The sequence below is a fragment of the Apium graveolens genome, chromosome 4 (assembly GCF_009905375.1).
Source record: "Apium graveolens cultivar Ventura chromosome 4, ASM990537v1, whole genome shotgun sequence".
NCBI lineage: Eukaryota > Viridiplantae > Streptophyta > Magnoliopsida > Apiales > Apiaceae > Apium > Apium graveolens.
In genome coordinates this window covers 170,018,791-170,090,879 of record NC_133650.1, presented here as the reverse complement: position 1 = coordinate 170,090,879, position 72,089 = coordinate 170,018,791, and the positions used below count along the sequence as shown (strand labels likewise).

The 72,089-nt window shown below is 37.1% G+C and overlaps 1 protein-coding gene and 1 pseudogene across 2 annotated transcripts; one reads left to right on the top strand and one right to left on the bottom strand.

Moving 5' to 3' along the window:
- The first annotated feature begins 17,635 nt into the window (after positions 1–17,635).
- On the top strand, positions 17,636–34,156 carry LOC141720430 (uncharacterized). 2 transcript variants are annotated; one of them, XM_074522837.1, is made up of 5 exons: positions 17,636–18,099; positions 18,212–19,983; positions 21,101–21,315; positions 30,553–30,776; positions 32,104–34,156. In XM_074522837.1, the coding sequence occupies exons 2-5, from the start codon at positions 18,228–18,230 to the stop codon at positions 32,891–32,893; spliced, it is 2,985 nt and encodes a 994-aa protein (XP_074378938.1). In that variant the 5' UTR covers positions 17,636–18,099; positions 18,212–18,227; the 3' UTR covers positions 32,894–34,156. The 2 variants fall into 2 exon arrangements, with proteins under 2 accessions (XP_074378938.1, XP_074378937.1); XM_074522836.1 differs by having other exon boundaries at positions 17,636–19,983.
- A 6,969-nt stretch (positions 34,157–41,125) lies between these two features.
- On the bottom strand, positions 41,126–42,232 carry LOC141719143 (serpin-Z1-like; annotated as a pseudogene).
- Between the last annotated feature and the right edge of the window lie 29,857 nt (positions 42,233–72,089).

Below are 72,089 nucleotides of genomic sequence, written 5' to 3'. Positions count from 1 at the left end.
GTAACAGATGCATGTGCAGAAGGAAGGGATTGAATGTGGTTAAGATCACTGAGGAGATAATAAAAGTATTGAAAAGAGTGGAATGTGAAGTTCAAATACCTAAAGGTAATAAGAAGTGAATATAAGAGATTACTTTTTAGCCTTAACTGATGGAAATGAGTAAGAGGTATTCGAATGTCTGGAAACTAAGTTGAAAGTGAGTACCATCTATCATCCATAGACGAAGGGCCAAAGTGAAAAGACGATTCAGACGATATAAGAGATGTTGAGAGTATATATATGTTGGGTTTAAAAAGGAAAATGAGGTAATCATCTACCATTGATTGAGCTTTTCTATGTTAATAGTTATCATGCTAGTAGGGTAATGCTACCTCGCAAAGCCCTGTGTGGACATAAGAGTGGGTTCCCCTCTATTGCGAGAAAGTGGGAGTAAAAATGTTGTTAGGTCCCGAGTTAATTTAGCGCACCAAGGACATAGTGGTGTTGATTCAGAAAAGAGTTGGAACAGCTCAGGATAGACAAAGAAAGAAGACAGATTTGCATCAAAAGAGTATGGACATAGAAATAGGATCGTGGGTATTGACAAAAGTTTCATCTTGGAAAAGATTGGTTGGTTTTGATTAGAAGGGGTGAGTTGAGTCCTAAGTATATGGAACCGTTCGAGGTATCGAGGAAGATAGATAAAGTTGCTCATGAGTTAGTATTGCAGCCGCAGTTGCAGCAAATTTATAGTGTATTCCATGTGTCAATGTTAAAGTGATATGTTTCTGATTCGAACCAAGTCGTTGATTAGGAACCAATGGGCTCATCCAAATTTGTTCTGCGTGGAATAATCGATCCAAATCCTAGATCGTTAAGAGAGAGTCCTTAGGAATGAGTTATTCATATAAAAAGTATTTAGAGAAATCCTCGAGTAGAAGAGTCTACCTGGAAGTTAGAGTCATATATGCTTGACAAATATCCTCACTTGTTTAGTTAGATCAGATTCTGAGGACATAATCTTTTTAAGGGGGGAAGGATGCAACGACTCGTATAATTTTAGTATTATTTAAATGAGTAATTATTAAATAATTAAATAAATAAAATATGTATATGGGTTCTGTCAGCGGGTTATTGCTTTGTTATTATTTATATGTAATTACTAGTGTATGTGATTGAATTGCGTGGTTAATTATTGGGTTGTATGATTTTGTTTCGCTTTTAAAAGTGATTTTATTGCAGTTTTATTTTCCATAAATATTTGGATTATCTCTAAAATTGTTTTTATGGTTTTATAATTACAATAATTATTTTTGGGATTTTATAAAATTTAGAAATCAATATTTCATCAATTATTTAGCCCTATATGATTTTCTGATTGCATTTATTTGTAAAATCAGTATTTAATTACAGAATTCTTCAAAAATTATGAAACTCATATTTATTTAAATTTGGAATATTCAAGAATTTTAAAATTATTTTGGGAATTTTTGGGATTAATTTCACCCGCGTGTTGATTCGTTTAATTGTTAAAAGCGGGTATAAATTGCATTTCAAAAATTGTTTTAAAATTATGAAAATTACGTTTTTATTAACTTCGGGATATTTATAACATTTTAAGACTACTTTCGTGATTTTCTGAAATTGTTTTAAGTGCAGCTCGGTTCATTAATTGTGGAATGCGGGTATAGAGCGCGATTCAAAAATTCACTAAAAAATTGTGTAAATTTTATTTTATTAGTATTTAATTATTCCAAGAATTTTAAAATTATTTCGGTATTATTCTGATTTTTCTTTCTCGTAAATCGTATCGTTAAAAATCAAATTTGGGCAAAACCAGGCTTGATATCGGGAACAAGACACGTGTTAAATTCTCATGTTCTCAGCAGATACGTGTATGTGTTGGGTTTGTTGCAAATTAAAGAATAAAATAAATAATCGAAGCTACCCTTCCCCTGTTCCCATTTTCCCCCATTTTCCTTGACCTAGATCTCTCTCCTGTTTTTTTAATCATTTGTGTCGCTTCCTCAACTTCTCTTTCTCGTCTCTCTTGCAATCCTCCTCTTCTTTCCTTCTTTCGTCGTTCCTATTCTGTTTCAATTTCCGGTGCTAGTCGAAGGATTCAAGAATTGACGTTGGACTAAAGATAACCTAGTGATCAGTCGACAAGCGCAACGAGGTTCCAAACGAAGGACCTGAGCGTTGAAGTCGGATCCAGGATAGTCTGCCAATTAGGTCATAAGCCGAACGTCCGAGTCAATCCAAAATCATTCAGTGATAATTGAAAAGCTCTGCAAGGCAAGTACCCCTGACCATACTTTTATGGTTCAGTATATATGAATAGCTGTTATTTTATTCTCGCAATGGAACATAACGTTTTCAGTTACGTATCCCCTGTATTTGGAAATGTTGTTTAAAATATGTTTTGGGGAAAAGTAACTTCTAAAAGTACCTATCTCTAAAATATGATTAAAATGAAAGAAAGTTTTGAATAGTGTGCTGTGATAAAATTGTTTTGAAAAGAGATAGGTAAAAGTGGATTTAAAAACTGGATAAAACGAATCAGATATTGGATAACGTTGCGTAAGTGGCTAACTCGGTTGCGTGCATTACATAACCGATTAGTCCAGCATAGTTAATCAGAGACCTAGCTAGTCTCTGCGGATCCGGTTATTTTGTGTGAAAGCCCGATCAGCTTTCCTAGACATTTTGTGTGATAGCCCGGCCAACTGTCCTAGATAATTTGTGTGGAGGCCTGATCAGCCGTCCCTAGATAACATCCAATACATATCTGATTGTGGTTTTGTGGTTCCAGTAACGGAACAAGTGATTGTGGTTCCAGTAACGGAACAAGTGATTGTGGTTCCAGTAACGGAATAAGTGATTGAGGTTCCAGTAACGGAACAAATGGTTTTGGGTCCCCGTAACGGGACCAATGGTTTTATGGTTCCTATAATGGAACGGAAGGTTTGGAAATAAAAATAACATGCTAAAATTGAACTCTGGTATTTATGCACAACACATGACTGTTGATTTTGTTTTACAGAGCATGCTAGTTTTGATATCCAGTTTATACGTGTTTTACCTGTTTCCTAACGAGTTATGAATTATGTTCCTATAACTACTTTACCTTAAATCGTTTTACATGTTATTCATATAGTGGTACTGCTGAGCAATTGATTGCTCACCCTTCCAGAATGTTTTATATATGTATATGCAGATGCCTAGGAGATTCTTCCGTGGTAGTCAGGGCAGAGTTCCAGTTCCTTCCGTGTCAGGCTCCTCTGAGGTAGTTGTGTTGGACCAAAGATGGTTTGTTGAGTTGCTGTATTAAGTTAGTTGCATCAGGAAATTTTGTTGTAAGTCGGTTTTGTAATAGTTATAACCTAAATCATACTTAAACCTGGAAAAGGTCTTGGTAAAGGGGTCGTGGTTATGTATTATTAATGATTCAGATTATATTATGTTTATTATTAATGTTGTTGGTGACGTCAACTCCTGACCTCGGGGTTGAGGCCGTCACAACAACCCTAGCTGACATTGCTTTGTCAATTGAAGCTCGAAGTATAATATCCAATGATCCAGTTATTGGGGAGGCAAGCACACAAGCACATTCAAGTGCCAGTCCCCTGCAAGAGGGACAAGGGTTTGATGCATGGTACATGATAGTAACTAGGTCAAATCCTCTCCAAATTCCAATGGAGGTTCACTCTACTAGTGAAGAACACATTATCACAACCACGGTTTATAATGTGAGTCAAACTGTGACACATGTCACACTTGTCACAGGAACAATTCAACCATCAACCTCAAACACTTCAAACCAACCCTCCATTTCTACACAACCTTCTCACTTCATCTCCCAATGGTTGCAAGATGCTCAAGCTCAACCAACAACAGTAAATGATCTACTAGTTGATCAGCTTGCAGGCCTAGCCAACATCACCCAACAACTTCTCACCACTGGTATGTATTATCAAGACTATCAGGAAAATTTTGTTTTATATAAGGAGGATGTAGAAGAACGGCAAGCCAAGATTGCAAATGAATCAGATGGGAATATGGATGCATGGTTTTATAAGCACTTCACAGTGAACATGGAGGAGGCCTTGGCTATGTTTAGAGAAGAATAAATCACCATTTTGGGGAGTAATGCCAAGGTCCTCACTCCTCAAGAAGTGTATGATAACATCACTAAAGTATACAAAGCTTAGTTAAAAGCCTTTCATCACATTGGAAGAGCAGTGGAGAGAACTTTAGATGGACATCAGATTATAATGAAGAAATTGGTAAACCAAAAGATTGATGAACTCATGCCAGCCTTCTCATACATGAAGACAAAATTCAACAAATTCTCAGACAGACTTCAAGCGCTCGCTCTTGCACTAGTTGAAGAAAATGTATCCAAATTGAGGGAATCTTTCACAACCTTGCATGAGGTGATCCAGAAACAAATAATTCAGAATAATGACTCCAAGGTCAAGCTGGGTTAGTTGTACAAGGCTAGATATGAACCATCAGCTTTGATAATGGAGGAGATCAAGAATGTTGTCCAGAATTTAATTGGTACCATCTCTGCATCTAGTTCACAATCCATACTTCCACGTCCACAAACCTCCAAATCCAAAATCTTCAAGCCCAAGTTACAGATATTCAATCCTCCAACACTACTCTATCAAATCAAGTCTCACAGCTCACATCCCTTGTCACCAATCAAAAACAAGATATCAAATCTCTAATAGATTCCCAGAAGTACTTACAGATGCAGACCTCGGTGTCTTTGGGAGCTATTATGGGTGCATTAAACATCCCCATTTAGGAAATAGCTCAACAAGTAAAGACCCAAATCACTCCACATTCCACCATGCCTCTCATTAAGACTAAAGGGGAGATTGAGTCCAAGCTAAAATCCATCCAAATCTCAAGCAAAAATAAAGAAAATGTGGGATTGGATAGACTCAAGATGGAAGCTGAGGGACCTTGCCTTGACAAGGAACTTGATCAATTTATGGAAGCCCTGAGAGTCTCTCTAAATTTCAATAATTTCTCCTACAAGAAGGCTATGGATAAAAATATCAATTTCCTGAGGGTGGTGATGGTGAATGGACCAAATTTCAGGGAGAAGAGAATATTGATCAACATAAATGACTCAGGTGTGGGCAAATGCATGCAGGTGACTCTCTCTTTCTTACAATCAAGAAGAGCATCTGAGCTAGATATCTTCATCAAAAGATTAAAGGTGGTAATTTCAGAGGACACTCTTCTGCTTAATGAGCTCAAAAAGGGTCAAATAGGTGCATTTCCTGAACCCTACCTACAGCCAAGCAAGGGGGTGGCTTACATCTATCCAAACACCAAAAAATGCAAACACTTTCAAATTCCAAAATAATGTGTCATGGGAAATAAGAAGCTAATGATGATCTTAGAGACAACATTGAAGACAAAGAAGATCAAGACTTTTAAGGATATAGAAATGATCAAAATTCTGGGCAAATACTTGAAGAATGCATACACTATACTATCTAGAGCACAAATCAACACAAAAGGTGATTTGGATGATGATGAGCAGAATCAAGATGAACATCTCCTAGCTCTAATCCAAGTCATTATAGCAAAACTATTGGTAGCAAAGTGGATGACAAGAAAAAAGAGAAGGAGGATAAGAAATGAAAGGATGATCGGAAGAAAAAAAAGAAGGATGGAGAAGGAGGATAAAAGAAACAGAAAGTCCAAAAAATTCAAATTTCACAAACTGTACCAACTCAAACCCAAAAATCTATCCAAACAAACACTCAATCAATCCAAACCCAAAAGCCTAGGTAACTATACAAGCCAACTTCTCATTCCTTACTCAAAATTCCTATCACATCTAGTCAAACCTCACTCAAGAAAATATCTAAACCACCTTCATTCAAACCCCCAACTAGAACTCACTATAAGACTGCAGAAAGAAAGACAAGAAAAATTCAAGCTAATGATGGTGCTCTTTGGAATTATTTCAATCAAGATGATTTTCTAGCAGTTTCTAAAAGCATATCAAATGATGATTATCACCCATAGTTAGCTGAGTAGATAGTCAAAGTTTGTATTATTGCTCTAGGAGAAGTTAGGATTTACCACACAAATGACACATTTATTTTGCTGAATAGATAAGTAATTGAGACATTTTCAACTGCAGAATTAGAGAGAGTGATTAGTTTGATGAATGCAAGGGATTCATGTACAAGAATGAGGAAAGATATAGTGGCTGAGAGATTGAGAAAAAAGGAACATTAAGAATGCAAGGGAAAAAGGTTGAAATGGGGGAAGGGAGAGGAAATATGCAGGAGAGATTGAGATGTTTGAGAACAAGATTACATTCATGAAATTGAAATTACAGCACAAGATTACAAGAGTGTCCTAAGCTACAAAGCCTATTTCTTCTTCCTACTCTCTACATACAGAACAGCGAGACGAATGATTCGCTCCTGCTGTCGAAGAGCTTCCAGTCGTGCTTCTTCCAATCGCTCAACATGCCGATGATAATCCATATAGAAGAACAAGAGGTCTGTCAGAACCTCTTGGGGAACAGAGTCCCAAACCTCATCAGGAATGGCAGTAACATGTCATTCCTGCTGCCATTCTGGACAGCTCATGGTGAGAGAGAAAGTATCATAGTTTAGAGCTAAGTTGTAGTTCACCATGATTGTGATGATAGAGAGATAGATGAGATTGAGAGCTTGAGAGTTTGAGAGAAAATGAGAGAAAATGAGAGATGTACTGACTGGAGTGAAGTGTTGGTTTATATAGGCAATGGAATGCCAGGAGACGCAAGGAAAATTTAATGCTAGCTGGTAGAAATAATTCTACCTCATCTCCCTAGACTGAGGAGAATAAAAATAGCCATTGGAAGTGTAAAACAGGGTTTAATGCGCACAAGAAACAAGTAAATATTACTGTGCATGGACGTGTACCACTAACCCTAATTGTATTAACTGTTAATATTCCACTCAAACATATTCTGATTTAAAATAAGACTGTTTCAGATTTTAACCACAAATAAGTCAAGTAAAGAATCAGAATTTAATATCAGCACTTAGACTTATATCAGAACTTAAAAGTCATCAAAACATGATTTCTTAACTCGGAAAGTTGAATGCCTATTTCTGTAATTCTTCACACAAATTCTGATTTCGGTTCTTCAGAACTTAATCATCAGAACTTCCATCAGAACCTGTCCTCAGAATTTATGCAATCTGACACATAAACTGTTCATCTAAAACAACATTGATCGCCACAGTAATTTTTATCATTCATATGGAGTGTAAGTGTGTGCATTAAGCTAAATATCAGACAAAGAGTAAAGTCTGATTCACTTCAGTACATTATAGAAATAAGGCATAACTAAGAACTCTACTTAAAATCTGTCATTATTCTGAAGCCTACTATTGAATGAGTTCATGCATGAGTCCACCTCAACTGTTTCGTGCTTATTTTATGCATCTTTTGAAATTCCATTTTACAATGGCTTCTCAGTGTAAGTGAGTCACGACTGCTTATCAGAATTTATGCTATTATCAGAGTATTTCTCCAGTAATCATAGAGTGTGAAAAGTCACCAAGAAAAATATTTATTTTTGTTTTTTCTGATGCATATTACTTAATACCAGCAATGCACTTGGGTCGTCTCTCCCACATTTTTTACTCTAGATCTCAAAGGAGTACATGATTTTTATTCCCTTTTCTTTTCCTTTTTCTTTTGATAAGTGAGGTTTATCAGCACTTAGTATATTCAGCAGATTTACTAACATCAGAACTTAACAGATGAGAAGCATTATTCTAGTTTTGGACTTAGTAATAAGATAGACAAAGTAAACTTAACTAAGCTCAATATCAGAATTTGCTTGTGTCAATAGATTTCCACATAAATAATTACTTCTAACATGGGATCTCTAGTATGTTAAAGACTACTAGGTCAGCATCTAGCAAAGTTATCCTCATAGGATTGAATAGTCATAGAAATATTCATTTCACTATCAGAGTTTAGAAATTCACATCAGACAACAATCAGTACTTAAGCAATTTTCAATTAGGCACATAATACACAAAGAGAGTAATATTTGTAAATACTGATCATAAAGTCTGATGCATCAGAACAAAAGCTAAGCAGATTTAGAGAAAGAACCTGAAACCATTCCAAGTTCATTTACCAATCTTGTAAAAGTAGCTTCACATAGTGGTTTTGTGAAGATATCTGCTAGTTGTTGATCTGTTAAAACAAAGTACAATTCTACTGTACCTTCATCCATATGTTCCCTTATGAAGTGGTACCTAATGCTGATGTGCTTTGTCATTGAGTGTTGAACTTGATTACCTGTCATAGCAATAGCACTTTGATTATCACAGTAAATAGGGATTTTAAAATATGTTAACCCATAATCCAGTAACTGATTCTTCATCCAAAGAATCTGTGCACAACAGCTTCCTGCGTCAATGTATTCTGCTTCTGTAGTTGATGTGGAAATTGACTTTTGTTTCCTGCTAAACCATGAAACCAATCTGCCTCCAAGAAATTGGCAGCTTCCACTTGTGCTCTTCCCGTCAATTTTGCAACCTGCAAAATCTGCATCTGAGTAACCTATTAGTTTAAAATCTGATTCGCTGGGATACCACAATCCCAGATCAGCTGTTCCCTTAAGATACTTGAAGATTCTTTTTACAGCTGTTAAGTGAGGTTCTCTTGGATCTGCTTGAAATCTTGCACAAAGACAGGTAGCATACATGATATCAGGTCTACTAGCAATTAGATAGAGTAGAGAGCCAATCATACCTTTGTAATCAGTAATATCTACCGATTTACCATTATCCTTATCCAGTTTTGTTGCAGTGGCCATGGGAGTGGATGTACTTGAACAATCTTGCATTCTAAATTTCTTCAGCAAGTTTCCGGTGTACTTGGTTTGACAAATAAAAGTGCCTTCTTCATTCTGCTTGACTTGAAGGCCCAGAAAATAGCTAAGTTCCCCCATCATACTCATTTGATATCTTGACTGCATCAGTTTGGTAAACTTCTTGCAAAGTCTGTCATTTGTAGAACCAAAGATGATATCATCAACATATATCTGAACCAGAAGTAAGTCCTTTCCATGGTTGAGGTAGAACAGTGTTTTGTCTATAGTTCCTCTATTAAATCCACTTTCCAGAAGAAACTGAGCTAAAGTTTCATACCATGCTCTAGGAGCTTGCTTAAGGCCATAAAGTTCTTTATCAAGCCTGTAGACATGATCTGGATATTTAGGATCTACAAAGCCTGGAGGTTGTTCAACATATACTTCCTCTTCCAATTCTCCATTGAGAAAAGCACTTTTCACATCCATTTGAAAGACAGTAAACTTTTTGTAAGCAGCATAAGCCAAAAATATCTTTATGGCTTCCAATCTAGCAACTGGTGCAAATGTTTCATCATAATCAATTCCCTCCTATTGAGAGTATCCTTTTGTAACCAACCTTGCCTTAATCCTTGTAATTATGCCATCACTATCAGTTTTGTTTCTGAATACCCACTTTGTACCAACAACAGATCTATTCTTTGGTCTTGGCACTAGGGTCCAGACTTTGTTTCTTTCAAATTCATTTAACTCTTCCTGCATTGCTTGCACCCAATCAGCATCTTGAAGAGTTTCTTCCACTTTTTTTGTTCAGTCTGAGAAAGAAAAGAATTGTAAAGACATTCACTTGAAGTAGTTGTTCTAGTTCTGACACCTGCATCAGGATTTCCAATAATTAAGTCAGGTGTATGTGATTTAGTTCACTTCCTTGCAGATGGAAGGTTTTCTCTAGAACTGGATGCTCCCCCATGATCCATGCTATCTTCATCAACATTTTATGATGCTCCCCCTGAAACTATGCTCTCTGAGTTGGATCCTTCAGAATTTAAGTTTTCAGAACTATCAGAACTTGGCTTATCAGAACTTGACGAATCAGAACTTGAAGAGCCAGTTGTATGTTCTGATGCTTCTTGAGATGTGGTTGTATCTTCAGTATGCTCCCCCTACACAGGTGCATCTTCCTTTGGCGTAGAAACCACAGTTTCAATAACATCAGAGTTTAATCCATCAGAGTTTGCAGTATCAGGATTTAGACTGTCAGGTTTTTCAGTATCAAAATTTAAGTCTTCATTTTTAAATCTCAGCAGATCATGATCATTGAAATCTTCAAGTCCAGTAATCTTCTTATCATCAAAGGAGACATTGATAGATTCCATGACCACCCTTGTTCTCAAGTTATAGACTCTGAAGGCTTTTGTGGAAAGTGATTATCCAACAAAGATACCTTCATCAGCTTTTAGGTCAAATTTGGATAGATGTTCAGGATGAGTCTTAAGAACAAAACACTTGCATCCAAATACGTGAAAATACTTCAGATTTGGCTTCTTTTTCTTCACCATCTCATATGGTGTCTTTTCATGCTTGTTAATGAGTGTTGCATTCTGAGTAAAACAAGCAGTCTGCACAGCTTCAGCCCAAAAATAGGTTGGAAGCTTTGCTTCATCAAGCATAGTTCGTGCAACTTCAATGATAATTCTATTCTTTCTTTCAATAACTCCATTTTGTTGTGGAGTTCCAGGAGCAAAGAATTCCTGCTTAATTCCTTGGTCTTTGCAGAACTCTTCCATGATCAAATTCTTGAACTCAGTGCCATTATCACTTCTTATAATCTTCACAGAATCTTTGACCAATTTATCCAGTTGCTTGACATGATCAATCAAGATAGATGGAGTTTCACTTTTAGTGTGCAAGAAATACACCCATGTGTATCTGGTGAACTCATCCACTATGACCATAGCATATTTCTTCTTTGCAATAGACATGGCATTCACTGGACCAAATAGATCAACATGTAGTAGGTGATAAGGCTGAAGAATTGATGATTCAGTCTTGCTCTTGAATGAAGATTTTCTTTGTTTAGCCTTCTGACAGGAATCACAAAGGCCATCAGGAGCAAATACTGACTTTGGCAGTCCTCTCACAAGATCTTTCTTGACTAGTTCATTTATATTGTTAAAATTTAAATGAGAGAGTTTCTTGTGCCAATTCCAGCTTTCTTCAATTGATCCTCTACTCATCAGACAGATTGCAGAACCATCAGTACTTGTTGAAAGCTTGGCTTCATAAATGTTACCACGCCTGTAACCTTGCAGAACAACTTTGCATGTAGATTTACTTACAACTTCACAGTGTTCTTCAAAGAAATCCACATGATAACCTCTGTCACAGATTTGACTAACACTCAGCAGATTGTGTTTAAGTCCTGAGACCAGAGCTACTTCTTTAATGATGACATTCCCAAGATTGATATTGCCATATCCCAATGTTTTTCCAATGTTGCCATCTCCATAAGAAACACTTGGGTCAGCCTTCTCCACAAAGTCTGATAGCAGGGCTTTATTTCCAGTCATATGTCCTGAACATCCACTGTCCTGAACTAGGATGTTTTTTCTGTTGCCCTGCAATCACAAAGACCACTAATGATTAGTTTTAAGGACCCAGACTTGCTTGGATCCTTTGGCCTTATTAAATTAGCGGATTTAGCATCAGAGTTTATTTTACATTTTTCTTATCAGAGTTTACACTATCAGACTTTGAATCAGAACTTACATTAGAAGGAACAATGCTAACTTTCTTTAAAGAAGGTTTTATTTGATAATAATCATAGTACAGACTATGATATTCCTTACAAGTATAAATGGAATGCCATAAACTACCACAATAAAAACAAGGATTTTGTGGCTTATATCTAACAGACTGACTCTAAACTCCTGACTTTGAAGGTAAGGAGTTTATGTTCTTATTCTACCTGCAAAAAGAAGCCAGATGGTTAGAACTTCCACAGTTAGGACACATTTTTCTAGGAGCATCAGGAACAGGCTTATAATCATTGCTTTTATTCACACCTTCCTTTCCATTCTTATTTTTCCTAGGTGATTTTACCTTGTTTGCATTCTTAACATCTTTCAGCTTATGCTTAAGCTGCTTCTTTGTCATTAAGCCTACGTTTACTTCAGTTGTATTTTCCTATTTTAGTTTGTCAGAAGTTAATTCCTTTTTAACTTCTGATTTCTCAGTATCAGACTTTACAGCTACAAACTTAACAGTTTTTAACTTTGGCTTTTGTTTAACAACTATAGGCTTAATATCTACAGTTCCTTTATCATTCTTATCATCTCCATAACCTAAGCCCTCTTTCCAGTTTTCACTACTTAACAAATTCTGAGTTGTTCTGCTAGAGTTAGTCCAAGTCCAGATAATCTCTCTTTCCTTTTCTAACTCAGCTTTTAGAGATTCATTCATTTTAAGTACTTCATCCCTAACATATAAAGCATCATCTCTATCTTTCTGAGATTGATGGAACATGACTAACTCTTTTTCTAAATAATCATTCCTCTTTTTACAAGCAAGATTTTCAGAAGTTAATCTTTCACATGTTAAAGTTTGATCTCTATAGCTAATGAACATGGTTTTAAAATATCTTCTCAACTCATTAATATCATCAGTATGAAAGGCATAAGTAGTTTGAGGTACCTTTAACTCAGCAGCTTCAGAACTGCTTTCAGCACTTGCCATATCAGCATTTGCCATCAAGGCATAATTCTCCTCACTTTCAGAATCTGAGGTATCTGTCCAGCTTTTCTTCTTTGTGACAAGAGCCTTGCCTTTGTCACTCTTCACTTTCTTGCAATCAGGAGATATGTGGCCTTTCTCACCACAATTGTAACATTTGACATTTGTGTAATCTCCTATGTCAGACTTTCCTCCTTTGCCTTTAGATTTTCTAAAATTCTTCTTATCAGAACTTGCACCTTTCCTGGAAAAATTCTTTCCCTTCCTGAACTTCCTGTATGCAATCTTTGTGATTCTTTTCACCATAAGAGCACACAGCTTCATCATCTCTTCATCAGCATCCGTCTCAGGCAAGCTTTCAGTTTCTGAGTCACCATCACTATCAGAACTTGATGACTCAGTATCATACTTTGTGAAGAGCGCTTTACCCTTGCCTTTCCTTGAGGTGGCTGCCTTGGGAGATTCTTCTTCAGCCTTAAGAGCAACTGTCCTTGACTTTCCTCCTTTCCTCTTGCTTCTTTGTTCCATCTCAAGTTCATGAGTCTTGAGCATCCCATAAATTTCATCAAGAGTCGTTTCATCAAGATTATAGTTGTCTCTTATAGTTGTTGCCTTCAAATCCCAGCTTTCAGGAAGAGCTAACAGGAATTTAAGGTTTGAATCTTCAAGATCATACTCCTTATCAACCAGTGACAAATCATTCAGGAGTTTGACAAATCTATCATATAAATCAGTCAATGACTCATTAGCCTTTGAGTCAAAGTGTTCATACTCTTGAGTGAGTATTGTCTTCCTATTCTTCTTAATCGAATCAGTTCCCTAACATCTTGTTTCCAAAGCATCCCATATCTCCTTTGCAGTCTTGCAATTAATTACCCTATTTGACATTACATTATCAATGGCTCTATGCAGTAAGTGTCGTACCTTAGCATCCTTAGCAATTGAAGCGATATCTTCAGCAGTGTAGTCGCTCTTCTTCTTTGGTACTGACTTTGTTGCTTCACCTGCAACTGCAACAGCGAGCTTGGTTGGTTTGTGAGGCCCTTCATTGATTCTGTCAAGATATTCTGGATCAGTTGCTTCCAGAAACATGGTCATCCTCACTTTCCATACAGGATATTCAGATGGCTTCAGAATGGGAACTCTAATAGTCTCATATCGACTATGGATTTGTGTCTTTGGAGGTTCTTCAGTTTTGGTGGGCTTAGTTGGAGTTTCTACTTCAGACATGATTGTTTTTGGATCTTAAACTGTTTGTGTGTTAACAGATAGGCTCTGATACCACTTGTTAGGTCACACACACTGTAGATGGGGGTGAATATAGTGTATAGTACAATCAAATCGAATTCTAATAATACAAGTAACAGAAAACAGACTTTATTCAAAGCAATAAACTCTGTTACAGTATGAAACTGTCCTCTCTCAGTGATGAACAAATATCACGAGAGCTGCTAGGGTTACAATGAATAATATTCCCGATAACGATAATACTTATAGTGTAAACCCTATGTCTGTGTTTATATACTACACAGTTACAAGATAATCGCTAATTGATATGAAATATAATTCTGCTTTCTAAAATATATCAATCAGATATCTTTTCTTCCAAGTATTCTATTCTTCATAGAATTCCTTCTTCATGCATATCTCTTCTTACGTTTGTCTCGATCTTCTCTTCCTTTAATCATCCACCTTCCTTATCTGAACGTTTTCTTTAAGTCCTGATATTATCTTCTGATAAATATCTCCTGAACCTTAAGTACTGATGACTTAAGTTTTGAATTCAGTATAAGTGCTGATTTTAGTTAAGTACTGATTTGTCCTGTTTAAGTAAGATCTGAAAACTAAACATAAATCATATTAGTCATGACATTATCAAATATATCTGTAAGTCATATGTCATAGCCTATTTGTATATTCGAGGATTCAACTCAACTCAAATAAGAATGTAATAAGTAAATAGTGGATCTACCGTCAGAGAGATCTCGCAAAGTAACATTTGTCAGAGGATTCAGAAACAAGGTTCATCTACAGACTTGAGGAGTTAATTCACTGGAAGAAGTTCAAGAAATTGATCAAGCCTCAGTGATATAAATCAAGATCGTGGATTTAATCAAGTGACAGAGATCTCGTCAGAGTATCATTAATTACAAGGATTTAATCTGAAGAAAATCAAAGTGTCAAAGTCAAGACATGAAGAAACGTCACGGAAGTTAGTCACTCATGAACCAGACAGTACATCGAGTGTCAACATTGAAGTGGTGGAATTGATTCATATATTTCAGTGATTTTCAGAAGATATACAGAAGAATAGATGCTGCTCAAGATTAGTATTAATTCTCTATTAATTAATTAAGTCATGTAATTTAATTAAGAAAATAAATTATATCTGCAAAAGATTAATTTATTTGATTAATTAAATTAATTGATTAATTAATTCTGAATTAATATTAAGAATTTTCAGAATTTAAATTGGTTTAAAAATCTGTTTTAATTCAACAAGACAACTGATTGTATTAGTATGACAATCGGTATGACAATCAATAGTCATACTGAAAGTCATGCTAATTCAAAAGGATTGTCTTACCAGAATTTTTATAGGATTTAAATCTATTTATATTCAGCAAAAACAATCTGTTTGAACTACTATGACAATCGGTATGACAATTGATTGTCATACCGAAAGTCTTGCTAGTTCATTTTGATTGTCTTACTAGTTCAATCAATAGTCTCACTGAAAGTCTTGCTAGCTCAATGGATTGTCTTGCTGAGCTAAAAGGATTGTCTTGCCAATTAAATCAAAGGTTGATTGATTACAAAAACAACAGAAGCAACAGAAGTCAATAACCATCCGAAAAACAGTTCAAGAACAAAAAAAAGCAGAAGCTGAAAAATATATCATCTCTTCTCTGCTAAATTCAAGATCACAGTTTCTAGCTAGTAAAGTTAAATCCAAACCACTAGAAATCATTATCTTGTTCTTGTGTAACTATCTAGCGGATCAAAATCCCTAGAACTTAATCTCAAATTGCGTTTAGCATTTGAATCTTTTTATTACAAAAATAGAAAAAGTTCATGTCGAATTTATTCTAGATTTGTGATAATTAATTTGAGATTAATTCCTTGTAATCGATACAGTTGTTGTAACACCTTTCAAGTTTAATAATATTCTTATTTAACTTGAATTTTGTTTCATATTTTTATTCCGCATTTAATTCGATTATTCGGTACGGTTTGTATTCAACCCCCCCTTCTACAAACACATTGGGACCTAACAATATCTAACATTAAGCTATTAATATATTATATTTTCGTTCGATTTAATATGCATTTCTTTATGTGAATATTGTTGCACATTATCCGTTATGATTCTAATTAAATATTTTAAGGGTTACACAAGCTTTTTTGATATATTTATGATTCTAAAACTATAATAGTATTTATAACAAGAAGCACCAATTTTAAAAGCAAGCACAACACTTTTATGACTTAACTCAAATTAAAAAAGTATATATGACCAAGATATTTACTAATGGTTTTAGAATTGATAATCAATCAAATTGATGTATGGAACAATGCCTAGATGCTTCTTTATTATAGCAGTTTAATCATATCTACATAGAAAAGTTAGCAAATTCAACATTTAAAATATCTAACCTACGCATATTATTTCAAAGCTTTCCACAACATCAAATGAAAGCAACTTTAAGCGGCCTTTCATATTTAAGATGAGACAATTGTCATTGCAAGTATGTTTTGCAATGAAGATTAATAAAAATCAAGCCCAGTCTTTGGAAAAATTGGTGTATATTTTCCCAGTCCTACTTCTAGTCACAACCGAATTTATGTTACTCTTTCACATGTCACTTCACCAGCTGGTCTCCATATCCTCTAACGCGACAAGACCACAGAAAAATAGTACAAAAAATATTGTGTACGAAAAAGCTTTCTACAATTTACCCAAGTTATAGTATTTTAATCTTATTGTCTGAAATATTAAACCTGCTTCTTTTTTGAGAACATGAAATCCAAATTTATAAGTATAAGTTTTTCAATTTTTTAATGTGATCTATTGTCTAAAATTTATTTTATTTACTTTAAGTTAATCAACTGATGAGTTCAATAATTTACCTTCTAAAAGTAGTTGGACTAAAATAAATGATATGTCATTTTTGCAATTTTTAATGTCATCTAATATCTTATTTTTGTTTACTTCACTATCATTCATTCGAGTTTATTAATTCCTTTTCACAACAATTATTAAAAGTAAAAAAAATATTTTACATAAATCTAAAAAAAATATTATAAAAAAATTCCTCGATGACTCGGTGCGAAACACGGGCTACATACTAGTCAGAGTATAAGGATGTTAAGGTTCATCTTAGTATATTTTTCCTAAATTCACGATTAATACATGTAAACCAGTAATTCTAATCAATTATTATTAAATATTTACTTACTATATATTTTGCATGTCTATAAATTAGAAAAGTAAGTAATTTGATAATAAATATAATACATTTAAGTCAACCATTACTATGAAATTTCTTTTAAGTTTAACCCTTGGATGCTTACTCTCATATATTTCACCCGTGAATGATCTCACCATAATTATTAAGATCAAATTTAGCATAGTTAGTTTTGACTGGATTATAATATTTTTATGTATAAAATATTACACAATTTTATCAAGCTAAGCTTTAGTCGAGTTTAATGAGCTTGAATTAATCCCTAACTTAATGACCCAAATTTGAGTTGAGCACCTGCAAAGTTTAACTTGAAGATTGTTTACTTAATGAAAATAATTTGTTTTCCGAAAAATATAATTTTTTAATAAATGAATAGAGCAGAGTTCACCTAAATTAAATAAACAAAACTTGAGTTTGATTTATGAACATTTGTGTTTTTTTTTTGTTTTGCATAACCATTTATATAGAATTAAATAAAAAAATCATTTTGTTTTTGGAAGAAAAATAAAAAATTAAAAGCGTTTAAATGAGTACAGTTTTTATTGGTCATGTCAGGATTTGCCGGCATAGTTCCAGGTTACAGCACATCTACTCAGAAAATACATTACATCCTCCGTGAGAGATCTACTTCAGATTTATTCAGACAATACATACACACAAGTACATGCATACATACATACATACATATATATATATATAATGAAGAACAACTTCCATGTAATGACATTGTTTCCTTCTTCTTACCACAAAAATACAAACTCCCTTGATTTGTATTTTGCTACTACTATATTTCTATTATCACGCAAGATGTTGATAATATTAATAATTAACACTCCGAAACAAAACAAATTATTATTCTCTCTCAGATTCACTTTCTTCTTTCTTTCCGTCCCTCTTATGGATGGTAACGAGTAATTTCCCCATTTACCCACTTTATTACCTTATCAAATCTCTATCTTTTTTCACCTAAACCACTGCTTTATCTTTCTATCTTTCATACCCATCATTTATTTCTTGTTTTCTCATCTGGGTTTGTTTTATTTTCACTCATCTGTAAGTTTTGGATAGATACATATGTATTTGTGTGTGTTTACAATTGCTTGATTTGGGTTGTTGAATACTGGTATGATTGCTTTGTTTGTGTTTTTTTGGTTTGATAAAATAGGGGTTTAGGGTTTGATATGGGTTGTGGACAGTCTAAAGTTGATGATTTGCCTTTGGTGATAAGGTGTAAGGAGAGAAAAGAGCTGATTAGAGCTGCAGCTGATTACAGGTATTCTCTTTCCGCTGCACATATTTTGTATTTTAGTTCTTTGAATCATGTGGGTGAGGCTCTTCGTCGATTTGTTGATGAGGAGTTTTTAGTTGGCGGGTCGCCATTGGATTCACCTGTGCTTACATTGCCTTCTGATGAAGGAAAAAAAGAGAAAGATAACTACAACTTTAGTGCTACTAGTAGGAATGTCGGTGGTAATCGCAAGGGATGGTCGAAGTGGACTCCGGGGGGTTTGATTACTCATGGTCATTCGGTAGACGACGATGGTGGTGGTAATTTGCATGATTCACATTTGCATTTATCTTCGGATTCTGATTCTGAATGGAGTTTGTCTTCTGGTCATATTCATGTAGATGATCATAGTCCAGATAGAGATGTTGTCCCACCTCGTCCAAGTGCTCAGAATGTGAATGGTTATGGAGTTGATAGATATCCATCTTGGGAGCCGAATGGTTATGCAGAAGATATGAATCCACCCCCTCAGTCACCTTGGCAACCATATGGTTATGGAATGAATATAGTCGATCGGCCTTATGGAATGAATACAGTCGATCGGCCTAATGGAATGAATGTTGTAGATCAGCCTTATAGAATGAATGTAGTTGATCAGCCTTATGAAACCAATGTTGTAAATCAATCTTATGAAATGAATGTAGAGGATCAACCTTATCAAACAGGTTGGGGTCAGTATGGAGGAAATTCAAATTCTTATGCATATTACATGAAAAGATCTGGGCCTTCTGTTCGTACCGTAATTCATGGTGAAGAACCATCCGCATATGCAAATTCTTACGCAGGGTACCCTGATGCTACTGGAGGATTTTTTGGGTTTCCGATGAGTTCCCAAGCAGAAAAGCCTCCTTCAATTAAACGCACCAGTCCAGCTGAGCCACCTCCACCTCCTCCACCAAGTGGTTCTGGATGGGATTTTCTTAACCCATTTGAAGGATATCAAGAGAATGGTTATCTGGGTAATTACGCCAGGAGTGCGTATGGGTATGGATCTATTGCTAGTAGTCCAGATTCAAATGAAGTACGGGAAAAGGAGGGAATTCCTCATTTGGAGGAAGAAACAGAGACCAAGGTCATAAAAAAGATCCACAAGCAAAGTTATATAAATGAAAGTAGAAAGAAAAATTTTGGTGAGAGAACTTCTAGAGCGGTACCGCCAGAAAAGGGTGAGAACAGTTCAAGGGCTGATCAATCACATGGTAGTGAGGGTAGTCCGAGGACAATGGCATCTCATCGTACCGAAGCTTCAAGGGCAATGCCATACAATGAAAGAGGTACCGAAGGAATTCCGTCATTACACAGTGAGCGCACTTCAAGAGCAGGACTATCACAAAATAATGAGGCAACACTTTCAGGTTTTAAAAAAGATGAAAATAGCAGCCCCGATACGATTTTGACAATGAGCTCAGAAAATAGTTATGTGCAGAAGGAGGTGAGTTTCGAGGTAGAAGAGGCTTCACTTCAAGACGTTGATACATCAAAGATAAGTAGCTTTACAGCATTATCTACTCATGGCAATCGAGATATCCAGGAGGTTGTCGAGGACATTAAGAATGAATTTGAGATGGCATCTAGTCACGGGAAAGAGGTCTCTTTGATGCTGGAGGTTGGGAAGCTACCATATATACCCAAGTTAACTGTATTTAAAGGTATTTTTTTAACTTTATTTCATTTTCTTTGTCTGGAATCTTGATATACATGGCTGAGCTGTGATTAGAATTGGTCAAACATCTCTTTCTCATATTGCATTCACATATTATATCATATTGAAATTTGTTCAACAAGATTTAATAGAATAGAAACTATACCGAGAGTTTGGTGATTGGTAGCTGTTTTTATCGTGAATTACTGGGTATGCTTTGCTAACTTATTGTTGAATTTTAAACATCGTTTACTCATTTTACATTTGCATGTTCCTTGTGTCGAGTAGAGTACATAATATTAGGGAACTGAACTATATTTCTTGGGATGCAAGATATGTTTTAATCTTATAAAATGTTGGGAAAATTGATGTAGTTGTGAAGAAACAGAAGGGATAACTATAGGCTAGGCTGGTTGAACATAAACGCTGCTGGATGCGAAACTGCTTTAGTGAGCCTGTAATTGGACGAGTACTTCGAATAGAAGGGGTATTTAAAGCCAATGTTTATGTGTGCAGGTTTTATTCACGACTAGCTATACAGAACTATATCTGCTATTTTATATCAGTTCATAAAACTCTTCTTGCAACCCTTTAGTTGTATACAGCGAACTCTACTGTCTTGTGCAATGTTCTTTGTTTCCCTGTACAGAAATGTCCAAAAGTATATCATTGTATCAGACTTTACTTGTTCAAAGTCTTTTCTTATAGTCTAAATTTCCTATGATGTTTATTGGAGTTATTCCGCTCTTTGATTAATTAAAAAACTTGAACCTGAATAACAAGCTTTGTTGATCAAAAAGACGCGTTCATGTCTTAAGATGTGTTCATGTGTTATATGTTCTTAAATTCATTGTTTTTTCTTTGAAGTATGGTGTTGTTCTAGTTTCTACAACTTGAAATCTTAATTTTTGTGAAATATTAATAATGGTGGACCTGTTGAATTTTAGATGTTCCAACAATTCTTAGAGGTTAGTCAGATTTATTAGTAAAATTGGTAAACATATCTACCTTTAATATACCAGAAAGTTGATTGATTTTTGTTAATTGATGGATATAATTCTATAATCTTATTACTCAGCTTTTCTAATTATCTTGCTACTGACTGGAGCTACTTCTTTACATAGTGGCGTTGTCCAGAATAATGCGCCGTAAAGAAACCTTGTTGGCATCTCCACATGCTAGATCAAGGACTTCAGTAAATGTGGATCTGAGGACAGTGAAACTTGCAAAGTCCTACAATGAGAGTTCTGGATCAGACACAACTGTTGAATATGGGAACATCTCATCTATATTGGAAGAGCTTTATGCATGGGAAAAAAAGCTATATAAGGAAGTCAAGGTATGTAAGAAGCTATTTTTTTATCCATAGATAACATTTTGGTGAATTGCATGTGCCTGGTGTTAAATTGTCACACACACACATATATATATATATCAGTATGGGAGTAGATGTTGGTCTGTATGATTCATCAAATAGATAGCCTATTTCCATGATTGAAGCAATGCAGAGTAAGGCTTGGGGTTATATATTTAAAACCTTTTCGAATAAATCTCTGTTAAGAGACAATTCTTACACACTGCACATGTATAGTTATGATAATTCGTATTTAAAAATTGTGTAAAATAAGATGATAACTAGGTTCCCATCTCCTTAGAGAGGAATTGGAACCCACGTAAATAAAAATTAATAAGAAAAAAAATATATCCTAATTATAATGTGAAACTCTAAAAGATAACTACTAGTCTACTATCATAGATATCTAAATTCTAGAATATTCCTAATATGTGAGGTAAATAATTAATTGCCTAGATAGCAGAGGTGTGGTTACCACATGCATTTATCAGTTATTTTATAGTTATTTTATATTAATATTGGGGTGCCAATCATTTCCATGAAAAATATAAATATGCAGCCATGCACGTGTTATATTCAGTTAATATTTCTCGGGGACAAGATTTGGCTTAAAAGGATTAGAAGACTTTTCCCTATATATCATTTTTTGGTTTTACTTCATGCATCTTAGCTTTCTCATCATCATCATCCTTATCCGTTCCTTTCCAGTCTCATCATATATGCATAAAAAAATGCATAATAGCCTGAACCATAAGGATTAGATTGTTTAATAAGTTCAACAAGTTCCAAAGTTTTTACATCGAGTATGAAAGGGTCTTTGAGTTTTCTTTTTAGGGAAATTTGGAGGAAATGATCCATCTGTAATAAAGTAATCACAAGGGCACAGGTTTAAGCGAGTACAAAGGGAAATACTGGTCGAACCACGAATGACGTGAATTAAGTTTTTAATTCGCCATTGATATAGGTCAAAAATAACCCTAATGACATAATTATTGATGTATTGATTAGACCTAGTATGGTCCAATTGTCAAAACCAATTAATGAGGCCCGTAAAACCAACAAAAACAAATTAGCACTTAAAAGTAATTAGTGATAAAAAATTGTGTCTCTATATGAAAATCATGGTGTTTTGTATAATATATATTTTTTTACTAGCTATCAAACTCATAAGTATTTGGAATAAATTAAACGGAAATTAAATGTCATAAAAATAATTTTGTATAAACTCTTACAGATTAAATTAAATCTCAAATTTGTATGGATCTAACTCAATATCAACACCCAATTGTTCTTGTGTGGTTCATATGTAAATAATAAAAAAAGATCAGATATTGAAGATAGTAATTAAAACAAAATTTATGCTATTTACCCAGCTGCATCCATCTGCCTCCTAGAAAGGTATTTTAGCCAAACATCATTGAAACGATCACGATATAAGTTGAACAAGAACGCTTAAGTAAAATAGATTGCGTAGTAGAAATTGAATATAAAATTTAACTTCTATTCAATGTATAACTTTGAGTACATGGGAGAAAGATAATAATTGTGCCAGAGAAGTAGGAAAATGTCTATACTAAACTATTCACAATAGGGGTTATTTTTACAAGGACTTTAAGATCCGTATTTATGCTTATTCTTTTGATGTTTTTTATAATGAACTATATACCTGAAGATCAATACAATTGATATATAGAGTAGACCAATAAATGCTGCTTTTTAGTTGTAGTCATTCTAATTATCTTTTGCTCCGCATCATCAATGAAGGGTATCAGTGCTAATATATATTAAATTTCTATTGTTAAACGGTCAATATATTTTTTCGTTTGACCATGGCATGTTTATTGTAATTTAATGGAGTGAGTGTGATGGCATGTTTATTGTAATTTAATGGAGTGAGTGTGTGGTCGTGTCTCTGTCCCCAAGACCAACATTGCATCTATGTTTTAATTTTTTAAAAAACTCCACTCCAACTTCTGTAGCAGGCTGACGGTTTCGGCGAATTCGGGAACTGATTTGGTAAAGAGAAAGAACTATGCTAGTAGCAAACTAATTAGAACAAATCTAGAATAAATTCGATATGAACTTATTTATTTTTGTAATAAAAAGATCAAACGCTAAACATTTTATTATTAGAACTAGGGATTTTGATCCGCTAGATTGTGAATTCACAAGTACAAGCAATGAATTTCTAGTGGTTTGAATGTTACAAGAAATGCTAGAAAATAATTCTTGAGCTTGGCAGTTAAAGGCGGGAGAAGAATATGATAAGAGCTTTTAACTTTCCTGTTCGATCACTTCTCTTCTCTCTGTCTGTTGTCTCTTTTATTTTTTATTTTTTTAGTTGGCCTGTATAACAGCCACCTATAAAACAATTGAAAAGACTATCCTCTTAACTTGCAAAGACTTCCGCGAAGACTATCATCGACTTGCCATGACTATCGGCAAGACTATCCTTACGGCTATAAAGAATATCAATAAGACTCTCTGAATAGTCTTGCGAGTTCATTTCGATTATCTTTTAACCAATATCATAAATCAATTAATTGATTTAAATTAATTAGAGGAGAACTAAAATAACTTCTTCACAACAATTCCATTTGTGAAAACCACCAAAGACAATGAAGAAATTTTTCTAAATGAATGTTGACACTTGATGTACTGACTGGTTCATTGACTGGTTCATGAGTGGCCAACTTCAATGACGGTTCTTTATGTCTTGACTTTAAGGCGGTGGTTCTTTTCAATTTTAATCCTTTTTCCTTGTTCTATATCTCCGTCACTTAAGAAATTCAGCTTCCTTGATTACTTCACCGAGACTTGATCAATTAAATGAACTTCTTCATGTGTATCAATTCTTCAAGAAGACTGTAGACTGTGGACTAAACATGTGAATACATTGATCCTATCTTGATATATCTAAGCTCTCTAAACATATTACAATAAATTTTGAGCTTGAGTTTACTTGTCTTCAACCCCAAGTTCACCTTCTTCAGTTTCCTTCAAGTATTTTAACAGTTCTTTGTCATAGGCACGATCCCTTTTTATTAAGTTAGTCACTAACTGGTTGAGCTCTAACTGACTTTAACTTATTCTCATTTAACTATACCTCTTGATGTTCTTTCGGCTAAGACAGAATCAGATCAGCAACTTCAATTTTTTCCGGTGTAGCAACTTAAGTGATTTTCAGATCATACAAGATACTTGGCAATAGTATCCTCTGATAGAGATTTAGGATCAAGATTGCAACTCTGAATAGTGCTAGAATTGTAGAACGTTATTTGATAGGTCAGATGTACAACTTGTGGACTACAACTTGTGGACTGACCCTACAATCAAACTCTTTAAGTTTTTCGTTAAGTTGAGAGGTTCTGCATACCTTATTAAGAAGAATCCAAAGCTCAGACAATGTACGATTCTCAAAAAATTGAAGTGATACATTGAATGATCCTTGACTTTGGCAGTAGACAATGATATTTATCTCATGTTCGACTCTATCAAACCCAATTACAGTCCTTGAGATTTCAATTTCCAAGGATATTCTCTGGATTAGAATTTCTAAACTTGTCAAATAGACGAAGAAAATCCCGATCATTTTTAGGACCCATCTGAGGAAGACCATTTAGTTCAATCTACTAGCCACATCCCACTTCTGACCAATTTTTAGCCCTCTTCTCCTTTTTTAAACTTGTTATTACAGAGACGTTTTTCAACATGTTATGCCTTCTTCGTAATCACTTGTGAGATCTTTCAAAGTTCATCTTCTTTTCTTTTCAACTCTGCATGTTGCTTTTTGAGTTTATTCTCAAATTCAGGGTCTAGAGAAATTTTGGCTTCCCAGTGTCCAAAATCATCTTTTGCTTCAGCTCTAGTTAAACTAGGTTGCTCTTTAGGAGCGTCAAAATCATCATCGGAGATGTTCTCCGATGTAATAGACTTTATCTGACATGATTGATTTACATTTTCTATCCTTATAACCGCTTGCCCCTCTTGAATCAACAGTATCTTTTTCTGCTACTCCTTGTCTCCCACCCTTAATTGATGGATCCTCTACATATTTAGAATTGCTACATCGAGGAGTTGGATCTCCACTACCTCCAGCCCCAGCCCCTGGACCACCACCTCTAGTTCCTTCAAAGAATGCTAGTTGCTCAGCATTGGAAGAATAAGAGGAGTTCTTGATCATGAAATATGAGTGACTCATTCTTTCAATAAGATGATCCATCCATCTTTCCCATCTTGCAAACCTTGCTTCATCAAATAATTGTTTGTCATCAATAGTTCTTTTAAAAGAGTCCACTTTAGCACTTATGGCATGGCAGCCACGTTCTTGACATTTTCATAAATAAGAGTATGAGTATGAGAATCTATTAAGTTCAAATTGTCAGGATGTTGTCTGAAGCTCCTTAAAGCTGAGATTCCTTAATGGAGTTAATGGAGTTGATCTTTGGGACAAGATTTGTCTGCAAATTCTAAATGTCATCCTTGAGCAATGCCAGCTGATTATTTACAGAGCTTGAAGAAGAAGACCGTTCAACCACTTGTGATTTAAATAATTGATTTTCAGCTTGGCTTTTTGAGAGTTGATCCTTTAGAGATTCAATTTTATCTTATAATGATGCAGTGTTTGTGTCAGTGTGTGCACTCACCTTAATTGCTCTCGTAGGTATTTTGTACAACTCACGTGCATGTGTTTTACTTGGTGTTTGCTCGCATCACTCAAAATTATTTCTCCAGAACTCCTTGTTGTTGGATACCTGCAGAAAAAATCACCCCCTCTTTTTTAAAAGAGGTCAGTGGTGGTGCAATGTGAATTCATAATTCCTTATCCCTAGTCAAGTCTATTGAATCAATTGAAATAAAAGTCTGAATTGTTTCGGTGATAGACTGACTAAGTTGCCTTCCACTTTTTCCAGATAATTCTGCGAGTGGAAAATCCCTTAAGACAGAGAAGTTCCCTCCGCGATGGGAGAAAATGATTCCTTTACAGGTGGCTGAGAATCAAATATTCATTTTGAAGCCTTTGACAGCTCTTCCACTGTAACGATGGTAGGCAATGTAACCAACCCTTTGTGTTCTCATGTTTCCGTGTCATTGTCTCCGTGTCATGAGTATCATCTAATTGAATGTTTTCTCCCATTGTGAGTAATGGAAGTGTGGTTGACTCATCATAGATTACCATGGTCCTCTGGCGAATTTCAATAGATTCATCTAGTTGAGAGGGCCATGGCAATCTATAATTTAGTCCAGCACAATCCCATTACTCATAATAGGAAAAAACATTCAATTAGATAATACTCAGGACATAGAGATTAGAGAGCACACAAGGTTGGTTACGGTGCCTACCATCGATACGGTAGAAAAGCAAGGCTTCAGGGGGGATCTGATCCTTAGCCACCTGTAATAGAATCATTTCCTCCCCTCCCGGAGGGAACATCTCTGCCTCCCTTAGGCCTTGTTTGGATTGGGGGTTGAGGAGGGAGGGGTTGGGTTAGGCTGGGTTGAACCCTTACCTCATTTGGATGTAGGTGCGGAGTGAGTAGGGGTTGAACCCTTGACATGTTTGGTTTGGGGTTGAAGTAAGGTTGGTTTTTATCATGTATAAATTATATATTGAAAAATTAATGAATGTTTTTAAATTTATCTACAAATTTTAAAATATTTTTAAAAAAATAAAAAAAATTCAAAAAGAAAAAAAATGAATAAACTTTAATAGAGAGAGAGTGAGAAAGAGAGAGAGAGTGAGAGAGAGAGGATGAATAAAAAAAAGTAAACTGCCAATACCCCAAAAAAAAGTTTAATTTTTGTATTGCAAATTAACCCCTTTCAACCCTTGATGAACCCTCACAAAACCCAACCCCTACTTTGACAAACTTTCCCAAACATGGTTCTCTTGAACTCGTCCCAACCCACTCCCTCCCAACCCCCCATCCAAATACAGCCTTAAGGAATTTTCCACTCGCACATTTATCTAGAGAAAATGGAAGGTAACTTAGTCAGTCTATCACTGAAGCAATTTAGACTTCAATTTAAAATGATTCAATAGACTTGACTATGGATAGGGACTTGCGAATTCCCATTGCACTACTGACATCTGTTGAAGAGGGTAGGGTGATTTTTTCTTCAGGTACCCAACAACAAGGAGCTTCAAGAGAAATAATGTTGAGTGATACGAGGCAAACGAGTGAAACACATGCATGTGAGGTGCATGTGAGGTGAGTGAAACACTTATGAGAGCACTTCAGGTGAGTGCACACACCAACACAAATATTGCAGCATTTATTAGATCAAATAGAATATCTTAAGGATCAACTCTCAAAAAGCTAGGCTGAAAATCAACTATTCAAAGAACAAGTGGTTGAACGGTCTTCTTTTTCCACCTTTGTCGATAATCAGCTGCCGCTGCTCAAGAATGACATTCAGAATTTGCATACAAATCTTGTCCGAAAGACTTCAGACATTGTAAATTTAATAGATTCTCATACTTTTATTTCAGAACATGTCAAGAACGTCGCTACCATTAGTGTTAGAGTGGACTCTCTTCAAAGAACTGTTGATGACAATCAATTGTTTGAATATGGTTGGATCATCTTAATGAAGGAATTATGCACTTATATTTCATGATCAAAAACTCTAATTCTCCAATGCTGAGCAACTAGCAGTATTTGAAGGTACTGGAGGTGGTGGTCCAGGGGCCAGAGGTAGTGGAGATCCTACACATGTGGCAATTCTAAATTTGTACAGGATCCCTCAACTAAGGGGGAGAGGCAAGGAGGAGAAAAAGATAATAGTGATACAAGGCGATCAAGTGGTTATCAGGATAGAAGAGTTAAATCAGTCGTGTCAAAAGAAGTCTACTACAGTGGAGAACATGATGCATTTGCTGCTCTTGAAGAGCAACCTGGTTTAACTAAGATGATTTGGGAGACTGGGAAGACAAAATTTCTCAAGACCCTGAATTTGAGGAGCTGAAGAAGCAGCAGACGGAGTTAAAAAGAAAAGAAGATGAACTACAGAAGATCTCACAAGTGATTACGAAGAAACACGAAATTCAGAAGGTAAAAAATGCTGAACAACGTCTCCATAATATCAAAGTTCAAAAAGGAGAAGAGAGCTAAAGGTTGGTGAGATGTGGTTAGGAGAATGATTGGTCTTCCTCATATGGGTAATAACATGATCGGGATTTATTTCGTTTTTTTGACAAGTTTAGAAATTCTAATCCAGACAACCTTCTCCACATGAATGCACTGAAAATTGAAATCTCGGGGATTGTAGCTGTGTTTGATAGAGTCAGAGATGAGATGATTATCTTGTCTATGCCAAACTGAAGGATCATTCAATTTATTACTTCATTTCTTTGAGAATCGTACACTACCTGAGTTTTGGATTCTTCTTAATAAGGTATGCAAGACCTCTGAACTTAATGTAGTACTTAGTGAAAAACTTAAAGAATTTGCTAGTAGGGCAGTCCACAAGTTGTTCATCTTCCTTATCAAGTAAAGTTCTTCAAGTCTAGCACTATTCAAGGTTGCAACCTTGATCCTAAATCTCTATCAGAGTATTCTGTCAAGTATCTTGTATGAACGGAAAATCACTTAAGGACTACTGGATTTGCTACACCAAGTTGTTGATCCGATTCAAGCTTAATGCCTAAAGAACATCAAGAGGTACAGTCAAATGAAGGAAGTCAGTTAGAGCTCAACCAGTTAGTGACTTAACAGAAAGGGATCGCATATGCTGAAGTCGGTTAAAGCTCAACCAGTTAGTGACTTAACAGAAAGGGATCGTATATGCTGAAGTCAGTTAGAGCTCAATCAGTTAGTGACTTAACAGAAAGGGATCGTGTTTATGTAAAGAACTGTTAGAATCCTTGAAGGAAGGTGAACTTAGGGTTGAAGACAAGTGAACTCAAGCTCAAACTTTATTGTGTTATGTCTAGAGAGCTTAGATAAATCAAGATAGGATTAATGTATTCATATATTTAGTCTAGAGGAACGTCTATCTTGTAGTTATTTTTGTTGTTTGAATCTGAAAAATGTTAAATATGATCCTGTTAAATATGATCCGGAACTTTCTACTACTTATTTAGTCTTTCATACTATATCTTTTTCTTTTTTATGAGTTGAGTTATCCTCTAGGAATTTGTTATCGTTTAACAAACTAATAGGAGAAATTGGAAGGCATATGATACAGCCTATATGTTTACACCGAGGATACAACTCAACTTAAACAAGAATGTAACAAGTATTAGATAGACTGTGACAGGGATCTCAGAAAGTATTATTTCAACAGAATAAATATCATCCTATATAAATAAAAAAGGAATCTCAACAATTTAATTTAGTAATCTCTTAAAATATTAAAGGTATATCCCTATATTGGAGTAAAACCTTTTTGGGTAACAAGAAACTATGAATATCCAGATTTCTAACAAAATTATCATTACCATGTACTTGAATATTAGAAAATGCGTAGTAATACACATATCTGTCTAATATAAGTAAGCTTTATATTAATCACAAAATAAAAATACAAGTTAATCTTCTAGTTCCTTGACCTGTATCAGTTTGGCTTTTCTTAATCTAACATAGAATGTTTGATTCTAGATATGATCTGCAATGCATCCATAGAAGTTAACCATCCTGTTCTTAGTAGTTAACAAAATCACTTCTTATCAAAGATATACTGTTGAAGAACTCGAATATAATCCGGAGATACTTCATTTTTAGTAAATTATATAATTAGAAGAAAATGAATATCTATTTCAAATTTGCAGTAAATATGGGTTTAATTGAAAGGTTCTCGAAGAAGCTACATCAAGGTCTCCAATTTTATTCATTATTATTTGTGATGCATTCATCGATGACTTTGAGCAATTTAAGTTATAGGTAGATGACTTTAGATACTTGGATATTTTTTTTTGGCATATAGAAACCTGAATCTAGACTTTCAATATATGTTAAAAGTACAACCATAATGTTATGTATTCTACTATATTGTTATATGTAATCTTTATTCTTCGTCATCTTTCGTTAGCAATGATGCTGCTTCCACTTTGCTTAAATTTATCAATGTTCTTTGAAAGTCCTTTTTGATTTCACTTTGCTTCGACATATCATGTTAATTTTTGGTTGCTTTTAATATGTGTTTAATTCTACTGTCCCATTTCAGTTTCAATTAAGATTTTATTCTTACGGTGTCATCTAATTCTTTCTTTGAATATAGGGTGAAGAAAGGTTACGACTTATCTACGAGAAGTTATGCAAGAAGCAGAAAGCTTTGAATGACATGGGAGCTGAGTCTACTAAAATTGATGCGACTCGGGCATCTACTAGAAAATTACTGACAAAGCTTAATGTATGCATGAGAGGTATCGAGGCTATATCAAACAGGATTCATAAACTGAGGGATGATGAGTTGCAACCCCGGATCACTAAATTGATTCATGGGTATGAGTACTGAATTTTTATTATGATGATAAATATTACGTGAACATAATGCTACCTGTACCTTTGATGTGGAGGTGTTAAAATAACTCCGGTGGTTGGCACCCTTGACGTGACGGGATGCCAACTTTGCCACATCAAATACAAATAATATTTTTATGTTCTCTCTCTTGCACATCATTTTATGGCATCCATTTTTTAGAAAACACTCCAATGGTTGGCACCCCCATAAAAGATGCCAAGAAATTGTCTAATACAAATATTAATATGTACTATTAGAAAACTAATATTTTATTCATTATTGATCCCACAAAACAAGTTGTCACCCTACTTTTGGATGTCAACTTAAGTTGGCACCCCTATCCACCTCACTGGCTTCCCTTTGGCACCCTTGCAACTACAATATAGTGCTAGCAAGAGTGCCAAACCATGTCATGCCATATGACTTTGGCACCCTTTTGCATCCCTTGTTGGAGTTGCTCTCATAATCTAATTGCTGGCTGTTAGTTTAGAATTTGGACTGTTTAACAGTTTCTCTGGTTTGTCTCTTTTTCTTTAAAAAACAAAATTTTATAGTTGATTTGAAAGATTTTATTTTAAGTGTTATTGTTACATAATTTGTGTTTAAAAGAATATACTTTTGTATGAAGGCGGGCCCAAGGGTGTTAGGGTTGGTGAAGTATATATGGCAGGAGAATTAAAGGAAAGAAAAACTATGTATTATTGCCTTTTCAATAACAAGTACAGTTACAGTTTAGGATTTTATGATGCTATTTCAGTCGATAAAACATTTCACTCTCTTCGATGATTTATTTATAGAAGAAAGCTAGCATAGGCTTCTGCCTATTAAGTGAATTTCTTTTCTTATCTACACAGTAATGTTATACTTATGGTTGATTTGAAAAAATAAGTTTCTATATTATCTAACATAAATATTATCTATGATTTATGATAAGCAACTATGCATGTGAGTTTTAAATATATAGAATATAACTAATTACTCCCTCCATCCCATTTTAATTGTCACATTTGAATTTGTACCGGTCAAATTGACTTAAGTTTGACCGAAGTTTATTAATAATTTATAACTGAACAATATAAAAAAATTATATCACCGGAAAGTAGATTTAATCTACTTTAATATATAATTTTCAATTTTTTGAAATAATATAAGAATAATGTTTAATCTTTGGTCAAAAAATGGTCAATTTGACTTCTATAAAAGGAAATGTGACAACTAAAATGTGATGGAGGGAGTATTGAATATTTTTTTTGCATTTTCATAGATTGGTGGCACCTCTATGTTGAAGAAATATCTGATAACTTGCAGGTTTATTAGAATGTGGAAGTTCATGCTCAAGTGTCACCAAAAGCAGTTTCAAGCTATTATGGAAAGTAAAACTCGAAGTTTTAAGTCGAACAGTGGATTACAAAGAGGTCCGAGGTTGCAGGCCACCCTTGAACTTGAAAAGGAGCTCCGCATATGGTGCTCTTACTTCAATGATTGGATTAGAGCCCAAAAATCTTATGTTGAGTCCTTAAATGGATGGCTTTTTCGATGCCTCGATCATGAACCAGAAGTAACACCTGATGGAATTGTACCCTTCTCTCCAGGACGAATCGGAGCCCCTCCAGTATATGTAATATGCCATGATTGGCACCAAGCAATGGAAATAATGAAGGAAGAAGGGGTTGCCAATTCGATGCAGCATTTTGCTTCAAATTTGCATCATCTGTGGGAGAGGCAAGATGAAGAGCAACGTCACGGGCTCAAAGCAGAGTTTCTTTCGAAAGATTATGACAAGCGGATGAAAGCCCTTCATAGTAAGACTGGGAAGCTGGGGCAAAACCAAGATGCAATGTCGGCAAAAACTATTGTTGGTTCAGACAGTGGAGTTTCACGGCGTGATGACCTCAAAGTGGATTTGGATTTAATGAGAAAGAGAATGGATGAAGAGAGAATACGGCACAGTGATGCTTTAAAGTTAATGCATGATGCAGCTTCTTGTAGTTTACAAGGGGGTTTGCTTCCTATATTCAAGGCTCTTGAGAGTTTTTCGTCAGAAGCTTTGAAAGCTCATGAGCAGGTAAGGCTGCAGATTAGCAGAGAGGGCCCTTAAGGGTAGTTATAACGGTACAGCAAGGTGAGTACTTGACATAACAACCTGGATCTGGACATTTAGCCGGTTTGTAGGATGACTTAACTTGAATTATTAACAGAGGATAGTGGAAATCAAAAATTTACAGTTAAAAAAATAAAATCTGTAGACTGAAGTTGTGGAGTATCGAAAACAAAGGTTTGCACATGACATAAGGACTTCTGAAGAACTCAAAGTTAGCAAATATGCGAAGTTGTAGATTATAAAAGCTGGAGGGCTTGTGAAGTTTAGTGTTGCAAATTGATGACTAGATAGTAGCGGGGATCATTTATTAAAGGGTTTTATATCAAATTGACCACCAGACTCGTTAAAATATATCAAGTAGCTACTCAATTTCCACGACGACTCATTTAAATTACTATAATATTACTCCCTCCGTCCCTTTCAATTGTTTACATTTTTTAGAGAGTGGCCGACACGCATTTTAAGGTGCATATAAAGTATAGTTCTGTAATTTTTTTTTACAATTTTATTTTTCTGAATAAAAATAAAAATATTCAACTTTTATTCAGAAAAAGAAAGTTGTAAAAATAAGTTACATAATTACACTTTTTATGCACCTTAAAATGCGTGCCGGACACTTTCTCAGAAATGTAAACAATTGGAAGGGACGGAGGGAGTAGTATATATCATTTCGTTAGATTTTTTAATTTTTTTAATCGAAAAATGTTAATTTTAAAAATTTGTAGTAGTATATTTTTGTTAAATTGTCGGACACATACAATTGAGATAAACAAAGAGAATCCTAATTGAAATGACATATTCTTTTCATCTCTCTGTTATATTTTACTCAAATTAATACTGCAATTGCATATCACCCCTGCTTTTATTTTACTCGTGAAGATAACAATTATTTTAGGACCAATTAAACAGATATACATATGAGAGTGGGAGACTCAAATTTGCTAATAAATCATAATAATCAAAGACATACACGGCAAACACAACACTTCTGTTAAAAAAAATTAAAAAATCTAACGGAGTGATATATAATAGTATTTTAGTGGTTAAAATGAGTCGCCGTGGAGATTGAGTAGCGAATTGATTTATTTTAGCAAATTCGGTGGGCAATTTGATATAAAACCCGTTTATTAAATACTTGAGTTGGTCCAACCCTTGGGTAGGTTTCTATACAGAAGCTCAATAATTATTTCATTTGTTCGTTTGGTGAATGATTTGTTGATAAATTGTTCACATAGAAAATCGGAATGTTGATGAAGCATAGAAGTTTAATTGAAAAAAGACCCCAAATATCACTATTTGGAAGAGAATGGTCCATTAAGACTTTAGTAAAAGTTGGCCATAAATGTCACTCAAAAACGGAGTATAAGATTCCGTTATATAATTTAACCAAAAACGCTAATGTGTCTTACGCTTTTCATTTTCTTTTACTTTTTAAACATTGAAAACGTAGTTTGAAAAATTGTTTTTGGGATTCAAAAACAATGTCGGTATTTTAGTGTTTGTCTTTTTTTTAATGAAAACGGAAGTTAAGAGTGAGTTTACAAACCTTGTCTTTTTTAATTTATTTTATAAACTTTTTAATCAAAATGCTAGATAATATTGTGTTTTGAAGAGTAAACCAAAAAATATTAAAAAGTGGGCCCTAATTTAATAATTTTTAACATATTTAGGGTAGATCCTAAACCCTAGAGCATAGGGTTTAGGCCCTAAACCCTACTGTAATTATTAATTGTTTTTAATATTTTAGGGTTCACAATTCTCAATTTGGATTTTAAAAATATTAAAATATTTGTAAATATGAATAAAAATACGAATAAAATATACCTTAGAATAAAGCGTTAAACTAAGAAACATAACATTATTTAGTATTTTTGGTAGAAAAAAAGAAGAAAAGAAATTCGAAAAATCAAATATGAATCTCCGTTTTAACATGCAAACGAAACTATAAACTAAATTTTCTAAAAGGTCTTGTCTTTTGACATGAGTTTATAGTCTTTGTATTCTGTCTTTGTCCTTCGTCTTATCAAGATAATATCATCAACATTATGGATCAGCAATCAAAGTACATGAAAGAGATTGAGGATAAATATGCAGCGATGAACATGAATGATGAAGAGAACAATGGGGTTGAGTATGAGGAGGAGATTGAGGAAACAGAAAGTTTAGATACGAGATGGAGTCTGGTTGGTCGTCTTCTAGTGGATGTCCCGATGGATTTCAATGCCATGCAAAATACGTTGGCAGGACTGTGGAGGCCGGGCAAAGGATTGTATGTGAAGGAATTGGGACCAAATCGTTACTTATTCCAATTTAATCATGAACTGGATGTTAAAAGAGTTATGGAGGGGAGCCCCTGGACGTTTAATAGAGCATTACTAGTCTTTGAAAGATTGCAAGCGGGAGTAAATCCTTTATCCATTCAATTAAACCATGTTGACATTTGGGTACAGGTCCATGATTTGCAGGCAGGATTTAGATCTGAGAGAGTCATTAAGGATATTGGAAATTACATTGGAAGTTTTGTTCAGAATGATGTCAATAATTTCTCTGGGGCATGGAAGGAGTACTGTAGAGTTCGTGTTCGTATAAACATTGAGATACCACTTCGCAGAAAAATGAAACTGAAGAAAAAAGGTGGAGAATGGGTCTGGGTGAACTTCAAATACAAGCATGCTCCGACATTCTGTTTCATTTGTAGAATAATTGGGCACTCTGAACGATTCTGTCCCAAGCTGTTTGAGCAGGAAGGAGAAATTATGGAGAAACTGTATGGACCATGGTTATGTGCAGCACCAAGACGTGCAGCTCTAAACGTAGGATCAAAATGGCTGAGACAGGAACCAATTCTGATGAAGCAACCGGAAAACACTGCAGATTCAGAAATGCAGGAGGATGGTGGCAGGGATAACGGTAAGCGAACATCAAGGGAGAAGATTATGGAAAATGGCGTATTAAATGGCGGTAATTCAGGGAATAATGATGGAGAGGGAAAAGGTGAAAATTCTAATGTACCAAAATCTATGCAGATTGAGGATAATGCAGCTGTGGGGAAGGATAAGGTTGTTATGCAAACGGAGGAAAATCAGGAATCAAGTGAGGAATTAATGATAGTTGATCCAAAAAGGAGAAGGACAGATATTGGCGGGGAAGATAATATTAATAAAGATGGGCCAGACTTTGAAAATGATGGGCTGCCAAAAAACTTGTATGGGGCGGGTCCTGGACTCCAGGCCCGCCAAGGATTATGAGCACACTGAGTTGGAATTGCTGTGGGCTTGGGAACCCACAGACTATTCAATTCCTTAAAGATATTGTTTATCAGAAGAAACCCGACCTTGTTTTTCTGTGTGAAACTCGATCAAATAAAGTTAGTATGGAAAGGTTAGCTATGCAGTTAGAGTACGAAGGATGTTTCTGTGTGGAAGCTAGAGGTTTAAGTGGGGGAACAATCTTAATGTGGAGATATAAGGAGTCTGTACAGATGCTAAGTTATTCGGTTAACCATATTGACGCTGTGGTTAAACTTCATAATATGATTGAATGGCGGCTGACTGGTATTTATGGAGAACCAAATCGTAGCCTTCGTCACAATACTTGGGCGCTTTTAAGAAATTTAAATGAAGCTTCAACGTTACCCTGGTGTGTCATAGGGGACTTCAATAATATTCTTCACAATGGAGAGAAGAGGGGAGGTAGGCCGTATCCAAATTTCTTACTGGAAGGCTTCAACAAAGCCGTGACTGACTGTGATCTCACAGATTTGGAGTTAATTGGCCACCAATTTACGTGGGAGAAAAGCAGGGGTGCGCCAAATTGGACTGAAATCAGACTGGACAGAGCAATGGTTAATTCAAGTTGGTGGAACGCGTTTCAATCAGCCCAGCTTTTTAATTTGGAAATTTCGCTTTCGGACCATAGTCCCATATTTATGCAACCTGTAGAAGTGCAGCACTATAACTATATGCGGCGTTTTCGCTTTGAAAATGCCTGGTTGACAGACTCGAAATGTATAGAGCTGGTTAAAGAAAATTGGGATATGGGATCTTCGAGTTCTATTCATGAGAAGTTGGAAAAGTGTACAATTGTGTTGGATGAGTGGGGGAGATCAATTACTGGTAACTTTCGAAGAAGGATCAACTCTTATAAGGAGGTGCTTAGAAGACTAAAGCATAGAAGGGATGATGTTTCAATCAGTCGCTACAAGGAGACCAAACGAAAGCTAACGGAGATTTACCACCAAAAGGAAGTATACTGGAGGCAAAGATCGAAGCAGCTTTGGTTGCAATGTGGAGACCGAAACACAAAATACTTTCATAACGCTGCATCAAAGCGTAGGAAGAATAATTTGGTTAAGCAGCTGAAAGATGATTCTGGGATGTGGAGGGATAAGGAAAATGGATTGCATGAGCTCATGGAGAATTATTTCCAGAATATTTTCTCGACAATGGGAACGAACTGTGAGGAGGTGATCAGAGAGATTCAACCTAGCATCACAGAGATTCAGAACAAAATGTTAGTAGAGACAGTATCTCAAAAAGAAGTTAAAGATGCTCTTTTTAGCATGGATCCGGATAAGGCACCTGGGAAGGATGGATACACTCCGGGTTTTTACCAAAAATGCTGGCCTATTGTAGGGAAAGATGTTACGAAATTAGTTAATATCTTTTTCAGAGAAGGAAAGATGCCAACTAGTTTGAATGATACGATCCTGGTTCTTATCCCTAAAAAGAAGAGCCCAGAGGGGATGAGGGATTTGTGTCCTATTGCCTTATGCAATGTGCTTTACAAAATTATTGGCAAGGTCATGGCTAACCGTCTAAAAACGCTCCTCCCTTTGGTTATCTCTGAAAATCAAAGTGCGTTTATGAAGGGCAGATTGATTTCTGACAATGTTTTGATCTCTTTTGAGGTTCTCCATTACCTTAAGAGAAAGCAGCAGGGTAAAACATGATTCATGGCGTTAAAATTGGACTTGAGCAAGGCATATGACAGGATGGAGTGGGAGTTTTTGGAGGCTATTATGAAACGTATGGGTTTTTGTGTTAAATGGGTAGCAATGGTGATGGAATGTGTTACTTCGGTTAGGTATTCTATAACACATGGAGGAGAGGTTTTTGGTCAAGTGGTGCCTTCTCGAGGAATCAGACAAGGGGATCCACTCTCCCCTTATCTTTTCATTCTTTGTGCTGAGGGTCTCTCCAGTTTAATTCGTAAGTATGAAAAGGAAAAATGGTTGCATGGCTGTAAGGTGGCAAAAGGAGCTCCTGTTATCTCGCATATGCTTTTTGCGGATGACAGTTATATTTATTGTAAGGCAACAGTGGACGAGGCTAGACGTGTTCTTGAGTTGTTAAAGATTTTTGAGGATGCTGCTGGACAGAAGGTGAATTTGGAAAAATCATCGGTTTTCTTCAGCAAAAATACGAAGACTGAGATCAAAGGTAGTGTGCTTAATGTTCTGGAGTTGCGAATGGCAAATGATAGCAGCTCATATCTGGGACTTCCTAGTACAATTGGACGTAATAAAGCGGCTGTCTTTGGCAGTTTGAAGGACAAGATTCGGGCTCGAATTCAAGGATGGGATGGTAAATGGTTTTCAGGTGGAGGGAAAAAAGTGTTAATCAAGATGGTTCTGCAATCCATTCCTACTTATACCATGAGTGTTTTTTTGTTGCCAATGAAAGTGTTCCAGGAGATTGAGAGCCTGATAAGCAGCTATTGGTGGCGCTCTTCGAAACAAAGCAAAGGCATCCATTGGCGCAGCTGGGATAAGGTGTGCTCGCACAAATATAATGGGGGAATGGGCTTCAAAAGCATAAGAGACTTTAATTTAGCTATGTTGGGAAGACAGGGATGGAGGATGTTGAATTTTGAAAACTCTCTTGTTGGACGTGTGTTTAAAGCAAAATACTATCCTCAAAGTAATTTTCTGGACGCAAATCTGGGACGCAATCCTAGTTATGTTTGGAGAAGCATTTTGGAGGCTCAGACACTTCTCAAGAGAGGTGCTAGATGGAGGATAGGGGATGGCCGCAGTATACCGATTATTAATCAGCCATGGCTTGCAGACCTGGAAAATCCGTTTATCACTTCACAACATATTGCTCTACGAGAGGCAACAGTACATAGCTTGTTCAAAACGAATAGTAGAGAATGGGATGGGGACATTATCAATGATCTTTTTGATGACCGAGACAGGGAGGCAATCAAAAACATAGTGTTATGCAGAAACCAATATGCAGACACTAGATATTGGCTTTTTGAACAGAATGGACAATATACGGTGAGAAGTGCATATAAGCTGCTACAAAGAATTCATGGTAACTGGGTTGAAAATGAGGATACTAAACTCTGGAGGGGTCTATGGAAATTACAGATTCCGGGCAAGGTTAAAATTTTTCTTTGGAGAGCTTTAAATAGCTACCTACCAACGAAGTGTAATTTGCAATCTCGTATGGTTCAAACGGACGATGTCTGTCCGCTTTGTGGAGCTGATAAGGAGACCATTGCCCATTGCTTTATACATTGTCTGCTTGCTAAGAGTTGCTGGGACATGGTATGCCCGGAAGTCAGCTTTGATAGTTTGATGAACTTTGTCACATGGTTTGTGTACGTACTGGAGCACTTAAAGGAAAAGGTGACGAAGATTAGAATGGTCTGTTGGAGCATTTGGAGAGCCAGGAATGATGTTGTGTGGAACAATAAAAACGTGAGGGCAGGTAATATAGTGACTGCTGCTTTTGCATACCTTTCACAGTGGAAAGAAGTTCAGAATTTGGGGAAACTCACTTCTCCAATACCAGTCCAATCTACTGGTAGTACAGAACGATGGGCCAAACCGGATATGGGATGTGTTAAGGTCAACTGCGATGCAACTATTTTTACAAGCTCTAGCCGATATGGTGTGGGATGGCTAGCGAGGGATGACAAAGGAGAGCTGATCTTTGCATCTAGTATATGTCTTCCAGGCAAACCAGAAGTTCACCATGCTGAGACAGTAGGCATTCGTGAAGCACTTAGCTGGATTAAGGCTGAGATAGATAGCAAAGTCGGAAGTAGTGATCATAGCAATCAGCAGCGCTTCATAGTGGAATCAGACTGCCAAGTAGCAGTGAATGCAGTGCTTAAAAAGGAGAGAATCTATTCACCCTTCGGCGGTGTAGTAGATGAGTGCAAAAGCATTCTCGAGTTGTACAACTTCATAGATGTTGTTTTTGTCAAACGATCTGGGAACAAGGCAGCGGATTGGTTAGCTAGCGTGTCGAGTTCTAATCCAGGTTGTATTTACAAAGGGGAGTTTGTTCCCTCTGAGCTTATTTGTATTTTGGAGAATGATTTGAAGTAATAGAAGCTCTATTTGCCTTAAAAAAAACATGAATCTCCGTTTTAACATTGAAAAACAAAAAAAATTGGAAAACGCAACATACATATGTGTTTTACATGGAAAAAAAATAAAAAAGAAAAACGGAACGCAAAATTGCGTTTTGAATTATAGAAAAACGGACCCCCAGACCTAAAAATTTTGAAGTAATATTTGGGGCCATATTTTTCCAAAATAATATTGGGGCTATTATATCCCAAAAATTGACATTTCGGGCCAAAACCTATTCAATTTAATTTTGTTAAATTTTGTTAATGTGATTCCTTGACCCTTTGTATACTGAGGTTAGGATTGACTAAGCCCTTACCTTTATGTTTCGTTGGAGCCTTGCATATTGTTTGTTGCTACCATGCAGCTTTGAGATCTGAATCATGCAAACCGTGGCCGGTTTTGATAAAATATAAATAAACTTAATTTTATTTTTAATTTTAATTTATACTTGAATATTAATATTAAATAAAAATACAGTTAAATAAAAATTTGAACATTCTATTCTATTTCTATTATTGGATGGTCTGTTTGTCGAGTTTATTAATCAGAAATTAGTAAAATTTCTAACCCTTATAAAATTTTCTAAATCTAAAATATTTCAGCTATTGATCCGAAGACTATCTTAATTATTAGACAATTAAGGTTGATAATATTTTTTAATATAATAATAATAATAACAATCTGAATACACGTGGAAATATTTAGTATATGATGAAATGTAAGGGAAAAAAAATAATCTTTATCTAATAATATAATTCCACATACAAATAATTGAGATTTTAATGAAAGCAATTATTACCATTGATATATATAAATATCTAATAATATAATTTCATATAAAAAAATTGAGATTTTATTGAAAGAAATTATCACAATTGATATATATATACATAAACAATGAAACTGTCTTGCCAGTTATTATAATCAACCTTTCAAACTAGAAAATTCGTCCGTGAGGCTAAATACTTTAATTAAAATTCAAACTAGATCAAAATACCAGACCAGATGCTGAAATGAATATCGTCTTTACATCCAACAGATTATTATGCTGCAGTTGAATTTGTGGAAGGATGAAGCACTTGCCCAATAAACAGGGACCATTCCAGTCTTGTCTTCTCGAATGAAATATAAGAATGGGTGGTCTGCAACAAAGTCAATCCTAACCTTTTCAATCTCTGCTAAACTAAATGCCATTTCTGCCTCAGCAGCAGCAGCTATTGTGCCTTATTCATTAACTTCAATAAATGATTTATGATATATCTTTGAGACAATTGAGAGGCAGACCATGAGCCATCTGATGAAGGCCTCCGGGTGGATCAAAGGGCAAGTTAAGCCCCAGTAGTCGTCTTTAACGCATCTGACAGTTGGATTTCATACTCAAAATTAAATTTTGGAATCCGGAACTGTCTTACAGGAACATACTCAGATAGAATGTGGCGTTGAAGGAATACTGATTCTTCCCCAGCTTTCTCTACCAATGCTGGAAGGCCGTCTTTGGAATCTGGGAGGAAAATGTACATGGAATATTTGGGCTTTTTATCGTAACTATAGCTCCACCCTCCCTTTCCATTGGGTATTCGGGTGCAATTAACTGTTGAATATGGAAGCTTCAACGCTTTGAAACCATCAAAAACACTAATGCGTTGCTCTCCCGACATTCTTATGAAAGGAACTTCAACTGAGTTACCATTGAGGAAGTAAAAGTTGTAGTCTTTCGTCATGTCTTCCTCAGACATATCCATCCATTGTGCTTTGAAATTGAGGGCATTAGCAAGTACAAGCTGCTGCTAAGTGAGTTAGGAGGAAGAATCTTTCGGACAAGGCCATTGGTCTGCTTTTTAACCCATGAATTCACTAAAAGCCTAGCCTCCTCAAACTGCATTATAGGTACATTGTTTACATTTTTCAGTTCAAATCACCTATACATCTTTCAATAAAATAAAAATCCAAAAATAAAACTCAAATACACTCTATATCATCAACTAATCATTGCATTTAATTCCTATATTATTAAAAATAGAGGTCCAATAGTTGTGATCCAAAAATCCAAATTTGGATCACCAACTGATCCAAATGTTGATCCAAATGTTGATCCAAATTTCTGATCAACTCCAACAGTGTGATCCAAATATTTGATCCAAATTAGTTTTTGCATATAATAATATATAAATATCATATTAAACAATTTTATCTTAAATTTATCATTTAATCATTATTAACAATTTATATGACATTTCATAAATTAATTGATAGGGATAAATAAATCCTGATTGTGTAATTAAATATTATATTAATTATATATGATTTGGGCTGCTGAGCCCAAATGTATGACATTCAGATCAAAAAGGTTAACACATTGATCAGGCCTGATGGACCAGATCAGGCCTGATGGACCAGATCAGGCCTGATGGAACAAAGAAGGCCCAAAACCCTGAATATTAATTAATTTCGTAATTAATTAATAAGGGAAAAATCAGCTATTGAGAAGAGTCCCAATAAGGACATAAATCCTTGCAGATTAGCCTCTAAGGGACCAAGAATGATAAGGAATCGGTTTTCTACTATAAAGGACTCCAAAGTCCATTCTAATTCTGAGACTTGGCTACCAAGTCTCCTATACCAAGTCAAATTCAAGGACCACCAACATCTATATAAGGGGTCTCACCCCATAAATCAGAACTACGTTTTTTGACTTGATCCTTGGCAATCAGCAAGGTACGTAGACATCTTGTTAAGGCAGATTGAGTCACGAGACATAAGAGCAGTCAAATCGAGTATCGAAGCTCACGTTCCTTACTAATAAATACAACAGTAATATACCTTAGTTTTTAATCCATAACATTTGGCGCCGTCTGTGGGAAGCACAACAACAACCATGGCGAGAACACAGAGAACAATTAGAGCTCTTGAGGAAGGAACACCATCGGGGACAACCCAAGTGATTTCGTCAACCGTGGAGGTACCTCCTCATTCAACTTATGCAGTCACCCAAGGAGAAGCCCAGATAGGGGTAACTGAATGTTAGGGCGAAAATACACGCTAATAATACACGCAAGTATACGCGTTCGCAAGTAATATAGAATACTTTCTAGTTCGTTCCCACAAAGACTCAGACTAATTATGTTCAATTAACACTTACTCACCAATGTATGATTACGTCTCAATGTCAAGACAATAACACGTAGATTTGATTAACTAATTATTAACTACAATTAACTACGAGAATTAAACACTTGATTGATACTTAATTTAACAATATTAAACACACATGAGATCATAACTTCATTACTACTTCCTTCAATAGTTATTGTTATTACCCTTAGCATGTAACGGTGATGATATTAATCGAATAACACGAAACTGATAAAAGCCAACTTCCATTGTACTAATACCATTCTACCAAGCATCCACAATTAAGATAGAAGTTGAATATGCATCAATTATGTTGAGACCCTATATGTCTACAGAATTTAACAACATAACGATTTAAGCACAAGTTATTCCTTATGATTACACAGAGCAAGTAAAACGGTTATAGTTACCCACTAATCATGCATACACAAACATGAACCTATGCTAGCATGGCAAGTTCTAAACCTCAAGATCCACTGTCGCTTCACAACAGATTAACACCCTATCTTATATGTTCACGACGCACATAAGATGAATAAGCACAACCAATACTAGATATCATACAATCATCACACACTAAGGTATTAAACAACTAACTAAAGAATTCCATAGCAAATCCGTTACGACCCCATGATCACGATTAGCCCATGATAGAACTCATCGTCACCATGGGTTCATATGAAAATATGATAATAACACACGAGAATAATTAAATAAACTACTTATATTAAACCAAAGTACGTCACAAGAGTAAATAGGTTCAAAGTAAAGAAAACTAGCATCCACTGTTATAATGAAATAAAGAATCACAAGAAACTATGTTTCCTCTTCGTTGCGATGTGCTAAAACGGTCTTCTTCCTTATCTCCTTGCTCCTCGATTGATACCACGATTCAATACACATGAAACGTCTCTGAAAACTACTTATATAGAAGTCCCACAAAACCCAGCTATCTCAGAAGTCGGAAGCTCAACAGAATTAGGAGTCTAAAAATATTAATTTTAATTTACGCACATGAGCGGCCGCTCAGCAATCCTGAGCGGGCGCTCAGCTTCCTGCGCGGTCGCTCAGCAGAACTGAGCGGGCGTTCAGACCCCTTCTAGAAAATACTTTGTTTTTGCTCCCGTTCTGTGCTGCATTCTGCTCCTATCTTCCCACTTGCAATGCCCAAACACATGCCAAGGCTTATTCTTGATGAAATCTCTCCACAAATGCAAGTAATATCCTGAAATGCACAAACACTAGAAAAACGCATCAAATACACAAAATACTTGAATTCAAGACATCAATTCAAGCTATTATAAGACGTTCTAAGTGGTATAAAATGCCACTTATCACACCCCCAAACTTAAATCGATGCTTGTCCTCAAGCGTCACAGACTCAAAAACAAAACAAAAACATGCATCATGAATGCAATCTATATGAAATGCAGTGATCCCCCTTTGCAATGACTGAACCAACCAACACATGACATCTCAACAAATGCAATTAGGCGAATAAAGATTAATTAAATCATGCACACTAACATGCAGCCAGAAACGTGGTGTGTGCGAATGCTTAACAGATATGCTTCGAAACTAGATCAATTATCATAACTCGACTATCCTCAAGGCAATCACATGATTATACGAAAATAAATTTTAGGCACAAAATGACTTATGACACTTCAAGATTACTGGAGCTTATTACGGAATCATGTTTTTTATTTAACACAAAAACAGATGCTTATTTGACCTTGCAATGAGTGAGGTCCACAAAAGACTTATGCAATGGCATCCATTTAGCGAGCGTTAGGTTAGCGGATCCCAGACTATAAAAGCCTGAGGTCACTAGGCACAAAGTCCCCTAAGAACTTAATAACTCGAATACCAAAGAGCCCACTCGTGATCAATTATGCATTAACTTTTTTTTTTCTTTTTTTCCTTTTTTTTTCTTTTTTTCTATTTTTCTGAGCAAGTGCGTTTCGCTCCATCTTGCTCAACCCTAGACTACTCGCATAAAAATATAACCGGCTACTAGCCATTTGACGCCTAGCTACAATTAGCAATGAATTCCAACTTTACTCCAATTTTTCTTTTCATGCATTTTATCACTAAGAACCTATTATAAATTCTAAGCATAATCAATAGATTAACCTTGAAAACCATCAAACCATGACAACAATCTAGTCCTTAAGCATTCTCTAAGACTTAGTGAAATTACAGGTATTTCTAGCATGCATGTCAACCTACAAGACTCAACATTACTCTAACGCTATCACTACACTCGCATTAATATCACAAATCAATTAGTAAATCAACGCAAAAGGGATCATGGTAAATGCATGAACTAAATGGCATGATAAATAAAGCTATAAAATAAAATTAAAAAAAAAACTATATGGAAAAAATATGCAATTATATGAACTAAACTATCATGAATATGCAACTATATGACACACACACAAAATATTCCTTAACTACCACCCCCAAACTTAAAATCTTCACTGTCCCCAGTGAAGGTAGTAGAAAGGAACACAGGGTATACCTACTCGGAGAAATCATCATCATCACCCTCAGAGGGTGGAGTATCAGGAGGCGGATATGCAAAGTCCTCACCAAAAACGGGCCACTAGATGTCAGCTCCAAGGCCTCTAAAAGCAGTCCCAAGTATAAGGGTGAGCTCTTGAGCAAACCTACTCTGCGTCTCGTACATAGCATCCATCCTCCTCAACAGCCTCCTATACCGGGCATCAACCATCCCAGCACCCTCCTGAGCTCTAGAAGAGCCTGCCTCATCATGCCCCGGTCTCGCCATGGTAGCACCAGCTGCTGGACGCCCTCCTGGAAGACAATAACCCAGCCCATGCTCCTCGGGCTCTCCACCAGTCCACTCCTGCATCGCATTCAGAGTCCCGGAATCAATAGGAGCGGCCGGCAGCTGCAACTGCTCGTGAGAAGGCCACTGAACTCCCACTGCTCGGCAAAGCTTTGTAACAGTAGATACATAAGAGATGTTCATGTGCTTCGCTCCCCTCAAAAACTTTAGAATTCCTTGGTAGATGAACTCACCAAGATCCACATAGTACTCCTCATTCAAAATACCCCACAACAACTGTGCTCGCTCAACTGTAATCTCATGTGCATGTGAAGTAGGCAGGATATTAGCACAAATAAATGCATTCCATGCACGGGCATACCTATTCATCGCAATCGCCGGAAAATGACGATATTCATTAGTCTCAGTCTTGAACGTCCAAACCCGGCCTACAGAGAGTAGCACAAATCAGGTCCAAGTCAAAATCTTCAGCAGTCTTCTCGTTCTAATTCTCCTCTGTGGGCTTCCTCTGTCGCTGCCCAATCACACGGCGAATCGCCTCAGGATGATAATCCACCGTCGGCCCCCGCACAACAGAAAATCCATTCTTTTCAGCTTTCGCGTTCGCATAGAACTCGTGAACCACGCTCATCGGACTGCCTCTGGTGACTCACAGAAAGAAATCCACCCCTTTTCAGCAATCATTGGCAACAACTGACCATCCCTCCCCTATGGTAAAAATCCCCTCTCTTTCAAAATCGGCTTACCCAGAAGCCTAGTATACTCCTCCTTAGCAGCCCTATCAAACAAACGAGGTCTCACAGCAGTACCCCTTGAAGAATCAGCAGTAGGAACAGTGTTGTTGTTATCAATAGTCCTTGATCTCTTGGGTGCCATTGAAACTGAGAAAAAGTGCTTAAGATTTGTGTTTTTGAATATGGGAGAGAGTTTTAAGGTTGAAAGTGTATGGGGAAGTATATGGAATAGTTGTATGTATATATAGGGTAGAGATTAGGTTAAAATTTGATTAGGAGTGGGGTTGAGGGTTAAAAACATGGGTAATGGGAAAATAATTCGTGGATAGTGGGTTTGTGTTTGAGTTTTTGTATTTTCTGATTTTTTTGGATTTTTATTAAGCTTAAAAAAAATTCAGGCAATCGGGCCCTGAGCGGTCGCTCAGTAGAGCTGAGCGGGCGCTCAGGGACCTTCTGGAATTTTTTTTCTTGCCCTGATTTTTCTGATTTTTTTGTGGTTTTGGATAGGTTACTAACTTCTAAGGGTTCCTATAGTCACAAATCATGGGTTGCCTCCCAAGAAGCGCTTCTTTTTCATCATTAGTTTGACGTAGGGTACCTCGCTCAAGTTGACAATAAAACGGCACTAACCACTTCCCAGTTTGCCGTGTCCCCATAGTAATGCTTCAAACGCTGACCATTAACCTTAAATGCTTGGCCCGGATCATTCTCAAAAATCTCCACCGCTCCATGTGGAAACACAGTTTTGACAATAAAAGGTCTAGACCACCTTGATTTCAACTTTTTAGGAAAAAGTCAGAGACGAGAGTTGAATAAAAGAACTTGTTGTCCCGGCACGAATGACTTAGGATTTAGCTTCCTGTCGTGCCACCTTTTCACTTTTTCCTTGTACATTTTGTTGTTCTCGTATGCTTGGAGTCGAAATTCATTAAGTTCATTTAACTGAAACATTCGCTTCTTCCCAGCTGCATCTAGATCAAGGTTCAACTTCTTCAACGCCCAATAAGCCTTTTGCTCAAGCTCCGCAGGTAAATGACATCTCTTACCATAAACAAGTTGAAACGGGGACATCCCAAGTGGAGTCTTGTATGCTGTTCTGTAAGCCCAAACTGCTTCATCGAGCTTTAAAGATCAATCTTTCCTTGACGAACAAACAACTTTCTCTAGAATGCACTTGATCTCTCTATTAGACACTTCCGCTTGACCATTCGTTTGCGGATGATAGGCAGTAGTAACACGATGATTCACATTATAGTGTTGCATCATAGAAGTGAACTTACGGTTGCAGAAATGCGACCCCTCATCACTTATGATTACTCGTGGCATTCCAAACCTTGTGAAAATCTGCTTATGAAGAAAATTCAACACTACCTTTGCATCATTCGTCGGTAGAGCCTTGACTTCTACCCATTTTGAGACATAATCGACTGCCAGCAAGATGTACTGATTATTGCAAGACGAGACAAATGGCCCCATGAAATCGATTCCCCAAACATCAAAGACCTCGACTTCAAGCATCACATTTAATGGCATCTCATCCTTCCTTGTAAGATTCCCCACTCTTTGGCAACGATCACACCTTAAAACAAACTAATGGGCATCCTTAAACAAATTAGGCCAGAAAAAACCAGCTTGGAGAATACGAGCTGCCGTCTTTTCACCACCATATTGTCCACCATAAACTGTGGAGTGGCAGTCTCATAATATCCCCTCCATCTCACAGAATGGGATACATCTCCTGATGATCTGGTCAGCTCCCTATCTAAACAAATACGGTTCATCCCACATATACCACTTCACCTCATACAGAAATTTCTTCTTTTGAGCCGTATTCATATTAGGAGGCATTATATTACTGACAAGATTGTTCACAATATCTGCGAACCATGCTTCTTCCTCCTGAAGTGCGAACAACTGCTCATCCGGAAAAGATTCGTTGATCAATGTCTTATCATGTGAAGTAGAATCGGGATTCTCCAATCTAGAGAGATGGTCAGCTACTTGATTCTCAGTACCTTTTCGATCCTTAATCTCTAACTCAAATTCCTGTAGCAAGAGCACCCAGCGAATAAGTCTAGGCTTCGAATCCTTCTTGGAAACCAAATAGCGAATGGCCGCATGATCAGTGAATACTGTCACCTTTGTCCCAAGCAAATAAGATCAAAAATTTTCGAAACCAAAGACTATAGCCAAGAGCTCCTTCTCAGTAGTAGTGTAGTTCATTTGAGCTCCATTTAAAGTCTTACTAGCATAGTAGACCACATGAAAGAGATTATTCTTGCGCTGCCCAAGAACTGCGCCCACCGCATAATCACTCGCATCACACATCATCTCAATAGGTTCTGTCCAATCAGGTGCCGTAATAACTGGTGCAGTTATCAGACTCTTCTTGAGAGTCTCGAATGCCGTTAAGCATTCATCATCAAATTTGAAAGGCACATCCTTCTCGAGCAAATTGCACAACGGCTTAGATATCTTCGAGAAGTCCTTAATGAAACGCCGATAAAAACCCGCATGGCCAAGAAAACTACGGATTCCTTTCACAAAAACAGGTGGAGGAAGATTTTCAATGACTCCCACCTTGGCTTTGTCCACCTCAAGACCCTTGCTAGAGACCTTATGCCCAAGAATAATGCCTTTACGCACCATAAAGTGACATTTTTCCTAATTTAGCACCAAATTAGTTTCCACACACCTTTTGAGCACCGCACGAAGATTGTTCAAACATTCATCATACGAATGTCCAAAGACGGAGAAGTCGTCCATGAACACTTCGACATTATTTCCAATCATATCAGAGAATATAGCCATCATACATATCTGAAAAGTGGCAGGTGCACCACATAAGCCAAACGAAACTCTGTGAAAAGCAAATGTACCAAATGGACAAGTGAAAGTAGTCTTTTCTTGATCCTCTGGTGCAATGCAAATCTGATTATACCCCGAATAGCCATCCAGAAGATAATAATACTCATGAACAGCTAACCTGTGAAGCATCTGATCAATAAATAGAAGAGGGAAGTGATCCTTCCTTATGGCCTTGTTCAACTTTCTGTAGTCCATGCATACCCTCCATAATGTGATTGTTCGAGTGGGAATGAGCTCGTTCTTCTCATTTGCTACCACTGTAATACCTCCTTTCTTAGGTACACATTGCACGGGGCTCACCCAAGAACTATCATAAATAGGATATATGATTCCTGCATCAAGCCACTTCAGAATTTCTTTCTTCACCACTTCTTTCATAATAGGATTAAGTCATCGTTGTTGCTCAACAGTTGGCTTACTACCTTCCTCTAGCAGAATTTTATGCATGCAGTACAAAGGGCTGATCCCTTTTATGTCTGCTATAGTCCATCCGATAGCCGATTTGAATTCTCTCAAGATCCTCAAGAGCTTGTCCTCCTCACTACCTGAAAGGTCAGATGCAATAATAATAGGTAAAGTAGATGCATCACCTAAAAAAGCATACATCAAGTGTTCAGGCAATGGTTTAAGCTCCAAGGTAGGTGCTTCCTCAATAGATGGTTTGAGCTTCCCTTCAGCATTTTTGAGGTCAGAAGTACTAAGAGATTTAAATGGCATGTCTAGCTTTCGCCTCCAAGGAGAAGCATTTAGATATTGCAGTTGCTCATTGCCATCCTCATCATCACTGTCAAAGTCCCCCACTAAGGCTTTCTCTAATGCATCAGACATTAGCATGTGATCAAGTTCTGAAGTAACCGCAGAATCAAAAACTTGTTAGGACGAAAACACACACTAATAATACACGCAACTATACGCGTTCGCAAGTAATATAGAATACTTTTTAGTTCGTTCCCACAGAGACTCAGACTAATTATGTTCAATTAACACTTACTCACCAATGTATGATTACTTCTCAATGTCAAGACAATAACACGTAGATTTGATTAACTAATTATTAACTACAATTAACTAAGAGAATTAAACACTTGATTGATACTTAATTTAACAATATTAAACACACATGAGATCATAACTTCATTACTACTTCCTTTAATAGTTATTGTTATTACCCTTAGCATGTAACGGTGATGATATTAATCGAACAACACGAAACTGATAAAATCCAACTTTCATTGTACTAATACCATTCTACCAAGCATCCACAATTAAGATAGAAGTTGAATAGGCATCAATTATATTGAGACCCTATATGTCTACAGAATTTGACAACATAACGATTTAAGCACAAGTTATTCCTTATGATTACACAGGGAAAGTAAAACGGTTAGAGTTACCCACTAATCATGCATACACAAACATGAACCTATGCTAGCATGGCAAGTTCTAAACCTCAAGATCCACTGTCACTTCACAAGAGATTAACACCCTATCTTATATGTTCGCGACGCATATAAGACGAATAAGCACAACCAATACTAGATTTCATACAATCATCACATATTAAGGTATTAAACAACTAACTAAATAATTTCATAGCAAATCCGTTACTACCCCATGATCACGATTAGCCCATGATAGAACTCATCATCACCATGGGTTCATATGAAAACATGATAATAACACACGAGAATAATTAAATAAACTACTTATATTAAACCAGAGTACGTCACAAGAGTAAATAGGTTCAAAGTAAAGAAAACTAGCATCCACTGTTACAACGAAATAAAGAATCACAAGAAACTATGCTTCCTCTTTGTTGCGATGTGCTAAAACGGTCTTCTTCCTTATCTCCTTGCTCCTCGATTGATACCACGATTCAACACACGTGAAACGTCTCTGAAAACTACTTATATACAAGTCCCACAAAACCCAGCTATCTCAGAAGTCGGAAGCTCAACAAAATTAGGATCTAAAAATATTAATTTTAATTTACGCACCTGAGCGGCCGCTCAGCAATCCTGAGCGGCCGCTCAGCTTCCTACGCGGTCGCTCAGCAGAGCTGAGCGGGCGCTTAGACCCCTTCTGGAAAATACTCTATTTTTGCTCCCGTTTTATGCTGCATTCTGCTCCTATCTTCCCACTTGCAATGCCAAACACATGCCAAGGCTTATTCTTGATGAAATCTCTCCACAAATGCAAGTAATACCCTGAAATGCATAAACACTAGAAAAATGCATCAAATACACAAAATACTTGAATTCAAGACATCAATTCAAGCTATTATAAGACGTTCTAATTGGTATAAAATGCCACTTATCACACCCCAAACTTAAATCGATGCTTGTCCTCAAGCGTCACAGACTCAAAAATAAAACAAAAACATGCATCATGAATGCAATCTATATGAAAAGCAGCGATCCCCCTTTGCAATGACTGAACCAACCAACACATGACATCTCAACAAATGCAATTAGGTGAATAAAGATTAATCAAATCATGCACACTAACATGCAGCCAGAAACATGGTGTGTGCGAATGCTTAACAGATATGCTTCAAAACTAGATCAATTATCATAACTCGACTATCCTCAAGGTAATCACATGATTATATGAAGAATAAATTTTAGGCACAAAATGACTTATGACACTTCAAGATTACTGGAGCTTATTACGGAATCATGCTTTTTATTTAACACAAAAACAAATGCTTATTTGACCGTGCAATGAGTGAGGTCCACAAAAGACTTATGCAATGGCATCCATTTAGCGAGCGTTAGGTTAGCGGATCCCAGACTATAAAAGCCTTAGGCACAAAGTCCCCTAAGAACTTAATAACTCGAATACCAAAGAGCCCACTCATGATCAATTATGCATTAACTCTTTTTTTTCTTTTTTTTTCCTATTTTTTTTCTTTTTTTTTCTTTTTTTCTATTTTTCTGATCAAGTGCGTTACGCTCCATCTTGCTCAACCCTAGACTACTCGCATAAAAATACGAGCCAACTACTAGCCATTTGACGCCTAGCTACAATTAGCAATGAATTCCAATTTTTACTCTAATTTTTCTTTTCATGCCTTTTATCACTAAGAACCTATTATAAATTCTAAGCATAATTAATAGATTAACCTTGAAAACCATCAAACCATGACAACAATCTAGTCCTTAAGTATTCTCTAAGACTTAGTGAAATTACAAGTGTTTCTAGCATGCATGTCAACCTACAAGACTCAACATTACTCTAACGCTATCACTACACTCGCATTAATATCATAAATCAATTGGTAAAACAACGCAAAATGTATCATGGTAAATGCATGAACTAAATGGCATGATAAATAAAGCTGTAAAATAAAATTAAAAAAAACTATATGGCAAAAATATGCAATTATATGAACTAAACTATCATGAATATGCAACTATATGACACACACACAAAATATTCCTTAACTACCACCCCCAAACTTAAAATCTTCACTGTCCTCAGTGAAGGTAGTAGAAAGGAACACAGGGTATACCTACTCGGAGAAATCATCATCATCACCCTCAGAGGGTGGAGTATCAGGAGGCGGATATGCAAAGTCCTCACCAAAAACGGGCCACTGGATGTCAGCTCCAAGGCCTCTAAAAGCAGTCCCAAGTGCAAGGGTGAGCTCCTGAGCAAACCTGCTCTGCGTCTCGTACATAGCATCCATCCTCCTCGACAGCCTCCTATACCGGGCATCAGCCATCCCAGCACCCTCCTGAGCTCTAGAAGAGCCTGCCTCATCACGCCCCGGTCTCGCCATGGTAGCACTAGCTACTGGACGCCCTCCTGGAAGACGATAACCCAGCCCATGCTTCTCGGGCTCTCCACCAGTCCACTCCTGCATCGCATTCAGAGTCCCGGAATCAATAGGAGCGGCCGGCAGCTGCAACTGCTCGTGAGAAGGCCACTGAACTCCCACTGCTCGGCAAAGCTTTGTAACAGTAGATGCATAAGGGATGTTCATATGCTTCGCTCCCCTCAAAAACTTCAGAATTCCTTGGTAGATGAACTCACCAAGGTCCACATAGTACTCCTCATTCAAAATACCCCACAACAACTGTGCTCGCTCAATTGTAATCTCATGTGCATGTGAAGTAGGCAGCATATTAGCACAAATAAATGCATTCCATGCACGGGCATACCTATTCATCGCAATCACCGGAAAATGACGATATTCATTAGTCCCAGTCTTGAACGTCCAATCAAGACATCTCTCCACAATGCCAAACACATGCCAAGGCTTATTCTTGATGAAATCTCTCCACAAATGCAAGTAATACCCTGAAATACACAAACACTAGAAAAACGCATAAAATACACAAAATACTTGAATTCAAGACATCAATTCAAGCTATTATAAGACGTTCTAAGTGGTATAAAATGCCACTTATCACTTAACCTCAGCCACAAGGGACGATTCCCTCGGCTATTCAAGGTACGAATCCCCAAGTTCAACAACTACATACACCTGTAAATTCTCGACCCATCGGGTACGAGTATTCAACTGTTGTGACTACTAACCCCCCTTATGGGATGCCCCTTTTCCCCGAGGTTGGAGGAAGTGGACATGCTGGACGGAGTAAAGCACGAGGGCGATCGCCCCCTACATACGAGGTTTGGCTCCAATCCCTGAGGATCATGAATTTTCTGGTCCTTACACTGAGAGAGACTCTTAATCTTCGGATGATGAAGTAGCCCCAAGAAGGAGACGTGCTGGTAAAGAGCCGATGGCTGATGGTAGCCAACATCCTAGAAGCACCCAAGGGACGAATCCCCAAGAAGTGCAGGAAAGGATCAGGGCCCACGAGGCTGAGATTCAAAGGCTGAGGCGTGACTTGGAGGCGCACCAGACTACCAGACCCCCACTACCTCCTGGGGGAGAAATCATCCTCCTATCATAGACCTGGATGGTCCAATACAGAGAAGGGCTGTTGTCCCAAGGGCTTATCCAAGCAATCTTTTTCCCCTTGGAGATCCTGATGATCCTACTCCGCCCTTCACTGAAGAAATAATGAATGCCCATATCTCAAGGAAGTTCAAGATGCCAACTATCAAAGCTTATGATGGCACAGGAGATCCCGCTAATCATGTTAGGACATTCTCTAATGCACTGCTGTTGCAACCCGTGAATGATGCTATTAAGTGTCGGGCCTTTCCTCAAACCCTGTCGGGTATGGCTCAAAGGTGGTATAGTCGTTTGCCCCCAAACTCTATTGGGTCCTTCGGGGAGTTAAGTCAGGCTTTTATTAAACAGTTCATCAGTGGGAGGTGCATGAAAAAAGTTCAGCATCCCTCATGAATATTGTGCAGGGAATAAGGAATCCTTGAGAGACTACCAGAATCATTTCACAAAGGAGGCTTTAAAAGTCCCGGACCTTGATGATAAGGTAGCCATGATAGCACTGCAACAAGGAACTAGGGATGAGTTCTTCAAGATGTCCTTGGCCAAGCCCCCCCTGAAAGCATGTTGCATCTCCAAGATAGGACCGGGAAGTACATCAAGGTGGAAGAGAGCATGAGGAATACCGTAGTGAATAGTGAGCCCACTGGAGGCAAGAAGCGGAAAACTGACCTGAAATATATTGCTAAGGACAAGTATCCTATAACCGAGCAAAACCCTGATTCAACCCCCAAGAAGGGAGGACCTGGGCAAAAGTTCACTGAATACGCTAAGCTGAATGCTCCTAGAAGCCAGATGTTGATGGAAATCGAGAAAGATCGAGATATTCGATGGCCTAAGCCCTTGAAGGCTGATCCTTCCAAGCTAGATAAGAGCAAGTATTGCAGATTTCACAAAGATGTTGGTCATGACACCGTTGAGTATAGACAACTGAAATATGAAATTGAGTTCCTCATTCGAAAAGGGAGATTGAACAAATACACTGGAGAAGGAGGGGATAGGAATAACAATGGAAGGAAGAACTTTAAAGATCGTAGGAGGGACCAAGATGATCAGGGGATGAATCCCCAGCCTAGAGGACCGGTGATAAACACAATCTTCGGAGGACCACGACCCCGAGGGCCTGTGATAAACATAATTTTTGGAGGACCAACTGCTGCTGGGTTATCCAAGAACTCCAGGAAAGCGTATGCCCGAGAAGTTATGCATATTCTTGGGGAAGCCCCGAAGAGGGCCAGGACAGGAGTAATAATGTCTTTTAATGATTCTGATCTGGAGGGCGTGAAATTTCTCCATGACGAGCCGTTGGTTATAACCCCGATAATATGGAACAGCCCAGTAAGAAGGGTCCTTGTGGATAATGGTGCTTCAGTGGATATCTTGCTCCATGATACCTTTTTGAGGATGGGATATAATGACTCCCAATTGACCCCAACCGATATGCTGATATATGGATTTGCGGGAGTGGAGTGCCCCGTAGAAGGGATAATCAAGTTGCCAACAACCATAGGACAGGAACCAAGGCAAGCAACTCAGATGTTGGACTTCGTGGTGGTGAAGGCTAGTTCGAATTACAACGCTATCATAGGAAGAACAGGGATACACGCCTTCAAGGTAGTCCCTTCTTCCTACCATTCAGTTATGAAGTTTCCCACCCGGGATGGGATCGGAGAAGAGAGAGGAGATCAAAAAATGGCTAGAAGTTGTTATGTGGCCTCTTTGAAGGCAGATGGAGTTGGAGAGCAGGTTCTCCCTATTGAAGATCTGGATATTCGAGAGAATGATGAGAAAAGAGGAAAGCCAGCAGAAGACTTGGTTTCAATTCCTTTAGCCCCCGAAGATCCTGAGAAGGTGACTTTTGTTGGAGCCACGTTCGAAGAGCCCCTTAGAGGGAAGTTGGTGAAATTTTTGCAAGAAAATAGTGACGTATTTGCATGGTCGGCAGCTGATATACCAGGCATAGACCCGGAACTGATTATTCACAAGCTGAATGTGGACCCAAATCGGAAGTCAGTGAAGTAAAAGAAAAGAAGTTTTGCTCCAGAGAGGCAGGAAGTTATAAAACAGGAAGTGGAGAAGCTCTTAAAGGCTGGTTTCATAAGGAGATTCAATTTCTAGAGTGGTTAACAAACCCTTAATGGTGAAGAAGGTCAATGGAAAATGGAGGATGTGTGTGGACTTCACTGATCTAAATGATGCCTGTCCTAAGGACTGTTTCCCGTTACCAAGGATCGATACTTTGATAGATGCCACTGCTGGGCATGAGATGTTGAGCTTCATGGATGGATTTAGTGGATACAATCAGATCAAAATGCATAAGGATGACATTCCAAATGTATCATTCATCACTGACTTTGGTGTTTATTGTTATCTTGTTATGGCATTTGGTCTCAAGAATGCAGGAGCCACCTATCAAAGGTTGGTAAATAAATTTTTTAAGGATCTTATTGGCAAGACTATGGAAGTCTATGTTGATGATATGTTAGTCAAGAGTCTAGTAAACACTGATCATATAACCCATTTGAGGGGAGCTTTCAAGGTCCTGAGGTACCACAAGATGATGTTAAATCCTACGAAGTGTGCTTTCGGAGTAGGATCTGGAAATTTTTTGGGATTGATGGTCTCCAAGAGAGGGATCGAGGCTAACCCCTATAAAATAAAGGCAATCCTGGACATGGAGCCACCAAAAACTGTCAAAGATGTTCAGAAGCTCACAGGAAGGGTTGTTGCGCTGGGACGATTCATCTCCAAGTCAGGAGACAGGTGTTTGTCATTCTTCAAGTCCTTAAAGAAGGTCAAAGATTTTCAATAGAGTGAGGAAAGCCAGAAGGCATTTCAGGAATTGAAAAAATATATGGCTCAAGCCCCGTTGTTGGCCAAGCAAGTTTTGAACGAGGTTCTATACTTGTACTTGGCCGTTTCAGAAAATGCCTTGAGCGTTGTGTTGGTTAAGGAGGAACTGAAAATCCAGAAACCCGTATACTATGTCAGCAAAATTCTGCATGGAGTTGAGTTAAATTATTTAACCATTGAGAAGTTTGCTTTAGCTCTGGTAATGGCTTCAAGAAAGTTATGTCCTTACTTTCAGGCTCATCAAATTGAGGTTCTAAAAAATCAACCCTTGAGAAATATAATCCATAGTCCTAAGGCTAGTGGGAGACTGATCAAATGGGCAATAGAGCTGGGAGAATTCGACATCAAATATAAGCCTCGAATGGCGATAAAAGCCCAGGCATTGGTTGACTTCGTGGTGGAATGTACCATACCTAACCAAGGAGTCGGGGGGCAGAAAGATACCATACCTCAAGACAAAGAAAAGGTTGATAAGGAGAAAGAATACTAGGTTCTCTATTTTGATGGAGCATCAAAAACAAATTCAAGTGAAACAGATTTGGTTTTACAAAGCCCTGATGGGTTCTTAATTGAGTATGCCATGAAATTAGACTTCCCAACCATAAATAATGAGGCAGAATATGAAGCTCTGATAGTTGGTCTTGGCTTAGCAGAGACACTTAGAGCCAAGAACTTAAAAGTCTGTGGAGACTCGAAGCTGGTCATATCCCAGGAGAAGGGAGAGTTTGAGGTAAGGGATGATACGATGGCTAAGTATGTCCGCCTAGTAAGGGCCGTGATGACCCAATTCGATGAATGCCATGTTGAGCACATTCCAAGGGAGGAAAATGTTAAGGCAGATGCATTATCAAAGTTTGCTTCATCTGAGATAGAGGAAAGTTCAGGAAGTATGTACTTCCGCGTCCTGAAGACACGAAGCATTGATGTTAAGCTTGTAGCTCCTATAGGTCTGGGGACGTCATGGATAGATCCCATTAAGACTCATATTCAAACTGGTTGGTTGTCGAACGATGCTACTGAAGCACGAAAATTGGTTATTCGAGCACTAAGATACTCTTTGATAGATGGAATTCTGTATAAAAGATCTTTTGTGGTTCCCTACTTAAGGTGTCTCAGGCCCGATGAGGCACGCTTGGCTCTTGAAGAAGTACATGAAGGCATATGTGGGCAACACTTGCGGGGCAGGGCCTTAGCTCATAAGATAACCCGTTTAGGCTTCTATTGGCCAGAAATGATGGCTGATGCCAAAGAATATGTGAAAAAAGTGTGACCGCTGTCAGAAGCACGCACCAGTCGTTAGACAACCCCCCGAGATGCTGACCTCCATCAACTCGCCCATCCCCTTTGCTATGTGGGGAATGGATATACTGGGGCCTTTCCCCATGGCCACGACACAAAGGAAGTTCCTGATTGTAGCCATTGATTATTTTACTAAGTGGATTGAAGCCAAGCCTTTGGCCAAAATCACAACTAAGCAAGTTGCACAATTCCTGTGGGAAAATATCATGTGCCGGTATGGAATTCCCCGCATCCTAGTCACTCACAATGGAACACAATTCAACAATGAGGAATTCAAGAAGTATTGTGAGGAAAATGAAATTGAGTTGCAATTCACCTCTGTGGCTCACCCGTAAGCCAATGGGCAAGCAGAAGTGGCGAATCGAATAATCCTGGATGGACTAAAGAAGAGGATCGAGAAGTCGAGGAATAACTGGGTGGATGAAATACCCCCAATACTATGGGCCTATAGGACTACCTGTAGAGTAACGACTGAAGCAACTCCCTTCATGTTAGCATATGGTGCAGAAGCAGTTCTTCCTGTAGAGATATCACATTCCTCCCCCAGGATTCAAGCTTTCAATGCTGAGGAAAATGAAAAAGGGCAAAGGTTAGCCCTGGATCTAATTGATGAAGTATGAGATGAGGCACATGCGAAGATAGTGGAATATCAGAAAAAAGCTTCATTCTACTACAACCTAAGGGCTAAAGAAAGGTTCTTCAAATAAAGTGACTTAGTCTTGAGGAAAGTGGAAGCTTCTGGTATGGGGCAGAAAGGGAAACTTGCCCCAAATTGGGAAGGGCCATACAAAGTCAAGAGCGTTCAGGGTAGAGGAACCTACAAGCTGGAGACTATGGATGGTTTTGAAGTCCCGAGAACCTACAAGCACCTAGAGACTATGGATAGTAAATTACAAAGTTCGATATTGTCTAAAAAAAGAGATACAAAGAACTTAGGCCTTAGAAGGCTCAGATTCTTCAGAACCACTATCTGAAGTCTCCTCGGACGTCTCTTCAGTCGGACCCTCGGAAGTCTCTTCAGAAGTCTCCGTAGAGGTTTCCTCGGAGCTACCTTCAGATGGCTTAGATGCCTTGGGGGACGTTGGTTTTGGAGGCTCTTCTACCCTGGCCTTCTTTATAACAGGCTCGGTCTCCTCCTCAGAAGAAGATTCCTCCTCTTCAGAGCTAGATTTAAGCTATTTCCTTTTTTGGCCTTGGCCCTAGCTTTCTGATGGGCCATCCTTAATCAGGTCAGCAAGTTTATCTGCAACACCCCTAAGTGTTGGAACTCGCACAAGATAAGGGAAGGAAGATTGTTCAAGGACTTCTGGAAACTCGTCCTGGATAGCCTCCACAGCGGCATCCCAGCCTTCCTTGTAGCTGACTGGATGGAGGAGGGCATCATGATCCACCATTAAATCTTTGAATTCCTGAGTATCCATCCAGCCGTCAAAGGCTTTGTCTTTTTGAGCCTTGAGGATAACATTCTCAGCCCGGGCCGTTTCCAGGTAAGAAGTTGATGAGGCGAGTTGGGCTTGAAGAGCCTCTAATCTCTAGTTGGTTTCCTCCAGCTTCTTGTTTGCATCCTCTAGGCCAACTTTCCAAGTCTTGGCTTGGTGAATTGCCCCTTGAAAATGGACATTCGCCTACAAGATACAAAGCGAAAGTGAGAAACGAGAAAAATTATGGCAAAAAACTATGAACGCCAAAAGTAAAAGACGTACCATCGCTAAAGCCTGAGCTCCAAAAAGCTCGTTAGCCACCGAGTCCTGTTGAAGGACAAGGTCGTGATAGTCTACCGGGGAAATGGAATGCATAAACCATTCCTTGGCAAGCGATGTGTTGCCAACAATCGAATCCTTTCCCCGGATTCCCCAAGCGGGCTGGAAGAAAGCCCCTGTTTTTGTTTAGTGCGTAAAGGTTGGCTCGGGCCTTCCTCGCCTGCTTCCTTCGCCTGGAGTAGGAACTCCGGGAAGCGATTCCCGAGGCGCGGGTCTTTGAAGACCTTTCCAGCACGCTTCATCCTAGTCGTTTCCAGGTCTTTAGGCTTTGTAGCCTCCTCAATCTTCTCAGCCACTGCAACAAATAAGATAAGAGAGTTAAGAAATTAGCAAAGTAAAAGGTGGAAGAAACGAAGACAGCTAGAGAAGTAAACATACTCTTTTTAGGAACGGGAGAAAGGCCACGTTCTACAAGAACGGTCTCCCTGATAAGATCCCAAGAGTGGGAAGTCCCATTATCTTGAGTAAGGAGGTTGAAAGCTCTGGTCTCCTCCTCAGACAAAACTATATCATTAGGGTTCCCATCTACGGCTAGCCCAAAAGACGAACGAAATAGGGTGCCCCAATCGCCACCCTCCTAAAGGACGCACATAAAATCTTTCTTCCACCCCAAATTGTTTTCAGGGATGGACTTCTCGTTCACTATGTGGGGAACGGTTGGGCGCTGGTTCAAAGAAACGCACCCCGGATTCTTGACGGGACTGTTCTTGAACTGAAAAATCTTTCTAAAAATAGCAACCGAGGTAGGAACGTTGTGCTTGGCGCATTGCGACAGGTAGCACAGAATCAACCTCCACGAGTTTGGAGGGAGTTGGAAAGGGCTGATGCCCACATCAACTAGCAAAACAGGGATAAATGGGTGAAAGGGGAGTCTGATACCTGCCCTTAGAGTGTCCCTGTAGACGCATAGTGCGTCCTTCCTCCATTGACAGGCCCTGTCGGCCAGACCCGCAAGAACCAGCTTGAAGGGCTCCTTGATTTTGAAACAAGCAGTCAACTTGTCCAGCTCCTTTGATCATATCAATCAAGGATGTGTACCTCGATCGAATGGGGAACTCACTGGACTTTTTGGCCACGTTCATCTTGGCCAAGCGTGTGATTCTCTTATCAGCCATCCAAAAAAAAGGGGCACATAAGAGGACAATTTTAAACGCAAATTATGCAAAAACAAGCACAAGAAGAAAAAAGGGAAAAGTGTTTACCTGAAGTAATGCTGCTAAAAGAGGTTGGCTTGCTAAATGGAGGCTTTGGGGCTCAAAGAACTCCGACCTACAGTTATTTCTCAGTTATTTCTCTGAGATCCTTAACAGAAGAAAAGTGAAGGAGAAGTTAGAAATGAGAAAGTGAGGAGCAAAATACTCTACTCACTCCTTTATATAGGAGAAAAAGTGAAGTTGAAGGGACAAAAAGCCCAGTAAGATTAAAAGCCCAAAAAAGAAATCCCAGAAATGGAACATTCCAGAATACTCCAAGGAACTCCAAAGGAAATAAATAAAAATTCCCGAGAATTCTAGAGAATTCTAAAGAAGGTGTTTTAACATATTAGAGTCTAGATTAATATGGAAGAGGCCCAATAGAAGGCCCAAATCCAATTAGGATTTGGAAAAATAGAGGACCAAATCCAATTAGGATTTAGAAGAATATAGGCCCAAGTCAAGGCCCAAATCAAAGCCCTAAAGAGAGAAGGCCCAATCCAAATCGAATTAGGAAGAAGCCCAATACAGACTAGGATTGAGGTCGAATTCCAGGTCGTGAATTCTATTCGAATTCTTTCGAACAGACACCCGAAAATTATGGGTAAAAAAGATCAGGATTGAGGTCGAAAACCTGGTAAATACAGACCAGGATTGAGGTCAAATTCCAGGTCGTGAATTCTATTCGAATTCTTTCGAACAGACACCCGAAAATTACGGGTAAAAAAGATCAGGATTGAGGTCGAAAACCAGGTAAATAAGACCGGGATTGAGGTCGAATTCCTGAATCAAGTACAATATTTTTCGAGAACAAGGACAGAAATTTCGACCAAAATCCAGGTCGAGGGTTCGACTAGGATCCTGATCGAAATCCAGGTCGTGAATCCCAGTCGAAACCTTACGGCACAGAAATCTCGACTAAAATCCAGGTCGAAGGTTCGACTAGGATCCTGGTCGAAATCCAGTTCGTGAATCCTAGTCGAAACCTTACGACCAGGAAGCAAAGAAAGACACAAATTTTGACCAAAATCCAGGTCGAAGGTTTGACTAGGATCCTGGTCGAAATCCAGGTCGTGGATCCTAGTCGAAATCCTTTGACCAGGATTGAAAGGATGGCCCAAAATTCGACTAGGATCCAGGTCAAAATTTTGACTAGGATCCTGGTTGAAAAAGGGCTGAAAATTTTAAAATATTTGTGAAAAATTGCAGAAAATTTGGAAAAATCTCGGAAATAAAGGGTAAACTCCTGAAAAATATCAGAAAATTCCTAAAAATAGGGAAAAGGTAAGAAAATAAAAAGGAAGTTTTTAAACGATCCTGAAACCGCGTACAAGGCAAATCATTGTAAACGTGTAGGTCGCTCCATACTTTACACAAAATGATACCCTGTAAGGGAATGAATGAACTTAACTTTTACGAAATCTTATACAGTTTCCCAAAAGTAGGGGGGCAAATGATAGGGATAAATAAATCCTGATTGTGTAATTAAATATTATATTAATTATACATGATTTGGGATGCTGAGCCCAAATGTATGACATTCAGACCAAAAAGGTTAACACATTGATCAGGCCTGATGGACCAGATCAGGCCTGATGGAACAAAGAAGGCCCAAAATCCTGAATATTAATTAATTTCGTAATTAATTAATAAGGGAAAAATCAGCTATTGAGAAGAGTCCCAATAAGGACATAAATCCTTGCAGATTAGCCTCTAAGGGACCTAGAAGGATAAGGAATCAGTTTCCTACGATTTAGGACTCCAAAGTCCATTCTAATTCTGAGACTTGGCTACCAAGTCTCCTATACCAAGTCCAATTCAAGGACCACCAACATCTATATAATGGGTCTCACCCCACAAATTAGAACTACGTTTTTTGACTTGATCCTTGTACGTAGGCATCTTGTTAAGGCAGATTGAGTCACGAGACACAAGAGCAGTCAAATCGAGCCTCGAAGCTCACGTTCCTTAGTAATAAATACAGCAGTAATATACCTTAGTTTTTAATCCATAACATTAATTAAATCAAAAAAAAATTAATACACATAAAAATATTAAAATTGTACGCTTAATTCACGAAAAACACATTTATTGCAATAATTAACATACAAAATATTATTGATACAAACTAATTTTTCGAATTAGTATATTCTTCCCATAAATGCTCAATTAATGCATCTCTAAGTGCAATATGTGCCTCTTTATTTTTTATTTTTAAATTTTAATGAAATTATATTTTCTCATTATTTTAAGTTTTATTTTAAAAATAAATTTTGTTAACTATTAATTATATTCTGTTATTAATTATATAATTAAATAATTAAAAATCAATTTGAAATCTCATAAAATACAAATAACAAAACCATTATTTTATATTAAACCAAGTGATCCAAATTTGGATCAGTGAACAGTAGTGATCCAAATTTGGATCACTACTGTTCATTGATCCAAATTTAGATCACCATTTGGATCACTGTTGAAATGGAATTTGGGGTAATCTGTTGTTAGGTCCCAATGTGTTTGTAGAAGGGGGGGTTGAATACAAATAATACCGAATAATCGAATTTAGTGCAGAATAAAAAATTGAAACAAAATTCAAGTTAAATAAAAATATTATTAAACTTGAAAGGTGTTACAACAATGGTATCGATTACAAGGGATTAATCTCAAATTAATTATCACAAATCTAGAATAAATTCGACATGAACTTTTTCTATTTTTGCAATAAAAAGATTCAAATGCTAAACGCAATTTGAGATTAAGTTCTAGGGATTTTGATCCGCTAGATAGTTACACAAGAACAAGAGAATGATTTCTAGTTGTTTGGATTTAACTTTAAAACTAGAAATTGTGATCTTGAAATATGCAGATGAAAAGATGAAATATTGCTTCTACTTCTTTTCTTTTTGTTCTTGAATAAGTGTGTTTTGTATATTAGTCTTGAATGTCTGCTGCTGCTTCTGTCTTTATAATTCAATCAACAGAATCACTTGAACTGGAATGACAATCGGTTGAACTAGCAAGATAATCTGCTGAACCAGTAGAACTTTCGGTATGACAATCAGTTTAAGCTAGTATGACTTTCGGCAAGACTATCTGTTGAACTAGCAAGACTATCAAACTGAACTAGCAAGACTATCTCCTTCCAGTAGAACTTTCGGTGAGACAATTGAAATGACTTGGCATGAAAATCGGTATGACAATCCGGATTGTCATGCTAGTTCAATTTCAGTTGTCTTGCAGAATTAAAACTGATTTTAATCCAATTAAAATTCTGAAAATTCTTAATATTAATTCAGAATTAATTAATCAATTAATTCAATTAATCAATAAATTAATCTTTGCAGATATAATTTATTTTCTTAATTAAATTATATGACTTAATTAATTAATAGAGAATTAATACTAATCTTGAGCAGCAACCACTCTTCTGAAAATTACTGAGAATTATGAATCAATTCCACCACTTCAATGTTGACACTCGATGTACTGTCTGATTCATGAGTGACTAACTTCCGTGACGTTTCTTCATGTCTTGACTTTGACACTTTGATTTTATTCAGATTAAATCCTTGTAATTCTCTGATACCCTGTCGAGATCTCTGTCACTTGATTAAATCCCCAATCTTGATTTGTATCACTGAGGCTTGATCAATTTCTTGAACTTCTTCTAGTGAAGTAATTCCTCAAGTCTGTAGATGAACCTTGTTTCTGAATCCTTTGACAGATGTTACTTTGTGAGATCTCTTTGACGGTAGATCCACTATTTACTTATTACATTCTTATTTGAGTTGATTTAAATCCTCGAATATACAAATAGGCTATGACATATGCCTTACAATCTCCCCCTACTTGTTTGTTAGACAATAACAATAAATACCTAGAGGATAACTCAACTAACAAATAAGAAAAGGATATAAACAGAAATGCAAAGTAAATAGCAGAAAAGTTCTGGATAACATTTAACATTTTCCAGATTCCAAATAGATGTTCCTCTAGACTGAACATATCTTCAAGTTGTTTCATCTTCTTTTGTACAACCACATTTCCTGTAGAGAAGCGCATATCTCTCTTGCTTCTCCCCCTATGAGAATCAACTGATTAAAGAAGATCACCTTCGTTTACCACATCTCCCGTACAATAGGATCCGCAGATAAAAACCAATGGTACTCCCCTTTTGAAAAACAGCTTCTTCCCTTATGAAGAAAATCACCTTGTGTTTACCACCTCTCCCGTACAATAGGATCTGTAGTTACAAACAATAATGGTGTGGTGTAGTGTGCATATGTAGGATCTTTTTCTTCCTCCCTGCTATTTCTCCCCCTTAGTTGAGGAATCCTCCAAACTATTACTTAAGCTTTTATCTCCCCCTTAGAGAAGGAATGTAAGCCGTTGTCTGAAGGAGTTCTCATATTTTACTTGGTTGGAAAAGAAATAACAAGTAGTTTCATCTTTCTTCCTCACTGTGAGTGTGTGATTCTGTTTAGTGTACCTCACATGTGTTTCACTCTTCTCTCCACTCGTGTTTACACTCATTCTCACAAGTGTATCATTCCTCTCATAGCTCCAACATTCAGCTGTACCTGCAAGGAAAATCACCTTAGCCATCCTTAAGGAGGTCACAGGTGGTGCAATGGGAGTTCGCAAATCCCCATCCTTGTTAAACTCATCATATGAATCTGAGTCATAATCTACAAGTTGTTAGTTTCCCTTTTAGGGTTTCAGATTTGAATTCTGGGAAGGTAAACAATGATCCAATGAATTTAGCATAAAGATCAAAGTTCCCTTCTAATGTCTGTGAAGACATTTCCTTGTGACTCATCAGGTAATATCTGAATCATTGTCAACAAGTTGCCGATCTGCGCCTATGTCAGATCCACTATCCGCAGATGCATCCAGGGGATTTAAGCCTGGGGAGGTAGACACTGACCACTGACATATGGCTTTTGGATCAGTATCCTCTCCTAACACCTGTAAAGGCAATTGGTTCATTAACAAACCTTGAACAATCGAATCTGACCTTAAAATGGTCGAAACTCTTATTTCCGTCAACTCATCCTTTGTGTGTGTGACCTTTCCTTGTGCATCAAGAATTGTTTATGTTTGAGGTGGTGACACTACAATGGATACCCTGGCCGACAGGCAAATTTCAATAGACGCACCCTGTTGAGAGAATGAATCTAGTAACTGTTTTTGTGCCTTTTCAGCCATTACATCTTTTTGAGAAGATGTATGGGGGCTAGCAGTTGTCTCGGTTTAAAATACTACTCATCTTTGTAGGAGACAGAGCTACTGGGTTGACTATAGAACCTTCCTTATGTGGTGCACTAAGGCACTATCTCCCTCACACTCACTCATACTCCATTTTAGTGGTAAAAGAGTGTTGGTTGGTTCTGTTTTTGTTTTTGTCTTTACAGTCTGGGATAGATGTTGTGGGTTTTCAACCTCATGACTATCAATGAAAGAAAGCCATTGGAGACTGAACCTGTATCACAGAACATATGGCAATAGAGAGATAAAATGTACTTAAGATCTACAATGAATGAAAATTATCCATTTAATCTTTTGAGAGGAATGATGTACACTAGTGATTTCAAAAGATTTTAATAAAATAAGAAATCACTAATGTAGAAAAAAGTTTGATTTTCTCCTAAAACTCACTACACATATAAAACAATATATTTGTGCCTAGTAATAAGAGAGTTATTAATATGACGACTCTACTAGTTCATATTAAACTGTAACTTCAGTTAGAGTGTCATACCATGTTCTTGACGATTGCTTGAGTAGTACACTAGTTCATACCAACCTGAAGTGAGATTGTGAAGAAGAGATTGCATAGTCCAATAGATCTGCAACTGCAAAGTCCATGAACTGTGGTGCATTGACTTCCTCTTTTGACTCACCAACCAGGAGTACACTTGTACACATCTTACTAGAGTCCAATTCCAAGTGTAATGTGCATCAGGTGCCTGATATGTCGTAATATTCTCAAGTCTCGTCATTGGTGCTATATGTTAGATACTGCTTCCTGATAATAACCTAGCACAATATACAAATTTATAATGATAACATTTCCAGCTTGCAAACAGCCATATCCCTCAGATAAACCTTTGTTGTTATCTCCAAAGGTAACCAGTGGGCCAGCTTTCTCAACCACATTTGATAGCAGGGCTCTATCTCCGGTCATATGTCTTGACGATCCACTGTCAAGAATCCACACTACCGGTTCCACCTGTTTACTGCCCTGCACTTCAAATGGATTAGACCTTCTTCGGAACCCAAACTTGGTTGGGCCCGACATACTTGTAGAATTGACCTTTGTCAGGCAAAACAACATTCTTAACTATAATGATCTCAACTTTCTCAATGACTGAACATTTGACCTTGTAAACAGCCTTAACAAATTTCTGTTTAGGCTTAGGCACAAATATCTCCTTTCTAGCCTTAGAAAGACTAGCAGTCTTAGACCTATCATGCTTCCTATTATTCACACGCTGACGAGGAGTAGTCTTATCATTAGAAACATGCTTACCATTAAAATAAGCATACATCAAATTAAAAGCACAAGACATACAATTAGCAACACCACATGCTTTATGAGAGGGATTAACAACAAGCAAATTATGCATGGTAGATATGGCAGTTTTGTTATCCAACTCATGTGTGTCTGAGTTAGTCTCAGTTGCTTTCACAACTTTGACTGGAATTTTTGACACATTTAACTTGGAAACAACCTTCTCATTAGCAAGATCTTCAACACGCATTTCTTCTTGAATAATAGAGGAGGTCATATCAAATGGTTCAGCAATTGATCTTTTATAGAGGGGTTCATCAACACCCTTAAGCACATGTGGTACTTCCCTACCTTTAGCACAGACATGAGGAGGGGAGTTTATGCGTAATTCTCCGATAGCAGCATTGTAATCATAACCGATTCCAAATGTTTGATTAACAGCTTGCTTACTGTAGAACTCTTTAGCCTTCGAACAAGAATTGAAGTAGGCTCTAACCTTAGTCTCAAGACCGGTGATCTTGTCTTTGAGAATAGTTTCGAGTTGTCTATAACAGTTAACTCTATTCTCTAGAAAAGATACTTGTTCTTTTAATTTGTCTTGATTAATATGCACAAGTCTTAATTCATTGACCTCTTTCTCAAGGTCTTTGATCTGCTAACTTAACAGTTCATTATCACGACGAGCACAATCTAAGGAACCTCCTAGATGATAAACTAATTCAGCATCAGTAAATTTTACCTTTTTTCTTGATGATGAAGCTTTTCCATCAATAGCCATAAGAACAAGATTCTCATCTTCTTCATCTTCACTATCAGTATCATCCCAGCTTCTTCCCTTTGCCAGGTAAGCCCTTTCAGAGTTACTCTTCTGATTTGAATCATAAGAGTTCTTCCTTACTTGCTTTGGCTTCCTGCATTCTGTGGCAAAGTGTCCCAACTCATTACAGTTATAACATCTAATGGTGCTCCGATCAACCATCCCTATTTTGTATCCACCACTACTGGTGTTAGAGGATGAAGATCCACCTGCCTGGAATCTGTTATAGTTGGACGTGTACTTGAACTTGGGATTTCTCTTGAATCAGACATTGGAGAATCTCTTGACAATCTGGGCCATTGACTCATCTTCCAATTGCTCCAGCTCTTCCAAGGAATAAAAATCATCACTGGATTGATTTGTAGTAGGAGGATCATATTCTGCTACTAACACATTTTCCTCAGCCTTGGAAAACTGTACCATTCTCTACGACTGTTGAGATTGTTGTTGTTGTTGACCTTCAGCTACAAGAGCAGTAGATGTGCTGACCATTATATCTTTCCCGTAGACTTCCTTCTGCTGAATCTGCTCCAACTCATAGGTTTTTAACACACCATAGAGTCTATCCAAAGAAATCTCACTTAGATCTCTAGCTTCTCTTATGGCAGTGATTCTATGTTCAAGATGAGTTGGCAGTGTTAAAAGGAACTTTTTGTTGACCTCCCTGATTGAATAATATTTTCCATTTATGTTCAGGTTGTTGATCAATGCATTGTACCTCTCAAACACTTCAGTAATTCCTTCTCCTGGATTGGATTTAAAATGTTCATACTCAGAGGTTAGGATCTCCAACTTGTTCTCCCTAACTTCCTATGTACCTTCATTAATCACCTCAATAGTTTCCCAGACGTGTTTGGAATTTTTACAGTTCATCACATGTCTGTTCATCAAGGGATCGAGGGAATCAACTAAAATTAACTGAAGGCTGGCATCCAAGGAGGCTTCTTCTTTTTCAGCAGGAGAAAAATCCTCAGGCTCTTTTGGATAGGTTCTAGCTTTGGTAATCACAACATCATCTACTATCACCTCTGGTTCAATAACCATCGGAGTTTTTGGACCCTTCTTTAACAAGTTCAGATATTTGGGATTTGCAACTTGTAAAAACAAGAGCATCTTCTTCTTTCACATGATATAATTTTCTTTATCAAATTGTGGAATTTTAACGGTTCCAACTTTTTGTGAAGTCATTATGAATTTTTGAATAAATAAAAATTCAAGGAGTTGAAAAATCACAAAAGTCTAGGATCTTGATTTGTTCGTTAATCAGAAGGCTCTGATACCAATTGTTAGGTCCTAATGTGTTTGTAGAAGGGGGGTTGAATACAAACAATACCGAATAATCGAATTTAATGCGGAATAAAAAATTGAAACAAAATTCAAGTTAAATAAAAATATTATTAAACTTGAAAGGTGTTACAACAATGGTATCGATTACAAGGGATTAATCTCAAATTAATTATCACAAATCTAGAATAAATTCGACATGAACTTTTTCTATTTTTGCAATAAAAAGATTCAAATGCTAAACGCAATTTGAGATTAAGTTCTAGGGATTTTGATCCGCTAGATAGTTACACAAGAACAAGATAATGATTTCTAGTTGTTTGGATTTAACTTTAAAACTAGAAATTGTGATCTTGAAATATGCAGATGAAAAGATGAAATATTGCTTCTGCTTCTTTTCTTTTTGTTTTTGAATAAGTGTGTTTTGTATATTGTCTTGAATGTCTGCTGCTGCTTCTGTCTTTATAATTCAATCAACAGAATCACTTGAACTGGAATGACAATCGGTTGAACTAGCAAGACAATCTGCTGAACCAGTAGAACTTTCGGTATGACAATCAGTTTAAGCTAGTATGACTTTCGGCAAGACTATCTGTTGAACTAGCAAGACTATCAAACTGAACTAGCAAGATTATCTCCTTCCAGTAGAACTTTCGGTGAGACAATTGAAATGACTTGGCATGACAATCGGTATGACAATCCAGATTGTCATGCTAGTTCAATTTCAATTGTCTTGCTGAATTAAAACTGATTTTAATCCAATTAAAGTTCTGAAAATTCTTAATATTAATTCATAATTAATTAATCAATTAATTCAATTAATCAATAAATTAATCTTTGCAGATATAATTTATTTTCTTAATTAAATTATATGACTTAATTAATTAATAGAGAATTAATACTAATCTTGAGCAGCAACCACTCTTCTGAAAATCTTCTGAAAATCACTAAGAATTATGAATCAATTCCACCACTTCAATGTTGACACTCGATGTACTGTCTGGTTCATGAGTGACTAACTTCTGTGACGTTTCTTCATGTCTTGACTTTGACACTTTGATTTTCTTCAGATTAAATCCTTGTAATTCTCTGATACCCTGACGAGATCTCTGTCACTTGATTAAATCCACAATCTTGATTTGTATCACTGAGGCTTGATCAATTTCTTGAACTTCTTCCAGTGAAGTAATTCCTCAAGTCTGTAGATGAACCTTGTTTCTGAATCCTTTGACAGATGTTACTTTGTGAGATCTCTTTGACGGTAGATCCACTATTTACTTATTACATTCTTATTTGAGTTGAGTTAAATCCTCGAATATACAAATAGGCTATGGCATATGCCTTACATCTGTCCCAAATTTGGATTTTTGGATCACTGTTGGATTTGCCCTTATATTGCATCCTGAAGGTCATGTATGTTTGTCAAGAAGGGGGGGCACAAATTCACTTATACCTAAACTTTTTCATAGCTTATAGCACTTGCTCCATTTCAGACATTCAGAATATCGTCAATTTAACCACAAAATATTCAACCGACTGATTTGAAACATAGGGAGTATAAAAAAGTAATAATTATGAATAACCGAATAATGGAATAGAGTATACACCTTGCTTAAAGATTC

Bases quoted from the DNA above. Each gene is read 5' to 3' on its own strand.
- LOC141720430 (XM_074522837.1), top strand. From the start codon at position 18,228: ATGGGTTGTGGACAGTCTAAAGTTGATGATTTGCCTTTGGTGATAAGG. The intron at 19,984-21,100 runs GTATTTTTTTAA...TTCTTTACATAG, and splicing joins CAAGTTAACTGTATTTAAAG to TGGCGTTGTCCAGAATAATG. The intron at 30,777-32,103 runs GTATGAGTACTG...GATAACTTGCAG, and splicing joins ATCACTAAATTGATTCATGG to GTTTATTAGAATGTGGAAGT.